At 43.4% G+C, this 62382-nt stretch overlaps 1 protein-coding gene across 1 annotated transcript; it reads left to right on the top strand.

Annotated features, from left to right (window-relative positions):
• Positions 1-30114: 30114 nt before the first annotated feature.
• On the top strand, positions 30115-60312 carry LOC145410666 (protein trapped in endoderm-1-like). The gene is made up of 3 exons (XM_080280780.1): positions 30115-30843; positions 47884-48056; positions 59558-60312. The coding sequence occupies exons 1-3, from the start codon at positions 30289-30291 to the stop codon at positions 60240-60242; spliced, it is 1413 nt and encodes a 470-aa protein (XP_080136906.1). The 5' UTR covers positions 30115-30288; the 3' UTR covers positions 60243-60312.
• Positions 60313-62382: the final 2070 nt, after the last annotated feature.

A 62382-nucleotide genomic window follows, 5' to 3' on the forward strand; every position in this document is an offset into this window, starting at 1 on the left:
AATAATCCCGCGTTCAGTGGCGAAAAAATCAGGACCGAATTTTCCCGGAATAACAAAATCACGGCGGCGAAATATTCAGGCGGCGAAAAGTGCTAGAACGGCCGCAAAAGGATATCGGTGGCCAATTTTGTTTGTTTTATTTATCTTTTTCCCTTGTCTTTTTTCTTTCTTTTTTCCACTGACGCTCCCAATCCTTTAGTCGACTTTTATGGCTCTGAATATGTGGGCTGTTTCTCTCTCTCTCTCTCTCTCTCTCTCACACACACACACACACACACACACACACACACACACACACACACACACAGATAACAAGCAAGCAGGGAAGGGACGGAAAAAAATGAAAAAAAAGCGGTCGTAATTAAGACAAACCAAGCAAGGGGGAAGAGAGAGAGAGAGAGAGAGAGAGAGAGAGAGAGAGAGAGAGGAACAGAGAACAGGGAAACAGAGTGGAGGGTGAAACAAAAAAAAAAGAAAAAGAAAAGAAAAAACGCAGTCTCTCTCTCTGCCGGGTAAAGCCAGGTGAGATACACAGGATGGGAGAAACAGAGAGAACGAGAGAGACACGGAGAGCAAGGAAACAGGGGAGGGAAGGTGAAAAGAAAAAAAATGTGAAAAACACGCAGTCAGTCAGTCAGTCAGTCAGTCAGTCAGTCAGCCAAGCAAGGTTCATGAAATTCACCCGGCCACCTCCATCACCCTTTGTAACTCGCGCCCTCGCCCCCTCCTTCTCACCAATATTAAATCCAGGCCTGTGAACCTTTGAGCATTTTTACTTTTGCCAAAAAATGCTAACTAAATCACATCTTCTTTACACTTCGCCGGATTGTAGTAATTGCAGTCCTGATGAGGTTATGGAGTTTCGAATCTATGCTCCATAATGTACTTGGAGCTTCAAACACTTATGCATGGGAAGGAAATGTTAAAATCTCCTTCGCCACACTAGGTCGAATCGTAGTAATAGTAGTCCTGATGAAGTGAGAGAGTCCGAAATCTATCCCCCATTTGAATTCGAAGCTTCGATCATTTACACCCGCGAATAACTAAATCGGATGCTTCAATACTTACATCTGGAAAATAAGATACAACTCATACAAGATTTCTGTAACTACTCCATGCTGAGCTATGGCAACTGAAGTGTCGGTGATGTTATTGTCTCAAATCTATCACCAACCAGTCTAACCGTAGTTGTGCATTAGACTCACAGCTTCGAGAATTTACACACAGGCTGTCTGATAATTAAAAAGCGTACCCAAATGCAGTCCAATCGTATTTCTTAAAGCCTCTGAGAAGCGTGACTTTCACATATCTATTCTCCATCTCGCAACAATTCGCCTTTCATTCGGAGCTGCAAAACTCTCTCCAAAAACACAAAGCTTTCAGAGGATTGTACAAGCGTAACTCTTCCAGATCTACGGTCGCCTACGCTCCACATCCCGACGGCCGTAAAACCGGAATATTCCATCTCGTTCTCTTATTCGGAGGTTCGTTAGCATGCCGGCGACGTGAGCGGCCGAACGAAGCGTAAAGTGAGACGTTTCGCTGGGTTACGTTCACCTCGTACTGTATAGCTTTCAGCGCGGGGAATAGGAAGAGAGAGAGAGAGAGAGAGAGAGAGAGAGAGAGAGAGAGAGAGACGAGGGCAAGGGACGAGATATTAACATAAACTATTCCTCCAGTCTCTCTCTCTCTTTCATCTGTGGTGGAAGGAAGATTGGGTTACTAATGATCCCAGTGTGCGAACTCTCTCTCTCTCTCTCTCTCTCTCTCCACATAAGCCTGTAGTGATAAAAACCAGATATCTCCCTTTCCTGAGCTTGTTTGTTTACATTTTGCACCGACCACGTGACAGATGTAAACAAAGATTTCTGGGGATTAAATATACGGCCTTGAAATGTTTGTTGTTTGTGTGTGTGTGTGTGTGTGTGTGTGTGTGTGTGTGTGTGTGTGAGAGAGAGAGAGAGAGAGAGAGAGAGAGAGAGAGAGAGAGAATAAAAGACAAGAAGAAGAGAGCTGAACTATCTGCAGAGAGGGAGAGGGCAAAGAAAAAGCTGTAGAGCGCAAGAGGGAGAAAGGAGAGAAATACAAGAGAATACGAAGATTAAAGGATTGAAATGTGGAGAGAGAGAGAGAGAGAGAGAGAGAGAGAGAGAGAGAGAGAGAGAGAATCAGTAAAGTAATCCATCCCAGCCGTGGAAAGCGTGCGGGTAACGATTTTGTGAGGCGGGCATTTCTCCTTCAAATAATCACGGTAAAAGGTTGGTGAAAATGACTACCTGTAAATACTGGAAATGCGACGAAGACGTAATGAACTTCAAGACAGGTATCACACGCGTTCCTTCAAGCTCTTTTTTCTTTCTTTCTTTCTTTTTTCTTGAGCTGACAGATGACTGATTACGTTTCATACCTATCGACAACAGGATTATTGTTAACCCCTTAGATAAGAGTTTCAAAGTGCCAGAGTGCCAAAAAGTGTCAGAGTGCCAGTGTCAAAAAATGTCAGAGTGCCAGTGCGCCAAAAAGTGTCATAGTGCTAGAGTACCAAAAAGTGTCAAAGTGCCAGAGTACCAAAAAGTGTCAAATTGTCAAAAAGTGTCGAGTGCCACAGTACCAAAAAGCGTCAAAGAGTGCCACTGCCAAAAGTGTCTGAGTGCCAGTGCCAAAAAGTGTCAATACCGAGACCCTTAATACCGGGACAATTAATCCCACGCCCCTGACAGCTCCAACTCAGTGCCTGGTGCCAATTGCCGTGTCTCCCACCCAGTCCAGCCCTCCAACGCAGATGTAGCCTGACGTCATCTCATATTTCGCACAGCATCTATTTATCTACTTATGTCCATATCTATTTACCTCAGCCTATCTATCAATGTATCTATCTGTATCTATCAACCTGTCCACGTATCGGATGCAAGCTAACGTTCTCAATACTTCCCAGGGCGATAAAGGTTTCAGAGTTGCATCTATCAATGTATCTATCTATCCATCCGATTTAAGCTGACGTAATCCCATACTTCCCATGGCGTAAAGGATAAAGAGAGTAATATCTGCATTATCCCCTTCCTCCAGTAATAATATCCTCTCTATTCTACCCATCTATCAATCTCTTGCCTGGCTCCACATCTTGTAAGAGGTGGACTAGGAGGAAAAAGAAGGGCCTTGCTTATATAAATGTCCCTCCTCAACAACAACCCTCTTCCCGTGACACTCGTTCTTCGCTAGAGTTGAGGCATCTGTCCCTATTCAGCAACGATTTCTCTTCTCATACAATCATACCTGGTTCGCCTACTCACCAAAAAATGAAAAAAAAAAAGTGACCGTAGTGAATCAACAAACCCCATCAACAACAAAAATAAAATAATAATAATAATAATAATAATATTAATAACAATAATAATAATAATAGTAGTAGTAGTAGTAGTAAAAATAACAATAATGATGATGATGATGATGATAATTATAATAATAATAATAACAATAATAACATTGTGACCTCGTTTTCTCACATCATTAGGTCAAATGCTGGCGAGGTAGGAACGTATTATTTTTCCTGCTGCTTCAGGTGGCGGGAATTGAAAGTCAGCGTGCATGAAATCGCCCCTGCCATGTGTCAGGCGCATGCACGGGCGCGGATATAAAGCTCATGCATTGTATCATAATATTTCAATACTCATAAACATGAACACAATTACACGCACCATGACTACAGGAATGGATGCAGTGGTCATGTAATGCGTCACACACACACACACACACACACACACACACACACACACACACACACACACACGCAGCCTCTCTCTCTCTCTCTCTCTCTCTCTCTCTCTCTCTCCTTTTTAACTCAATACACAAATCGTCTAAACACAGCAAGAAAAAAAAAATCATAAATCATCGTACTGAAGGGGCTACCACTGCATAAATCAATCAAAACTCACGTAAAACCGATTCACAATAATATATCCCAACTACAAACGCGAAGCTAAAAATGAAATACAAAAAAAAAAATAGATATGAATAGATACATCACATCAATCGGATGGGTTAAAATAAAAGAGACGCTTCATCTGCGGACCTAAAAGTACGCGCTATTAAATCAGGGCTTCGGCTCAGTGCATTAGGGGGTTTGGGGGGAGGAGGGGGTGAGGGAGGGGTGTAGAGGGGAAGGGGGAAAGGGGAGGGAAAGGTGGTGGAGGGTTACGGGCGTTAGGTATGGGGGAGAGGGAGGGGGTGTAGAGATTGAGGGAGGGTACAGTGGGGAGGAGAGGGGTAAGGGGAGTGGGGATATTGAGAAATTGGTAGGGGAGGGTGCAGGGGAAAAACGAAGTGACTGAGTGTTGTCAGAGATTGAGGAGGGTGGGGGAAGGGAGGGAAAGGGGCGGGATGTTGAAAGAAGGGGTTGGGAGTGAGTGTTGGGGAGAAGAGGGAGTGCTGAGAGAGTGACTGGAAAGGGGGAAAGGGGGGGGGTTGTTGTGGGGAGAGGGAATAAGTGTGGGTGCGAGGCGAAAGTGTGAAGCAGAAGTGGCTGTGTGTGTGTGTGTGTGTGTGTGTGTGTGTGTGTGTGTGTGTGTGTGTGTGTGTGTGTGTGTGTGTGTGTGTGTGTGTGTGTGTGTGTGTGTTTACAAAGATGTACAGCATGTATGAACGTATTCATGTATGTACAAAAATAGACTGCATACGTGTGCATGACGATATATTTGCATCTACCAATAAATGTATATTAGTGAGGAATGCGACAACGATATGAAAAAGGCGGACGTGAAGCCATCAATAAAAATATTTTGAGCAGGTTCCTCTATATGAAAGCAATAAAGAGACAAAGGCAGAATGCTGAGGAGAGAGGTGGGAGGGGGAAAAGGCAGAGTGGGGAGAGGACGAAGCAGAGTGGGGAGGGGAGGAGGAAGAGTGAGAACGAGGGGAAATGGGGTAAATGTGAGACTGAGACGCAGTTAAAGCACAAGGTGGTGAAGAGAGATATAAGAGAAATATTATGTGTATTTCTACGAGTGTTCGGCTTCTCCCCTCCCCCTTCCCCCCCCTCTCTCTCTCTCTCTCTCTCTCACACACACACACACACACACACACACACACACACACATCACAGGAAACACAACCAAACACATCAGTATACAACACACACAAACAAACAGATGACGCGGCACATAAACCAAACACATCAGAATACAAGACACACACACACACACACACACACACACACACACACACACACACACACACACACACACACACACACACACACACAGGCTTTGTCAACAAGGCCTGTTTTTGAGCCGTATTTACCACACCTTTAAATCCTCACTATGCAAGCCTCGTCTGCTGTCTGCTTGCCCTGAGTTTAACCTGCTGGACACAGGTTTTACCCGAAAGCAACAATTTTGATATTATTGTTAAGATGTAGGGATGGAAATGTGAAAATGCAAGAGATTATAAAAACACAAACGAAACTGTATTTAGAATGGACAATTATTATTTCAGTTCTATCCCCATTACTATATTCCAGGTACACGTGTTTTGAAGGCCCCTATTTCCTCAATGCCCTCCCTTATACCCCAATACCTTACCTAGTACTCCAGTACCCTCCCCAATACCACAGGACCCTCCCTAATACTCCAGTACCCCATAAACACCCCAAGTCTAAAAATTTACAAGCAAAAACCCAAAGGTGCTCTGACACCCGGAATTCTAAAAGAGGTGTATGTTCCCCCAGCGGCACCCCCTCGCCACAGAGACAGACAGACAGACGAGAGTTAAACAGAGATAAACAGTTAAGAGTTAGACAGAGACAGAGAGATGAAAGTCAGACAGATAGACATGCAAGAGTTAGACAGAGAGACAGACGAGAGTTTGGCAAAAAGCTGAGAGTTGGAAAGACAGATGAGTTAGACAGAGACAGACAGAAAAACACACAGGAATGCATACCGAGAATGAGGGGGGCCTCAGGGGAGGGGGACAGGGGTTAAGATTTATGTATGCTCGAATGTATGTATGTAAGTTTGCGTGTATGTATGGGAGGGAAGGGGGTGGAGGGAAGATGTATGTATGTATATACGTATGTATGTCCGTGTATGTGTTGGCCTAATCCCCACACACGAGCATCCTTCGCTTGCACGCTCGGAGGGGGCTGTATATTTCAGGGGGCTTACCGGATTAACACCCAGCCACACCCAACACCGCTCCAGCCGACGGGGGTTGTGTGTGTGTGTGTGTGTGTGTGTGTGTGTGTGTGTGTGTGTGTGTGTGTGTGTGTGTGTGTGTGTGTGTGTGTGTGTGTGTGTGTGTGTGTGTGTGTGTGTGTACGACTCTGGGCACAGGCGTTCAGTTCTCCATCTCGAAAAATCTCACCTGCAATGAATGAATGTCTCGGGGGAAAAAAAAAAAAAAAAAAAAAAAAAAAAAAAAAAAAAATGAAAAGGCGTCATCGTACTGAAGGGGTTAATGGCGATACTTCCTTACCAGCCTACACGTTGAATGCTTAGCCGGAACATTAGCACCAGAATAGGATGCTAGTCACGAAGAAGTGCTGTGGACAGGGTGCAGAGCTGTTGCAGTACTTTCTTTTTTTTTTATGCCACAGAGCTACGTGAAATAAGCAGCGAAAATGACAAAACTCTGGGCCAGGTTAAGAGTGAAAAGAGTATAGTACATTGAGCTGGTAATCGTCCACTTATAACCCTACAAATACTTCCGATATTTTATTTCTGGTCACCGTCTGAGTTTATTTTTGGTCTGGGAAACAAATTGGAGTAAGGCGATTGAAACCTACAGCGCCAAGCCTTTTGTTCGTAGTGTATTGCGTTCTCTCTCTCTCTCTCTCTCTCTCAGCTAATTGGTCAAGTGATGGGGATGTGAGATGGGGGCCAGTTCAGATATTGAAGGGACAGGGGAGGAGGAGTAGGAGGAGTGAAGGGAGGGAGGAGAAGGAGGAACTGAGTGAGGGGAGGGAGAGGGAAAAGGAAAGGGAAAACAGAAAGTATAAAAGGAGAGCAAACAACAACAACACAGCTACTGGTCCTTTGAGGTTGACTGTTATTGGCTTGGCTTTAACGAGGGTATGCATTCTATGAGTCAAAGAGGAGGAGGAGGAGGAGGAGAGGCCAATCCAATACTCAACTGGACGTGAACCCCGTGGACTGCAGGAAAACGGTCCACTCCACCGGTCGCTCCCAGGCATCTTTTGTTGAGGTTAAGCTGAAGAACTGCCTGTGCTGTGATAGTGTGGTGCGTGTGGCGTGTAGTGTGCTGTGGTGTGGAGGGATTACAGTGCAGTGTGGGTACAGTGGAGTGTGAGTTGTACATTAAGTGGATATTGTAGTACGAAAGGGTATAAATGGGAAGGGAGTACAAAGGGATGTAAAGGAGTTCAAAGGAGTACAAAGGGAGTTCAACGAGTACAACTGGAGTTCAAAAGAATACAAAGGAAAGCTATCAGTCTAAGAACAGTAAAGAAAGAAAAGGGAGAGAATGGGATTCAGAAGTGAGAGGCAGGGGATGAAGGGAGAGGAGAGGGAAAGGGAGAGGGAAATGAAAAAGAAAAGTGAGGAAGACAGGAGGGATTCATATGAAGATTCAGAGACAAGGAGGGGAGAGAGGTAAGAGGAAGAGAGAAGGATGGGGCGAAAGAGGGAGAAGGAGAGTGGGAGATGGAGAGTGAGAGTGGGAGAGGGATCCTTAGCCTGATATAGGAGCATGGCGAGTGAGAGCCAGGGTGATATAGCATCTGAGGGAGGGGATGGGCAGGGATGGGAGGGCGAGGAACAGGATGGAATGGGGAGGGGAGGGAAGAGGGAAGAAAGGAAGGGACAGGAGGAAAAGGGAAAAGGAAATGAGGGGAAGGACAAGAGGAAAAGAAGGAAGGAAGGTGAGGGGAAAGGAACAGGAGGGAGAAAGAGAAGAGGATGGAAGGGGAAGGGTGGGAACAGAAAAGAAATATGGAACAAGGAAATGAGGATATATATATATATGGAACAAGGAAATGAGGATATATATATATATATATATATATATATATATATATATATATATATATTGTATGTAGTATACTGTACATATACAGCAGAGAGAGAGAAAGAGAGAGAGAGAGTCAACGTTGATTGGAAGCGTCTAAGTTTGTAAGTTTTCTCTCTTTCTTTTTACACTTTTTTCCTGGCTTCTTCCTCCTCATCTCTTTTTTCCTGTTTTCCCTCCTTTTCTTATCTTTCCTCCTCTTCCTCTCCGTTTACTCATTTCCTTCTTTTCCTTTTATTATTAACCTTTTTCTTTTAGATCCTCATACCCTTGTTTTCTCTACTTCTTCTTCCTCTTTTCCTATTCAAAAAATTTCCTCTTCTTTTCCTTTTTTCTTCCTCTTCCTCTTTTCCCTCATCTTTTCCTTCTTTCTTCCCTCTTACTCATTCCCTTTCGTTTCCTCCTTGTTTCTCCTCTTTCACTTTTCTTTCTTCTTCCTCCTCCTTCCTCCCTCCTCTAACCTTTTACGCAAGTATGCTTCTATTTTTACCTCCCCTAACTTTCTCCAGTGCCTCTCTCTCTCTCTCTCTCTCTCTCTCTCACACACACACACACACACACACACACACACACACACACACAAACTAACCCCGAGACTGGAGACGGACTTAAAGAGTACCGATGAAGATACCTAACTCTCTCACCTACTCACTCACTCACGCAATCACTCACTGTACGAAAAAAAAGACAGTACTGAAGACGACTTACTCACCCCACAATAAGAGGTTCAAGTGGGATGGACTGCTACGAGCTATAGTGTGTGTGTGTGTGTGTGTGTGTGTGTGTGTGTGTGTGTGTGTGTGTGTGTGTGTGTGTGTGTGTGTGTGTGTGTGTGTGTGTGTGTGTGTGTGTGTTCAAAGTCACTCTAGCCTCGCTGTAATTAATCAGACAACCAGAAAATCGCTTTATTCCGGAAGAAATATTTCAGCGTATTTCTCACCCGCATATCTAAATCCCTTTATTTTTATTTTGTAAGTTTTCCCTAATTACTGTATAATATATATTTTTTTTCCCACTTTACAGCCTGGCTCTGACAAGGAAACCACTCTCTGTCTCCGGTAATGAAAGAGCGCAATTTTTTTCCTCTTTTTAAAACCGTTCCCAACATGCAATTACTGTCAACGCCACACGCCCTCCATGCTGACCCACCTAACCTATTCAGGACCCACACAGCACAAAACAGCACCACCACACACAGCACAACACAGCACCGCCCCTATCCCTTCGCACCCACCGACCCTTCGCCTCCACACACACTGATCCTTTCTTACACACACTTATCAATGGCCTTCCTCTAAGTTCAAGAGTTTTACCTGTTGCTAAGTCCATCATCAAATACTTCACGACCTTCACGTCCTATAAACCTTCTGAATTTCTCATACTCTCTACTACAGCTCACGATTAATCCATCTACCGACCTACCTACCTATTTACTTACCTACCTTCCTACCTACTTATCTACCTACCTATCTGCTTATCTATATCTATCTACACACACACACACACACACACACACACACACACACATTTATATACACACATGATGTACCGTACGAAGGAGTTTAACAGTGATGGCCTCTAATCCCTTCACTGCCACATGTCTACTAAAATTTAATTAAATCGTCATGGGGTAGCAGAATAAATAAGAAAATCAAAGAATACAACGTTAAATCTACACCCACATCTTATAAGACAGTCCCTTCCAAAGAAAATCAAGGAGTAGAGGCAAAATCATGAGGTCCTATTCTTTCAAGATCCCTTAGGACGATGACGGTGCTTTTATCCTCCTCCTTCTCCTCCTCTTCCTCCTTCTCTTCCTCCTCATCATCATCCTCCTTCCCCTCCTCCTCCATCATCATCATCATCACACCGACAAAGGTGATAATGACGATGACGTTGGAGATGATGAAGATACTAAACTGTGACTCTCGATTCTTGGAAGTATTCTCACCAAATTTCTTGTCGGTTGTTCATTGGCAGCCTTAAATCTTAACTCCGGACCCTCTCAGCACTTAAGGTGGTACTTGGAGGTAGAGTGGGAAGTGGGGTGGGGGGGAGAAGAAGCAGGGGAGGGGGAGGGAAGAGAAGGAGATAGGGAAGAGGATGAGAGGGGAAGCGAAGAGATGGAGAGGGTGCGGAAGAAAATAAGGAAAGGTGTGTGTGTGTGTGTGTGTGTGTGTGTGTGTGTGTGTGTGTGTGTGTGTGTGTGTGTGTGTGTGTGTGTGTGTGTGTGTGTGTGAGAGAGAGAGAGAGAGAGAGAGAGAGAGAGAGAGAGAGAGAGAGATTAGGATGTGCAAGAAGAGAAGGCGTGTCTACTCAAACACACTTGATGTCTTAAGATGCCTTGAGCTTCACCACTCTGATTATCCTGAGTGCCCACTTAATGACGTCTAATCAGCCTAATTGTGCACTTAATGACTTCTAATTCATCTTGCTTGTGCAGTTCTGTATTTCACACACTTCTATTCACTTTTCAACAGCCATTTACTCCATCCAAACTCAACTTTTCTCATGAACTCCCCACCCTTTTCCTTCTACCTTCTTTTAACAATTTCTAAGAAGCCCTTCATCCCATATCAAACCACCCTCCTCCATGTACTTCTCAGCTCTGCCCCTTCTCACATTTCCTATTCATTATAAACAGTTTCACTCCCTCTCAACCCACCTTCTCCACGTCCTCCTCAACGCTGTCCTCCTCCACACTTGTACTCTGACCTCTCCTCACCATGCTCCTTCCACTTCACATATCCTTCAGTCCATCGCAATCCACACTCTTTTCAGGTACTCGGCTCTGTCATCCCTTCATCCTTCTATCCACTTTAGTACGATTATGCCTTTCGTTTATTTTTCCTTTATTTATATATTCATTCTATTTATTTATTTATTTATTCACTTATTTATTTTCTGCACACCGCCCTAGAGGTGGTAATAGTTGTGGCTTGAAATGTGAATCCGACGGACTACAGGCTGAAGTTGTCCTCATACTATAGTCCACCATCCTCCTTTCAGGGGGACAGAAAGGGCGTTGAGGGACGATTGTATAACCCGGCAGAGGAGTCACTGAGTTATATCGGTGCCACCACGTGAAGGCGTTCCCCTCCAGCACCGCCATAGTGTTGAAGGGGGTAATGAAGGGTATATCTAACCTCTAAGCTCGTTCTAAAGTCTTTCCTAAGCCGCATAAAATCGAACACTAAAGTCTTTCATACCATACCGACCCACCCTTCCTCTTATACTCCTCAATGCTGCCGTTTCCACAATCTCTTCGCTTTCAATTATTCATTCCATCTCACCTCATCCTCCCTCCTAAATATCCTACTCAGTTCTATCCATCCTAACAATTCCTCACTGTCCTCCTTCCAATCTCACAGTCCTTCCCTCCCACATTACCCTCCCTCATGTAGTTTTACCTCAGCCTTCTCTCAACCCTGACCTCATACGTACTCCCTTCCTCTGTCCCCCTCCCCTTCTCCCCCACGCCACCCTTCCTCATGTACTCTCTACCTTAGCCCCCTCCCACTCGTCCTCTCGCCACTCACGTTCGGCAGATTTGGCATCGAATCAGCACAAAATCCAAGCGTGAAATGTGATGTGTGTTAGGATTAGGGTCGCTTACACGCATCTTCACCCTCCCCCTCTCATCCCTCTTCCTCGCTTCCAATTTCCCTCTTCCTTTCCCCTCCATTTCCTCCCATCCCCTCTCCCCTTCTAGTCCCCTCTCCCTCACCCCTCCAGTTCCGACTCCCTCACCCCCTCCAATTTCCTCCAATACCCTCTCCTTCAGACACTACAAACGTGACATCCTTCACCACGGACGACCTTGAGACGATCACTAGGATTCTTGATGTTTGTTTTCCTGTGTACCCTTCCACCTTTGGCGTCTCCTTCCCTCAACTCTCCTTCCTCCCCCCATCGTCCCGTGCCCCTTTTCCTATCCTTCTTTCTCCAAACTCTCCAAGCCATTTCTCTCTTTCCTCTCCATCATTCCTACTCTCTCTTTCTCCACCTTTCACTTCCCGGTTCCCTGTCATGCCTACCCCTCCTCCATTTCCTCCTGTTCCTCGATCTTCACACCCTCCTCCTCCTCCACCTCCTCTTTTTTTTTCTGTCTCCCCTTCCGACACTCACTTCATTTCTCCCCTCTCCACCTCCCTTTCCCCCTCCACCTACCCCTTCTCCCCCCTCTCCCTCCACCTACCCCTTCTCCCCCCTCTCCCCCTCCACCTCTCCTTCCCCCTCCACCTAACCCCGTCCCCCGTCCCTCCATACTTTAAAAAATTGCGAAGACGTGCAACCTCAAGACAGGGGGCAGACAGGGACCCAAGCCCCCTAAATATATCACTCCTTGCCCCACATCGTCTATCTATCTGTCTGCCTGTCTTTCTGTCTATTTACGTGTTTATTACAATTTCTATCTATCTATATTTATCCAGCCACCAGTCTATCGATATGTCTCCACCTAGCCACGTATCCATCAACCCATCCCTCTAACCACCCCTCTATCTATTTATTTATCTATCTACCTCAAGACAGGGGACACCGCCCATTCCCTAGGCACATTACTTCCTCTCTCTCTCTCTCTCTCTCTCTCTCTCAGATAAATCACTCTTTGCTCCCCTCCCTTCTTCTCTCTGCTTCTCTTTCACCTTTTTTTCCGTCTCTCTCTCTCTCTCTCTCTCTCTCTCTCTCTCTTTCTGATAAATCACTCTTTGCTCCCTTCCCTTCTTCTCTCTTTTTCTCTTTCACCTTTCCCCCCCCCCTCTCTCTGTCTCTGTCTCTCTCTCTGTCTCTCTCTCTCTCTCTCTCTTTCTCTCTATATTTTACGTACTTTGTTTCCTACACTCTTTCCCGCCTTCCCTCCCTCTTAACTTCACTCTCCAATCTTTCCCTCGCTTTCCTTCTTCCTTCCCCCCCCTCTGAAAACCTCCCTTCCCTTCCCTCCCCTCCCTCTCCAAACTTCTAGACTCTCCCTGGCTTGTCCTTTCCTTTCTCTCAAAGTCTTTCACATTTTTCTTTCCTCTCTCTCTCTCTCTCTCTCTCTCTCTCTCTCTCTCTCTCTCTCTCTCACTCAATTATGATCTTTTTGTCTCACTTCTCTTCCTCGTAATTGCGTCTCAAAGGAAATTAGATGTGCTCTCTCTCCCTCCCTCCCCCCCTCTCTCTCTCTCTCTCTCTCTCTCTCTCTCTCTCTCTCACCCAGATCAGCGCAAAGGCCATAAATCGAAGCCACTGTGACGAGAGAAGAAAAAAATTCTAAAATTCTTTCCCGCATTCGTTTCAAACCCAGGATGAGCTAGGACGCCGGGGGAACATAACAGATGAACAAACTGGTGAACAGGGAGAACAGGGTAGATAGACAGATAGACAGATACATAGACAGACAGATGTGGAGTGATCGTCAGAGCAGTTACTGGGTGTAATTGGATTGCTAGGTCTCCATGACGCGTACACACACACACACACACACACACACACACACTACCCTCTCCCACACACCAATTTCTCCCCCACAAACCCACACCAACCCCCACCCTGACACACACACAACTCCCCTCCTCTCACGCACGCAATCCCCCTCTCAGCTTACACACACACACACACACACACACACACACACACACACACACACACACACACACACACATCCTCAACGTCGCAGGCCTCATCTCTGGGTTATGTGAGGCGTAAAGCAGACAACGCGTCGCTCTGCTCGGACTGTCTGCTTTATGGCCAGTATCTTCACTGGTTAAGATTTCATGTCTGCTCTTCCCCAGATTATTATTAGCGTTATTATTACCCTTATTATTATTATTATTATTATTATTATTTTTCAAGATCATCAATCCACATCATCTTCATCCTCCTCCTCATCATCATTACCGGTATTATTATTATTATTATTATTATTATTATTATTATTATTATTATTATTATTTTCGTTATTATAGCTTTATATTCTCTGCTATTTTGGTGATACAAATTATGTTCATATTAAAGGCCAATAAACGATATACAAGAGAATACGAGTCTAAATGAATCGCACAGGAAGAGGTATTACGAAGTCTATATACCAACAAGATGTGGCGCGTTGGTGCTGCGAGGCTGTCTGCATTAACAGGTCGTATTATCGTCGGGTTACAAGATTTCGCAACACCTCTATCTCAGCAACTTATTCTACTACACCTGTATATCCCTTTTATGTTAACTAATACAAAGGAAGTCGATACAAAGAAAATACAGCCAGCATACACCTTCCAAAATCTCGAAAATCTTCTCAATTAGTAATGAATGTTTACCTTCCAGTTACAGTGCAGTCAAAATAATTACAAGTCAATTCTTACCTTTTTTTTTTTAAATAACAGAAAAGAGGAAGGAAAAACAAATGACTACAAAAAATAATCCATACACCAGATTACAATACAAGCATCCTCCATTCATAAAAAAATAAATTAAAAATGAAATATTAGATCATTACTCAAGTACAGTACTAGGATAATTGTACAACAGGTCATTACAACACAGACAAGAAAATACTGAGCAAACCACACCAGCAAAGGAGAAAGGCAGCCAAGTCTCTCACGCAAACCAGAATACAGTATGTGCTTCGAGTCTCCCCGTCAGCTTCCTATGAACAAGAGCTGGGGAGAGTAAGTGGGTTTGAGGAGAGATTAAAACGTGTGTGTGTGTGTGTGTGTGTGTGTGTGTGTGTGTGTGTGTGTGTGTGTGTGTGTGTGTGTGTGTGTGTCTCTCTCTCTCTCTCTCTCTCTCTCTCTCTCTCTCTCTCTCCATCCTTCACTTACTGTTCCCCCTCTCTCCATCAGTGTTCGTTCCTCTCTCCCCTCTCTCACATTCTCAATCTCAGTTACTTTTATCTCAACTTTTTTCTTTCAGCCACTCTCTCTCTCTCTCTCTCTCTCTCTCTCTCTCTCTGCCATTAGTCAGAGTCAAGTTACAGACAAAATAAAGATAAGGTATTGATCCGAAAAACAAATAGGGGAGAGAGAGAGAGAGAGAGATGAAAGGACAAGGTTGGAGTGCATGAGGGAGGGCGGGTTGGAGAGGAAGAAGATTTTTATCCTTTATTTTTTACACTAGTCCTGGATACTACTGGGATCAAACGTCTGGCAAGAGATAAAGATGAACAGACAGACAAGCAGGCAGGCAGGCAGGCAGGCACACACACACACACACACACACACACACACACACACACACACACACACACACACACACACACACACACATGGACGGAAGAACTGGACGAATAGATGAATGGGTACTCAAGTAAAGTAGGTGGGTAGATGGATGGGTAGGAGGGAGAGTCGATAACCTGCATATTCCCATACAGGGTGGTCCACATATAACGCCCCTCATCCATTTCACCGGTCGATCTCTCATGTGCTGCCTTGCCTCATTTATCCATCTGCTACTCCCACTGTCACACCCACACCAGCAGATTGGTCGAGTTCTTTTTGGATACTTTTTTATCAGGAGAGCAATAGTGCGTCAATTTGACAGTGAAATGTGGAGTTTGGACCCCTTAGAGCTGAACTGTTTACATATTTCATCCATCACTATCTTTGCCGTCACCATAACTTCATTTTTCATTATCAAAGAGTAATGGACAGGATTCAGAAACAGAAAGAGGCACAGGTGGAAAATTATGAAAGGAGTAACCTTAAAATCTGGACGTGGATTCACAGATAAACCCCACGACAAAAGCCCTAATGTAACAAATTCTCGTTTGCAGGGGAGAAAAAAAAAAAAAAAAAAAGAGAAGACATGGGAATATTCTACACTTCTTACCCGCAAAACACACACACACACACACACACACACACACACACACACACACACACGGATCTTTGTGCATCTCAGTCCTGGAGTTTACGTCAATTTCCTGAAGTGGTTTGGTCAATGACGCTGGGGTTCACGGGCAAGAGGGTGAGCCTCTTCTGTGTCGGTAATTGGTTTCGTCTGATTAGGGACGGACTGGGTGCACTGGGTAGGTAGGAAGCAGAGGTAGAGGCAAATTTAACTCGGACTGCTTAAGCTGGGTTGGTTTCGGTAGGTAATTATGCCAAGATACAGGTCATAAATTAGGCGAGATTAGGTTGAACAACGGGGTCAGGTCACTAGGTCACACTGGGTTAGGTTAATCCACTAATGTAAGGCAGGCACAGGAAGACATACACCTCTGTCATTCCCACGGCTGAAGGAACACACACTACTTTAATCATACCGGGGGGGCGGGGGTGACACGGCACAGGTAAAACTCCCTGATTGCTGACCCACTCTTTCTCTGACTCAGGTGTGGTGGAAGGTGTGAGTGAGGGAGGGGGTGTAGGTGGATAGGGGGGTGTAGGTGGATAGGGTGGTGTAGGTGGATACAGAGGGAGGGGGGACAGAGAAGAGGGAGTGTGCAGGAAGTGGATACCATTGTCTTGCATTAGAGGGATCAGGAATTTAATGGTTGTGTGTGTGTGTGTGTGTGTGTGTGTGTGTGTGTGTGTGTGTGTGTGTGTGACTACCTCTATCTGTCCATCTATCTATCTATGTCTATCTGTCTTCACACGCGAGCAAGCTTCATGACACACGGAAGTAAACCGCCTCCCACAAGCAAGTCATAATATTTGTTTTTCGTCCTAATTCCGTGCAGTATAAATCGTCTGGTGTATTCTTCCTGTGTAAATTCGTGGTGTAAATCGTCTGGGTGTATTCCTGCTGTGTAAATTATGCTATGCAAATCATTAGAGTGTAAATTGTCTGGTATATTCTTAATGTAAATCGTCTGGGTGTATTCCTGCTGTGTAAATCGTCTGGGTGTATTCCTGCTGTGTAAATCGTCTGGTGTATTCGTTGTAAATGCTCCCTGGATGACCTAGCTTCCCCGACACTGTGACCTTCATTATACGGGTTCAGGTCATTTCTCTGACTGCCCTGGGATCGACTGCAGGATTACCGGGGATAGGTTTGCCTTCGAGGTTAAGCTTCGAGGTCATGATGCTGGCCAAATACATACATACATACACATCCATAAATACATACATACATACACATACATAAATATATACATATATACACATCCACATACACATACATACATACACATCCATACATATATACATACATACCTGTGTTTACCTATTTATGTATGTATCTATCATTTCAGTGCCACCATGTGAAGGCCTCTCTCTCCAGCACCAGGACCTTAGTAAATGTGGATGAGTTCCCTGCCTAGGGGTGCTGCGAAGGGTCATATAAAAAAAATAGTTTAAGAACAACAGCAACAAACACAATACCTCTCGTTGTAAAATGAGTCAAGAATTTTCCCATTTACTACGGGTTATAATTCTCTCTCTCTCTCTCTCTCTCTCTCTCTTTGTTTATGTGCTGGTCACCTTAATCCCTGTCTAACGGTCAAACAAAGCCGCTTAAACTCACACGACCCCCTAATGACTCGCGGGTGTTACGACCTATGACGAGAGAGAGAGAGAGAGAGACGGTTTATGGCCAGCGTATACCTGACGCGGCAGCACGCAGTCTGCAGTGGACGCCCTTCCTATCCCCCCTCCCCCCCGGCACCCCTACCCCCCCCACACACCCTGGCACTGCGCTAAAGTCAATACCCCCTGCCCACCAAGGACCCCTCCCCCTGAACCACCACCCCCTCCCCCTCCCGCCATCTTCCTATTCTCCTACCTTGTGTTCTTTTTCACTTCCTAGCAACTTCCTCCCTCCCTCTCTCCCTCCTCTCTCAACTACTAGTCTATGCCATTTCCTTATCCCCCCTCCCTCGCTTTATCAACTCCCATCCCTATTACTGTCATCCACCCCCACCCACCCTCGCATCCCCCAACCCTCTCCTCCAACGTCCTGTTTTCCTACGCCTTCCTTCTCCTGAGTCTCTAGAAACGTTCCCGTCCTCCTCCCCCTCCCCTCCTACTGTGCCATTCCTTTCACTTTCCCACTTTTTTGCCACCCTGACCCCGGCACACTCTTTCAACGCTATCCCATTTCTTTTCCTGTCAGCTTACTACGCATTCCTGTCACTCTTCACTAGTCCCACAGCAACCATCAACCTTACCTCCTACACTTCCATCCCTCTCTCTCTCTTCCTTCTTCCCCACCCTACTCCCTTCCCCCTTAACCACCATCTTTCCCTTCCACCTCCCGCCTCCATCCTTTTATTTCATGTCCCCCCTTTCTCCCCTCTCTCCCCTCTTTTCTTCCATCTTAACACTCTTCCCCCTACCCTACTTCTCAACTTACAGCCTCATTTCACCCCTTCCAGCCACCCTACTACCCCCAACCCCTACTCATCCTCCCTTTTACTGCCAAACCTCTCTCGCTGACCCACCAACAAAGACCCCCCCCCCCCTCTCTCTCCCTTAGCGTCATGCACCATATCATTTTTTTCCGGTCAACCAACCATCTATTTCCCTGCCATCCCCATCTCACCCAACCCCATTCGGTCACCCATCCACCCCACGAAGCCCATTTTACCCCAGCCATACCCTCTCACCACCCACATCCCTACCTTCAACCCCAACCTTCAGATACCAACCAAATCTCCGTATGTCCTCCCCCTCCCCCAACTACCTCACCCCACCTTCCCACCTCACTCTACTCAACCCCACTACCCAGCCCCACTCTATTACCCCACCACCCCAACCCACCCTGTCACCTCCCTCTACTCAACCCCACTACCCAGCCCCACCCTATTACCCCACCACCCCAACTCACCCTGTCACCTCAACCAAAAACCTCTCTCCCCGTCACCGTGTCTCGCTCTACCATCCCACCACCCCACCTCACCATGTCACCCCACCTCACCTCCCCCCATGGTCCACTTTACCTCTCCTTCCCCAGTTCGACATCCTATCCGTCTCCCTCTCCCACGCCGCCTCGCCCAATTCACTGGCTCCACTTTGCGTCGACTGCCACGCCTCACTACCACACCTCACACTACCACACCTGACTCCCCCACACCATATTTTATCACACTTGACTCCACCACAGTTCACTTCACCACACCTCACTCCACCACACTTCACCTCACGACGCCTCACAACCACACCACCTTCAACTTACACCTTACTACAATCCCTCGCCTACCACCGACTCTGGGTAGACATGCAACTATCACATTTATCACTCTCAGGCGGGGAATTTGGTCACAAGCACAGCAAGTCTAAGCGAACACTCACACTATTAAAGTCATCACTCTCAGGCGTGTAACTCAGACTAATGGCGTATTTATAAAGGGTCCTAAGCAATTTTCACGATACACAGGGCTCCACAATAAGTATTTCTAAATGAGTCATATCTTTGATCTTATAATTAACTTACATATTCAATCTTATATCGTTCTGAAATATATGGAAGCTGTATGAGTGAAGACAAATTGATAAACAATACTATTTACAATTACGGTCAGGTGAGTTTACAAATACAGGTACACAGTTTACAGGAGGGTGACGTGGGTGTTAGCACAGACGATCGTAAACCCTGCCTAATTAATACCTGAAGGGGGCTCACCTGTCTGGTACTGCCGGTGTAAAATTAAAAAGGTGCAGTAACGTCACTTTTTTTTTTTTTTAATGCAAGGAAGAAGGAACCAAAGATCAGGAGCCCTCAAACCGTTCCTTCCAAGAAAAAAACAAAAACTAGTAGCTTCGTGGCACCTCCTGTTCTCTATTCACTTTAATTCGGGTAAAACTGCCATCTCTCCACCCTGAATGTTGAGCAATAATAGATTAACACTTGGATATGGTGCTAGTCACGAAGAAGTATTATGGAAAGGATGCAGAACCGTAGCATTGTCGTTTTCTGACATTAAGGTACGGGAAATAAACTGCAAAAGGGCAATTGAAAACAGGAAATAAACTGCAAAAGGGTAATAATCTCTGCAAATTAAAGGGAATGATTAAAAGTCGTGCCTATGTTAATATTTTCTTGTCTGACATTTATGCGAACTGTCAAGAAAACAACAACAACAACAAATACTACTACTACTACTACTACAATTACGAGTAAATCCCAAGTAACCCCCTTCGGCTCAAAAATCCCCGAGGCAAGATTACCATCATCCAAGGAGGCCGACCTACGCCCCTGTCAGCAATTTTAGAGCGGAAAGTTCCAGCCATTTCTGACAATTTTCAACTTATGCAACCCACGAAAATCTCTCTCTCTCTCTCTCTCCGTCTCGCCGCACTTGCCACACCACAATACCCTCATACCAGCCCACCTCACCACCGCCTTTACTGCATTTCACCACCTCATGTCACGCCACACCACACTTCACCACGCAACCTCCAGCCACCACACCACACCACCTACACTGCACTACACTCCACTACACACCACACCACACCACACATCCTCACCTCATACCTACATACTCTGCCTTCCTACCTCAAGACCACACACTATACTCCCTACCTACCTACACTATATGCCTCTTAATGGTCATACACACATACTACCCTTCTTACATAACTTGCTACCTGCTTCCCTCCTTTTCTTCCTCCTTCCCTTCCTAGCTCACTGCCACTACCTACCTTCATTCCATATCTACCTCCATCCCTCCTTCTCTACCTATCTACCGCCCTTTCTACCCCAACACCACCACTACAACCACCAGCATCCCACCTACCTATCAGCTTCCTGCCTCAACACCATCACCTCCCTTTCTCACTCTTTTCCAACCTCCTTACCTACCTGCCTATCTTCTTTCATGCTTACCTTCCATCCTACCTACCACCATCATCAACCCCCCCCCCCTCTCTGTCCCCTGTTTTCCTTCTTCCCTCCTTACCTACCTACCACCACCGTGCTTTCCTACCTCCCTCGTTTCCTCCCTTCCTCCCTCCCTCCCTCACCACCGTCACACTCCCTCCCGTTCTTCCAAATCACACAGACCTTGATCTTACCTGGAAAATGGCTCCCCTCTCTCTCTCTCTCTCTCTCTCTCTCTATCAATAATGCCTCCCCCTGAATTAATCACACCCAGACTTTCGCTCTCTTATCATTTATTATTTTTTCGTCGCGTTTTTTCAGTCTTTCATCCTGTTGCTATGTTAATATTTTTCGTTTTAATTCTTTCTTTATCATGGCGTCTACTTCTTGTGCTCTGACTACCGGTGTTGGAGAGGGACGCCTTCATGTGGTGGCATCGATATACACGAGACGGGTCCACTGTCTGGCAATACAAACGCCCCTCAAAACTTCTCTATCCCTCGAAAGGAAGATGATGGACTGCAGAGGAAAAACTTAAGCCTACAGTCCACTGGGTTCACGTTTCACTGGATCTTGATGCCACAACAACAACAACAGGAACCACTATTACTAAACTACTATTACTATTACTATACTACGACTACTTTACTACTACAACCACTACTACTATCACCAGACGTTTTATTCAGCGTACGGAAGACCCCTCATACTGATGAGGTTGTAACTCTCCCTTAAAAGGAATTACCATTATAAAGTTTCCACTAACACTTTTCAGCACAATTGCGTTTTTTTTTTTAATTCTTCCTACCGCCTGATGCTTTTACTCCACCCAAACACCCACCTCTCCCCGTGAAGGTGTACGTAGGTTAGTGCTGTGTTTCTACTCTCACACTTTCTCCCCCACTCCACAACTTGCTGGCAGTGGACAACGCGCAGATTTTTTCCACGAAGGAGGAGGAGGAGGAGTTAGTTTTGATCGAAACCGTCACGTGGCAATCGTTACAGCAAACTTTTCGTGCTAACTACGGTATTTGGTCTCCCTATGTTACTTGCGTTTCCTGTGAGCCTGTAGGTTTTATAGAGCTTGCTACGGTGGAATGAAGCTGTATGTTGTATTTGTCTTATATTTTCACTTTTAGAACGAGACACTTTCATTTACCGTACATTATTAATATAGTTGGCAGATAATTTTAGGCAGGTCTGGGGATAACTCTAGTGGTGAAGAAGTGGATAAGTCTGTGCACTGCTGCCTAAAATCATCATCATCACAGCCACAACCACCATCACCACCACAACTACAACCACCACCACCACCATCATCACTATTATTCCTTTGTCTAATCAACAAAAATTTGCTGCTGTTAACCACTTTATTTTCCTGTTTCAATTTCCTTTTGGATTCCGTGTCATCTTCCGGCGATCACGCAAGGTCACTAAATCCAGGTGAATGAGTGGGGTTAATTACAGGTAGGAGGGTGACTGCGATGAGAGAGAGAGAGAGAGAGAGAGAGACAGACAGACAGACAGACAGACAGAATAATGTGTGTGTGTGTGTGTGTGTGTGTGTGTGTGTGTGTGTGTGTGTGTGTGTGTGTGTAGTTGTGGTGGTGTGCGGGGTTAGGTAATCGGAATCGCCATCTAATTTTCCCCAAATATTTTCACAAAAGAACACATTATGTCTTACGGACTGACCGGCTAAAATACATAATGGAAGGCTAAAATAAATTACAACAAGGCATAATGAGAGACAAGGCGATATAAACAAGAAATTTATGTGATACTAATGGTAACTCGTAAGAACCACGGAAGTTCATTTTGTGGTGTGGTACTGCATTACGTAAGGGTCGCCAACCATCCACTCATCTGATGTAGGGCTACCATCATGTGACTGACTGTACACTGCCATAAATCTGCCATCCACCTATTTGATGTAGTGCTACCATTACGGGACTGTATACTGTGACAAACGTAGGCCTACCATCCACCCATCTGATGTAGTGTAACCATTATGTGACTGTGCACTGTAACAAGGCAAGTGATTTCTTGTAGCCCAGGAAACTATATACACTAGGACGCCTGGTGGTCTCGTGGGTTAAGGCTCTCCATTAAAGACCCCTTAAAGTTTCGTATTTGCCCAGCACGTGTAAGGGTTAATTCTGGCTATCACTCTTCCTTCAAGAATGAGGTGTTGCAGTGGCTTTTCATACAGACTGATATGAAATGAACGTAATTTGTAAGTGAATATAAGAGTGAAGGAAATGGAGAAGCATGATTGGCAAGAAAAAAACAATTTTATGTATATTACCTAAGTTATGGCTAGTAATCTGCGGGGAAGGTAAAGAGTGGTTAAAAACTTTCTTCTGATGTATAACCAGGAAGTGGACATTAAGACAACGCAATAAAAACAGAGCTGTCTTTAAATTTACCACCCATAACTGATGATTTATGAGTGCAATGCTAGATAACCCTTGCCCTGAGGAGTCGTGTACCCGTGTGCTGTGTGGCGGGGCAGCGTGAATACCCCCCTGAAACAACGCCGCAAAATTACCGTAATGAGTAATACGATAACACCCAGACTTCTGTTGCAATTTGGTAAGGTCAAGGTCGCTAGTTAAGAGATAAAATACTGACTCGTATTTCACGGCAATTGGGTAATAAGAGGAACATCTTGACCTCTCTGTCCTTAACCTTGTATTCCTTAAAAGACTACAACTTTTACCCAGGAGGAAATTGGAAGCTGGCTGGGATAATAGAGTTACGTTAGCCCAGAGTTGTAATAGAGTGAACTGTAACTGTGCATGAGCTCCCTGGCTATAGTTTATTTGAGGTCGTCTGGTTATAGTTTCCCTTAAATTGGTTAATGTTTAGCACCGTCACCAAGCATTAGCGAGACGGCAGTTACGGGGCCCATTTCCGGATGTATAAAAAGAAAAAACGCATTAAACCCACACACTGTCAAGGATGGACGTAAATCTCTCTCTCTCTCTCATGTCATTACCGCTCTTATCTACCACTTCATACCACCCTCCATAAAGTACCCCTCCACTTCTTCCCTCCTTGTTCTCGCCTCCTCCTCCTCCACCAGACCACCACCACCACCACCACCCCACCCCAACAATACACCACTCTCCACAACCCCCACCCCACCTCACACTACACTGCCACTCCACACTAACATCAAACTCTTCCACACCGCACTATATACCACATCACCACCACAACCTCCACCACCACACCACGGTCTCACTCCAAACTAACTCTAGCATCATACCACTCCCTGCTGCACTATATATATCACATCACCTCCACCACACTCCCATCACGGCCAACAACAACCGCACCATTACGACAACCTACCACACCCACTCCACTACTACAACCCACTCCAGTACTACAACCTACCACAACCACCCCACTACTACAACCTACCACAACCACACCATTACCACAACTTACCACATCCACACCACCACCACAACCTACCACATCCACACCAGTACCACAATTTACCACAACCACACCACAACCTCATCCTTGCTGGAGTCCACAATATTGACTGGAAAGGCCAGCTCCCTACTGGTTCTGTCTCTTCTCCTGGCTTACCTCTCTCTCTCTCTCTCTCTCTCTCTCTCTCTCTCTCGTGCCAACAACGTTTCCTGAAAAATATTCCCTGTCTTCTCTCGCTTTCTCCCACACTCTATTTGTTTCTTTTATTCCAACCAAGTTTACTGCCCAATACTTCTCTCTCTCTTTCATACACACACACACAAACTCAAAAGCCTCTGTACTACGAGTTATTAGCCTCTTCAACCCTATGACGCGTTTTATAGTTGATTTTTGCCACTACCAGACGATTTCCCTCAGCTTAGAAGACCCCCTAGTAGAAAATAATTAAGGCTATAGCTACTCAACCATTCGAAATTCTTAGCTGGGTGTAATCGTCTGTGGGTAGCAAGATTGAAAACGGTAAGGTTAGCAATTAAGTCGCTGGGGGAAATTTGTTACGTAATCCCTAAAACCAACGCTAGCACCGGTTTTTGTCAATTAAGCTCCAGAAGGTGGCGGTGGCGCAATAGATAACACTCCCAGATGGCAATTCGGATAAGACGAAGTAATTCAGTTCCCGAGGTGCAGTGAAGAAAATAAATCGCTCAGGATGAGGTGTTACGTAATCGCCCGAGCCTGCGATTACACGGTCAGCCGGTCTCGAGAGGGCGGCGGTGGTGGAGGTGCAGCAGATAACGCGGTCAGATGGCAATTCGGATAGGAAAAGTTCAATTCTCTTCCCGACCAGACGTTTGTGCTCTGTTCCCCTGTGTACCCTGAGGCCGGATGTGTGTGTGTGTGTGTGTGTGTGTGTGTGTGTGTGTGTGTGTGTGTGTGTGTGTGTGTGTGACTGATTTTACATATCTTGCTTTTCCTTGTATGGCATTAATATACTTTCAGTCTGGATATACACTGGATCACTAACATACACGTGAATGATGAGGAGAATAGTAAAGACTAAATCGCTGAGAAAGATATGTTACGAACGGTCCAAAGGTGGTGGTAGACAGGAGAATCGAACTCAGGATCTCCCAGTTCTGTGCCAAGTGTGCTATCCACTACGCCACCAAGGAAATCACCCAAGCACTGCCCTAGAACCGTCGCTTTACCCCTAAGGTCCCTATTTACAGTTCTAGGTAACGAAGAAAAATGAGACCCAGCCCGAAATGTCCCGTGGTCGCTCCGATGTAACTGACAAGGATAGCACCTGACCATGACACGCAACAACCACGCATTTGTCTATCCAGGTCCCAATTTTAGCCTCAGGTGCGAAGAGGCCGAGATAAAGAGACCCTGGTGAAAGGTCTCGTGTTTGGCTCTCAAAAACCTTCCCTCTCTGCTGTTTATATATGGCTTACTGCATCCCATCCGGTCTCTCTCTCTCTCTCTCTCTCTCACACACACACACACACACACACACACACGCACGCACACACACACACACACACACACATCTAATAGACAAAACTCTCAGCATAAATGGATACTGCTCGTGTAAAGAGGATTATGCCCAGTAATGCGAAGTCGATTAACAATACAGCGCTAAAAGGCAGGATTCGCTCTCTCTCTCCTTCTCTCTCTCTCTCTCATGGGACGATCCTAAACTAGCCAAACTTAATTAGGTCGTCCATGAGTAGTGACACTTAAGCCTTCCAATAAGCTCCCTCGATCTCTGCCTGCCGCTATTTCACTGATAGTGGGGAAAGAGAGAGAGAGAGAGAGAGGGAGGGAGTCATGCTTCGTGGGCGTAGTGAATGTACGGCACAACTGTTGACATAAACATCAATTCACTCCATTACGGTAAACTAAAAAAATAAACTGAACGATAACATCTGTAACCTAATGACGCGATCTGCGGTGTTCAACAAACTTTCCAGAATACTATGGACGAATTTCACAACTGTTCGATCAAAACCCAGCGTGATATTTTCGTCCCCAAATGCACATGATAGGCCATTGAGAGGGAGGTTAGGACAGTTGTTAATGTGTGTGATGAGTGATAGAATGGGTGGTTTTAGGGATGAGGGAGGAAGTGTGGATCAATTTTAGGGATGGGGGAGGAAGGGCGGATCAATTACTTACAGTAAGGCATATAGTGGAGACGACAGGCTGCGTGAACATCAATATATTAATAGTATTTATGGATTGGAAAAATTATGAGATAGTAAACAGGGAAGGACTATGGAAGATGTGACTTATGAATGGAGTAGCAGTCTTCATTGGCTCATCTACGTCCTCCGGCTGAAAGGGTTAAGCTGCTTGCCGTTAACTATAGTGGTTTCACCTTAATTTGATCCAGACTTTCGTCCTTGTGTAGCTTATTTCACGTAGCTAAGTGCCAGAGAAAAAAAAATGCTACGGCTCTCCATTCATACCACAGCACTTCTTCGTGACTAGTACTGTATCATCTATCATTACCAAATCAAGACGGAGAGATGGCAATTTTAGACCAAGTTAGAGTAAACAGGGTACAGCTCAGCCTACCCCAGCGATTTCCTGACCACGTACCGCTTCAACTAAGGCGTCGTCATAAATGCACCAGCTGCCACTCTCCGCCGCAGGGGAGGGCCATTTATGTCTTTATGACCCAGGCTAAAAGTGAATATTAAACTGCCTGTAAAAGTGAATGTTAAACTGCCTGTGTGTGATGGCGAATTATTCAGTTCCATCCATTATCTGTCCACCCTTGACTGAAAACTGACCATTGTGGTAAATTCTTAATCCAATCTAACGTGATCTAATAATCTAATCCAATCTAGCAATTCCTAACCCAACTCGACGCAACACAACTTAAGTGAACCGAACCTAACCTAATCAACTTAAGGCCAACTTAGTCAAATTTCATTCACCTGAGCGTAAACCAACTCAATACTCCACAACTCAGCTCAACATGATCTAACCTAACTCTAACAAACCTAACTTAATTTTCTCTAAACTAACCTGAACCCATCCCACCCCAGCAAAACATACCCGGGGAAAGGTGGGGTCGGATCAATCTAATCTCATCTAAATCAAATGAAACCCAGCTAATCCCAACGAAACAAAACCATTCTAAATTCAACTAAAATGCATCAAGTGAGTGCCTGTGTCGGGTCAGTTCATCCCTTTACAAATCCCTCCCCCTCCCCCCGCTGCCTCCCTTTGCAAATCCCCCCCCCCCCGCTGCCCCCAGTTCCATACACCAACTAAACTAAAAGGGATTTGTTACCTGGCCTGAATCCGCCTGTTACCGTTGACTCAACCGGCTGTGATTGCATGGCTGGGGGAGACGCGTGTGTGGATGTATTGTTGTTTATGTGTATTTGAGAGAGAGAGAGAGAGAGAGAGAGAGAGAGAGAGAGAGAGAGAGAGAGAGAGAATATGCCAGTCATTTTCCACTGTACAGGAGACAGGAAGAGTGACAAGTAGGCGACTTAAACACACACACACACACACACACACACACACACACACACACACAGTATCAATTCAACAATGCACATTCATGTATTCACACTGCCAGCAAGCCTTGGACCAGTATGAACACGGGTATCCAATCTCTCTCTCACTTAATTCTTGCTTAATCCCTTCCTCCCTTTTAAGCAGGACTAAGAAAAGCAGGCCTAAGGAGTGAGAAAAATATTATACTCAACTTGCCAGAGATAAAAACTAAAAGAAAAAAAAAGAAAAACATCTTATCAGCAAATAAATAAGCCAGAAAAAACACTATATACATCTTGTCAGTGAAAAAAATGAAAACAAACACCTAATCAACGAAAAAAAATATCAGAAAAAAACATAAAATACACCTTAAATATTTGCTGTCACAGAAAATAGAAAATGACTTAAAAAAAACACAAACTAAAACAGAAAACAAATGGCAGACACCGAGTTGGAAGGTGAGACGAACTGGGTGTAAGGTAGACCAACAGTGGGAGAGTCTGGCCGGGACGCATTCGGCCAAACCTTTATGTGCAATTAAGGGCGGTGGCGAGAGAGGCAGGTGACCGAAACCGCCAGAGGAATATACAACTACGGTAAGAGTGGAATGCAATAACCCAAAGTGAAATGAAAAATAAACACAGCGGTGACAAAAAGATAAAAGAATGAACATTAATTTTACAGAATGAATGTGTTAATCAGTACTTACAAAAATAAATGGATAAATAAGAAAAAATATGGTCCTGTTCACGAATGAAAGTCTGTGCAATAAAAAAAAATACGAGAAGTAATAAAAACTCTCTGAATAATATGTGAAAGTCAGTGGATATATATTAACAAAATGCATAATATACAAGAATATGAAAAGATCTCGCTTCAAGGTGATTGAAAATAAAAAGGTATCCATAAATGACGGACGAGAAAGGTAAAATATGAGAAAGTCTGATTTAAAATGAGTGACTGCAACTTAAGAAACAAAGAGGGATAAAATTAACTTAAAGATGTACGACTTAGGTGACGAATGAAATGACGCTCAGTCAGCTTTTATGATGCCTGACGAAGACGAAGAAAAACCAAAGATCGAGTGATAAAATGTGTATCAAAACAAGTGACGATGCCCCCCCAGTACTGACGTAAAAAAAAAAAAAAAAAAAAAAAAAAAAAGAGATACCCGTTACCTTTTTCACATGGAGTTCTGGCGACTTTTTTGAATAACCTGAAAAAAAAAAACAAGAAAATTGGAATTAAAATCTGTGACATTTTGAGTAGCGGTGATTGTTGTGTTGAAGAAAACGTGTAAAACTATTAAATCAGTGAAAATACATCCCGGAAATTTGATCAGTTCAGGATGTATGTTGAAAAAAATGTGCAAATAGCAAAACATGATAAAAATGTATAGATAACAACGTATGATTTAAAAAGGTACATAAAAATTACAGTGCTATAATTTATCCTTAAAAAGATAATGATCTGCCTAATAATCCTGCCTGGCTAATATAATGAAATGTGAAAGGAAAATTTGAGTAAAATATGTTTCTTGAATGTATTTCCAGTAGTAATGGACTCATCTCTAATATTCGATTCCCTGTTCACTGACGTGGATTAAAATGTGTGAAAACCAAGAAGATATTCAGAAAAAATATATATCGTTTCTAGGAGGATCTGCAAATGTGAAAAAGAACTAATACTTTAAAAAATAATAATAATAATAAATAAATCATGCATAAAGTCACCAGAAGATCCGCTACAAGTAATAACAATACAATGGCCCTAATATATGCTTTTCCGTCGTCCACTGAAGTGCGGTGGAAATTATGAAAACCAAATACTAAGAGTTATTCAGTATAAAAATATGCTATAATTTCCACAAACTGCATCCCTTAATACTAAAGATACATATATACTCGACGCTGTTACTTGATAGACTGTCGGCTGAAGTGTAGTGTAAAATATGAAAAACAAGAAATGACCGCTTTAAGTGCTTCCCGTAATAGTGAAAGACATACTCGGTACATGGGTTTCCTTCTCCGTTAACTGAAGTGCATGGAAATATGTGAAAACCAAAGAATGATATGTATTTGAAGTGTAAGACGAAGACTGATAGGTACTTGAAGTGTAAGAAATGTTTATTTGAAGTGAACTCCTTACCAGGGAAGACAGATTTGGCACTAATGTGAAAATATAGCATCAATATTAATCCAACTTAAAAAATATACTTAAACTTTTGTAAACTAATTCCCTAAATACTAAGACCATAATTAGCATAAATGTTTGCTTTACTGTTGGTTGAACTGCTGAAGAAAAACTGAAAACATAACCTATTAGTAAACCAGGAAAATATTAATTACATTTCATAAGTGGGTCTCCAAAAGTGATGATTAAAATGACACTAGTATCTATTTACCTCTTGTTGGCTGTAGTGCAGTGGAAAATGTGAAAACCAAGCACTGATACTCATTGAAAGTGACCCTATTAAGTGTAAATATATATTAGAAGATAATGTTTGCTTTTCTGGCGTCTTAAGAAAATGTAGAACTCGTACGGACAGCAGCCACCACCAACATGCACGACTGCCACAACATCACTGCTGACGAGGTCCCTGTCGCCTGGATCGCCGCAGCGCAGGGGTGGGCACTGACTGTCTCCTGTGTGGGTGGTGTTGGCAATCTGATCACCATTTCCACCATCGCCCACCAGCTGTACCTGGGGCGGGTGTGGAAACGCCGCCGCTACCACCATCACTACCCGCACCCGACTCGGCCCCCGGTGGGTCGCCCTGTCGTTGCTCTCGAAGGCGATACTCTGTTACTACTCCACCTCAGTATCTGCGACTTTCTATACTGTGTGGTTAACCTCCCTCTGACGGCGTACACATACAGCTACGCCCTCGCTTCGCCATTAGAGTGCCCAAGTACGGAGTTCTGCACCGGCGCCGCACTCTTTCGCTACGTCAATGCCCTGGCAGAGTGGACCACCCTTGGGCTTCTGACAGTGCAACGCTGTGTGGATTTAGGCCGTTCCAGAGGTGCCAGGTTCTTCAGGCCTCGTCCTACACTGTTCTTCATCCTGGCCATCTGGGTGGGCAGTGTTCTCCTCCAAATGGGCGCCATCATTGAGGTATGCTTCTACATTGTTACTTTTCTGATTGCTTGTAAATTCATGCTTTTGCTAGGTAAACTGAAACTATAAATCATTAATACACTTTTCCTAAAATAGCTTGTCAGAATCTTGCATAAGCTTCTGAATACTTCTGTTCTAACTACTACTGTGACTTTGTTCTGCTAGGTACACAGCTGTTAGCCTCTTAAGTACGATGACATATTATTCTTTACAGTTTACCCACACACTACCAACAAACAATTCTGATGAAATTATGAAGGACTTTTTACAGACACACACACACACAAAAAAAAAATCAATAACTGACTCCAAGACCTACGGTTCAAAAAGTTTATGCTACACTAAATAAAATAATCAGGATATAACGAGAATAAAATAAGTACGTCATCGGACTGAAGAGGATGAACACTAATCCATGTTTTCATTAAACGAAGAAGAAAAAAAAAAACTATGATGGTAAGCTTCTGATGGACATTCTGTTGTGGTTTACTGCTATAATATGAACTTTATACGTAGTGTTTGTAGCATTTAGTGTTGGCAGGTACACAGTATTTATAAGACACAACCCCAAACTTTCACTTATATGCCTGTCACACAACTTTCACTGTCTGATGATTTACTGCAGTGAATGGTACACTCGTGAGATAAAACTTCTCAGTCTACAACGTCAAGACAGAATTTCACATTAAGGACCAACTGACCAGCGATTTGATACGACTAAAAAAATAAAAATAAAAAAAAGTATCTGATGACCCTACAGTATTACCTGTGCAGTCTCGAAAAGTTTCAAAATAACAAGATGTCATCATCTGGTGTGAAACTTGGCTATAACTTCCCTCCAGTCAGGGGTAAAGTGAGCAGAAACTAATGGCTCAGGAGTGTACTTTAACTGTATTTTCTATTGCTATGTATACACTAGTTATAAGGCTTTGAATCAGTCTTAATATGACGGGACTTTCATGAAGACTTGGCTGAAGCTTCTGACGTGCACTACTAATTTAATGTTACTTTATATACAATAGTTAACTAGTTAGGTACACGGTAGTTCTCAGTCATTCAGTTCGGCACAAAGTAGTTATCAGTCCCCAATTAACATATAGTGAAAGGAAACTGGCTAAACTTTGGTAGGCATAAACTCCTGAGAGGCAACTTTCTGATGATGATGATGTCTTGAGTCTACCTACGAGAACTGAGCCACACCTACAACTTAACTATGAAATTCGAAAAGCGTAATTATAAGGTAGGAGTGAGTTTCCTTGGTTATATGTCAGCTGAGTCATCCAATCTGACCACACTTGGCCAACCACTGAGCTGAAACGTGTTGGGAGAGTCTTTGTCAGGTAAAAAAGAAAAAAGAAATAAAAAGTCTTACACACTACCTGATATTGTGTCTCGTTTCGTTATAGATATAAAACAGCTACAGCAACATAACTCTACCCTAAAAGTCCCCTCACTAAACTGGAACAGTGACATAAACTCTCTCGTGTCGTACTGGGATTTTAAAGGCAGAAATTAATACTGACAGGAACACAGTGGATCCAGCATACATCGCTCACTAAAAACTCAGTCCTGTTACAACGAACTAATGAAAAAAATTTCGGTAACCACCTAATGGACACGTTTTGTTGAAGTGATATGTTAATTTTTTTTTTCCTGCAGTTATTAACACCTGCTATGCAATTATTAGTTTTGCCAGGTGCACCGAGGATAAAGCATATAAACTCTTGACTTATACCATCGAGAACTTAACTTATTCTTTCGAGAGCGGATTTGACGATAAACTTCGGTAAGATTCTGAAGGCACCTGTCTCAGCTAACAATACCAGGACCTCACATCCGATATATATATATATGTTTTGATACAAGGTCTAAATTTTGTCTTAATAAAATGTGTCTAAATTTCGGGCTAGTGTTCTGTTATGGAAACTGGCTTCTAGGCACAGGTAATACCTGGTTCCGTTACATACACAGTGATCATAATATACAAATCTAAATTCCGTCTTGCGACACCTGGTAACTTGAAAAATTTGATAAAGTGCAATAAGCTACTGACCGGCAATGTTAACGAAATAAGACTCTTACGTACGTCACTCATATAAAAACACTGGTATCGATTATTAACAACAGACACCTAAACTAAATCTTGTATCAAACGATCTACTGCACAGTAAGAGTAATACATAAAAGTCATCGTATTTATGGAGATAGGATATTTTACACCTAATTACCACCACACCCCATTACTCCTGTTCATTTTACCCCCTCTCTTTCTTTTCTCTCTTTCTCCCCCTCCTCCCCACCATTTTCTCCATCCCTCATCCCATTATACACACACACCCTTCTCTATTTCTTTACTATTCCCTTGTTCTCCCTTCCATGCACCTTATGGAGAGAGAGAGAGAGAGAGAGAGAGAGAGAGAGAGAGAGAGAGAGAGAAATATAAGTCCCCACCTTGACACATTAAAGCCAAAAACTCTCAGGGTAGTCTCACCATATTTCACTTCACCCACCCCCTCTCTCTTCCTCTCCCCTCCGCCTCCACCCCCTCCTCCTTCACATGCCACCACACGGGCGCCAGTATACCATCTACACTGAATCATACCAGGGCTGTCTCATTTAGGCCTGGTGTGATGGTATTAGTGGGGGTTATTTTATGGTATGTCTAAAGGTCTTGTGAAATACCCATTGAGATTGCTTTAAAGAAATTCAGATTCTCAAACTGTTTCCTGTCCTAGCCGGGAATTGATCTCGCGACCTTGTGATCAGCAGTTCAGTCCTCAATCACTTGACCACCATCTTGCACACACACACACACACACACACACACACACACACACACACACACACACACACACGAAGGCATACATACGGGAACACACAAACACACAAATACGCACGCAAGCACACACGTACAAGCACACACAAACACGCATCCCCCCACACATGAACGCTCGCGCACTCACATACACACATGAACGTTAACATTCACACACACACGCATGCACATATACAGTACATACACACATACACACACATGTAAACACTCATTAACAATGGATTACACCCAGTCCTTCATGTGTGCGGCAGACACGCTTAATGTCCCAGCCTCTCTCTGTCTCTCTCTCTTTTCCTTCCACTCGTAAAAGCAACACGACACAATTTCAACCAATCATCAAGGGGCTATTAAACGCAGCCTCTCTCTCTCTCTCTCTCTCTCTTCACCGAACTCTCCCGCCCCGCCCTGACGTGCCCTGTCCTGCCTTGCCCTGCCTTTCCTACCTTGCCCTTACCTAGGCTGTTCTACCCTGTCCTTACCATACCCTGCCTTGTCCCATCCTACCCTATCCTGACCGCCCTTGCCCTGCCCTGCCCTGCCCTGCCCGTTAATCCAAGCCGCTAAACTGTCCTGCAAAAATCGCTCACCCTTGACATGCAGGCTGGGGGTGTCCAAAAATCGCCATGTCCATTTCCAGGGGTTGTCATGAGCAGGTGGGAGGGGGACGGCAGGGAGAGGAAGGGGAAAGGGGGGGAGAGAGAGAGAGAGAGAGAGAGAGAGAGAGAGAGATTAAAGGTAGAGAAAGTAAGCAAGTGAGGCGGTAAACGAGGACATTAAAAGCCAGACAATGAGCCGTAAAGAGGAATTAGAAACACGAGAAAAAAAGAAAAAAAAGTTACAACCAAATAAGCTTAATAACACTGCATAAACAAGATGAGTAAATTTAACAACTGCATCACCAGGAATAAATTAATGTCTGAAAAAAAAAAGGCACATTCTTTACAATTAATCTCTTTGTACGATGATTGTGTGTGTGTGTGTGTGTGTGTGTGTGTGTGTGTGTGTGTGTGTGTGTGTGTGTGTGTGTGTGTGTGTGTGTGTGTGTGTGTGATTTTATTCAGCTTATGGGGAGACCACTTGCAATAAATTTTACCTATTCACTATCCCCCCCCCCTCTCTCTCTCTCTATCTCTCTCCCTCTCTCTCCTTCGTTGCCACAAGACGATTTTTAGGCCTCGGAGTGAAGGGATGAAGGGCATTAGTGCATTTTCCCTTATACTACACTTTCTCCAGTTCAACGCCTATTAATTCTCGCCACCGCCAGACGATTTCATTCAGCTGGGGAGGGGCGAGAAGCTGGGCACACTCGTACAAGAAGCTCAAGTCAACCCATTCACTACGGCGCTGAATAAAATCGTCTGGAGGCAGCAAAATAGAAAGAATAAAACTTAGTGTTGAGAGGGTTCGGTGGAGCTGGCCGTACTGATCCCTTCACTATGGCGATCTCTCTAATAATAAATACAAATATGAAAGTAAATACAAATATACAAATAAACGAAAATACACAAAAACTGATCGACAAATAAAAATATACATACATACATACATACATACATACGTGATGCTCATCATATATCCATCTCCTGTGTATATGATCAAAGGCAATATTGGTTGGCAGTCATTATACGCACATGAATACACACAAACGACATATGTATATTTATCAGGCAGTATTAACCTTCTCATGGGCGGGATAACTCTAGCATTTTTAGCATTTAATTCCAGGAAACGTTAGATTTTATTCAGGTGAGTTATACTCCTGTCTGAACCCTCTATTTGACTCAGTTATTCTACTGTTTTATTTGGGTTAATAAGACGATTTTATTCAGCTGACGGTGAGTCATGGGAGCATGAGGGGGGAAGGTAGAGCAATTATTATTATTATTATTATTATTATTGTTATTATTATTATTATTATTATTTAGATGTCATCAACATTTATAACTATCATTAACATCACCTTCAACATCAATATCATTATCCTCATCCATATCATCAACATATTCCAATTTCACACACATACACACACACACACACACACACACACACACACACACACAATTATACTACCAACTATCCCGCTAAATCATTAATCCAAATCCCCGATGATTATCCGCCAGAGTATCCAACTGATTGATAGTATATTAGAGAATTGACAGTAACGATGTAAATGAAGGCGACGTGTGTGTGTGTGTGTGTGTGTGTGTGTGTGTGTGTGTGTGTGTGTGTGTGTGTGTGTGTGTGTGTGTGTGTGTGTGTGTGTGTGTGAGAGAGAGAGAGAGAGAGAGAGAGAGAGAGAGAGAGAGAGAGAGAGAATGTTCAAACATCTGTTCGGACTGGGGAAGGATATTGCTCTCTCTCTCTCTCTCTCCCTCTCTCTCTCTATGAGCTTGTGTTTATGTACGTTTTTTTAACATATAAGGGGATGAAAATTCTCTCTCTCTCCCTCTCCTAGCAAGCCGGTCTTTTTCCCTGAGTGGCCCACGCAAGGTTAATGACAGCAAAGCGTGTCTTCCTCTTCCACTTCCTCTTCTGAACTCCACCTCTTCCACTTTTTTGCTTCTCGTCTTCCTTTATTTTTTCTCCTCCTCCTCCTCTTCATTCTTTTTCCCTCCTCATCCTCTTACTCTTTTTCTTCCTCCTCTTCTTTCGCCGCCCTCTTCCTCTTCCTTTTTTTCTTCCTCCTGCTCCACATTCTTTCTCCCTCCTCTTCCTCTTCCTTAATCCTTCCATTATCTCAGCTTCTTGTCTTTTTCTTTTCCACTTTTTATATCTTTTGCCTTTCATCACCCCACCACCCCCACCACCACCACCACCACCATCATCATCATCATATCCCTATTCCCAATAACATATTTATATATAATATCAGCTAATCTAACATCGTTAGGTTTGGGTCTGCTAAGTTAAGCTAGAGTTTGGTATGGTTAAGTGATCGAAGTGAGATAATTTGTAAGGTAAGGTAAGGTACATAAGGCAAGGGAAGGGAAGGGAAGGGAAGGGAAGGGAAGGGAAGGGCCGGGCCGGGAAGTCTAGGATTTAGTAATATTTGGTTATATTAGAAATCCAATTACATTAAATTAGACTGGAACAGGCTAAATCAAGTTACGTTAAATTACGCAAGACAAAAAAAACATCAGGTTGCCCCTTTCTCATCTGTACCACTCAACAATGATCCTCCTCATCTACTCGTATTCCGCGCTCGCCGTTCCTGGAAAAGCACAAAAGCAGTGAAACGTGACGCAGGAGTGAGGCTCAGTTTTCTGCCACATAAAAGACGTGAAGCAGGTGAAACTGAAACGAACCTCTGCTCGAAACGCATTAACAGGTGTGCTAATGTATCTTTTTTTTCTCGGTGCTTGGAGAAAGGGAAGGGAAGGGAAGGGAAGGGATGGGATGGGATGGGATGGGAAGGGAAGGGAAGGGAAGGGATGAGATGGGATGGGATGGGATGGGAAGGGAAGGGAAGGGAAGGGAAGGGAAGGGAAGGGAAGGGAAGAGATGGGAAGGGAAGGGATGGGATGGGATGGGATGGGAAGGGAAGGGAAGGGATGGGAAGGGAACAGATGGAAAGGAGAGAAAGGGAAGGAGAGCTGAGAAAAACAGAGGACAGGGGTGAAAGGAAAGAGAACGGAAGGGAAGGGACGGAAAGGAAAGAAAAGGAAAGAAAAAGGATGAAAGGGAAGGAAAGAAATGACAACAAAAGATGCGATAAAAACAAGACACAAAGACACAATGAAAACAGACAATCCGAAAATCTAGACAGAACCCGGCAAAACAGAGGAGCAAAATGAAATACACTGCACTGTTCTGCGAATTTGGGATGAGATTAACCATTTTCATCCACATTACACTCAAACCAAATCTTGCGTCAAAACAACAACAAGAAGAAGACAGCTACACAACTCCTTTAAACCAAGAAGAAAATTAAAGAAAAATACACGAAAAAAAAAAATGACAGGTATAAATCTTGCATCGACCAAAATGAAAAAAAAAAAAAAGACACCAACACAACCTTCTTAAACCAAGATGAAAATTAAAGAAAAATAAAAAGGACGAAAAATGGCAGATATAAATCTTGACACGACAAAAAGAAAAATGTAAATAAATAAACGTAGCTACACGACTTCCTTAAACCCAGATGAAAATAGAGAAAAACATAAAAAGCAAAATAAAAAAAAGTCTCTACAACAGGATGAAGAACGCTTAGAAAAAATAAGCTTCAATAATTTCCAACCAAAACCTACCTATGTACCTAAGCTTTTTCTCCCTAGGGGGAATAAAAACAAAAACCGTAAAAATTATTGTAGACCATCAAAAATAAGATTGAAATAAAATAGCTACGAAATTTCCCTCAGCTGGGATGAAAAGAAAAAAAAAAAGTAGCGTTCTCTACCCCCTCCACTCTCTCTCAACCAGACCGAAAAACATAACAAATCAGAAACACAAAAAAAAAAGCTGCAAAATTTATAACAAAAACCAAATAAGCTAATAAGTTTTCTCTAACCCATCACAAAAAAAGAAAAGAAAAAAGAAAAACTAAGGGGAAATCTACACAAAATTTAAGAAAACTTAGTAACTTGGGGTGAGAACAAACCCTCGTCATTAACTTCGAGGGGTTGGAATAATTAGCCTGAGTAATTAGCGAGGGCCATCGCTCATTAATAGTTCACCTGCAGCCATTAATCACACCCTCCGCCACCATCCACACCTGTGCCTCAAGGTACGGTACACGGCGCAGTAGGAATTTTGGTTAATGTATTTTTTTCTACATGAGAGATCTAATACAGCAGTAGTAGAGGTAACACACACACACACACACACACACACACACACACACACACACACACACAGCTTTATACTAGACAAACATGCAATTAACCACAGTGATTTTCAGCAACTTAACCCGCTTAAGTCATCAACAAGATACAGAAGAAAGACAGGAGTTAGACAAAACAGAGTGAAAACAGAGTGCAAGGAAGAATATGAAGTGATGGCAGAGAGGACAGAGTGAAGACAGAGTACGAGATGGAGTGGGTGGAGGAAGCAGACGGGGCAGAGATGGATGGAAGGATGGATGGATGAAGTCTGTAATTATGGCGGACTGGGATGAAGCAAGTTAATAGCCGGAGTTGGGGAAGTTGGTACAGGCCTTTGTCCTATACTGACTCTCACATGATGATGATGATGATGATGATGATGCATAAAGGTACGTATCAATGTACACGAGTTCACACCTATATTATTCTTACTGTGGCAAGGGAAGGTTCTGAAAATATGAGTCAGGGGACATCACTAAATATATTTATCTTGGTACAATGACTCTGCGCCATCCAGTCGTCCATATTCAGGTAATACTAAATATTCCCGAAGCAACTTCACTGTAATAATAGAGCCAAACAATGCCAAGACTGAGATACAATGAGCTGTACGCCACTGAATTAGAGCATAAATATTGCACAGGTATGATTAATGTGACCCCTGACAGAGCATAATCGTAGTACAACCGCATCGTGAAAGCAGACTACCTGTACCGAAAGCGTCAACACTGCTGGAATATTATCTAGCTATGTTATTCATGCCTAATATACAGACGCTTAATCAATGTACAACAGTCCGGTGGTACGTTAAATAAATACAAATAAAAAGGACAAAAACAAAAGAAACCTGATCGTACTAATGTGGAAAATACTGTTCGAGGACGATCAGGTAATACTGTTCACGTAAACTCTAATATTCTTTGACGTAGCTTAAACCTATTGCACTACCTTTACTGGCATTTAATATCCTTCGAACAGAGGCAGTACACGATATCTATGCACCAATGAGAGAGAGAGAGAGAGAGAGAGAGGGCGGGGTGTCCGCGCGCGCGCGTGCGTGCATGCGTGTGTACAGTAAGGTAAACAAAGGACGAACATTTTTGCACTAAAAGAAAATGAGAAAAAAAGTGTGCATGGGTGATGTGTACGAGGGAGGAAAATTGTAAAAAAAAAAAAAAAGAAAGAAAGAAAGAAAGAAAACTGCAGAGGTAAACAATAGGAAGGAAAAAATTTAAAAAAGACATGAAAAAAATCGAAAAAAAACTGTGCAAGGGGAATAAATTCATACGAGGGAGAATTAAAAAAAAAGAAAAAAAGAAAAAAAAAAGAAAAGAAGGAGATATTGAGAGGGAAATTGGGTGAAAAAATGTGCATATGAAGGGATTATATTTTTTCCTGGTATGGTCTCTTTCAAACATTGTAAAGCCTTTTATCTGGGTTATTGATGTTGAGAGAGAGAGAGAGAGAGAGAGAGAGAGAGAGAAAGGGTTCACATTCGTATTTTCTAATTTCATCCCACACACACACACACACACACACACACACACACACACGCAAAGCAACGACAAAGAAAATAGAGAAAAGCGTAAATCCTCACCCACAATAGCGCTAATGCACACGGAAATCATATACGCGCCACGCTTTTGAAAATCCACAATTCTCCCTTCCATCACCCTCTCTCTCTCTCTCTCTCTCTCTCTCTCTCTCTCTCTCACACACACACACACACACATACACAATTCCTGGTTTCTAATTAAAGCTGACCATAGCATTAATAGAGTAAAATAATAAAACTCAGACACAGACCCGATAAATACGTGAAAAAGATAGAAAAGACACATCGAAAATTTCACCCACATCTCCCTTCCTTCTTCATCCCATCATTTTCATTTCCTCTTATTCTCAGCTGTTCTCCTCTATGCCTGTTTTCCAGGGGGTCTCATTATAAGCTCACGATAGCCTTCATTCATTAGCATAAGGAGAATTTAACTGATGCCCGGGAATTTAAAAAAAAAAAAAAAAAAGATTAACGCTAGCAGGTCAGTTCTATATACCGCTATTTTTTCTTCCGCCATTAAAATTTTCCCATCATCAATATCTTGTTTTTCCTTCCTCTTCGAGATTCTGATAATGAAAAAAAATCCTCTGGGGGCAATAATAAATAAATAAATAAATATGACGCCATCGTAAAAGTGTTAACGATGATATACAAACCATCGCTGTTTGAAGGTCACACAAAACCAATATATAATTCGCAGAGACAGAGACAGAGAGAGAGAGAGAGAGAGAGAGAGAGAGGCATCACGCATCTCAAACTCTCCCTCCATTTTTTCTCTCGCATTAGTCTCGACTCTCTCCTCTTCCCTCATCCACTGTTCTTTTCCACTTTATATTTCAGAGATTTTATATGCAGGTAATGGTAGCGTTATTCGCAGGTGTGAGAAAAATTAGACTCAGTTCCGTTAAATGTATAAAATCCAATAAATACACGCGACTTAGAACATTACGTGCTAATTTCTCCTTGCATCAGTCCATTTCCCTTTTCTATTCTGTTTTCTAAGGTTATTTAAGATTATGCTGGCTTCATTCTCTTCTTACAACTTTTCAGATATACAAATTAATCTTTATAATAGCATATATTCGTAGGCGGAAGGAGGATTAGGTTAAAAATCAGCGTAAAAATAAAAGGATCACCTGTCTCCGATACTCAGACATTTTTCTCTTTATCATTTTCTTTTTCTTTTATCATCTACCACCAATCTCTATTCCCGCTTTTCCTGGATTTAAAATGTCGTTCATGAGAGGCTTTATTACTTGGCTGAAGGAAAAAATAATAATTTCTCGAAATACGTAAAAATAAGAGAGGAAACTGCCACCACGCGTACCAGAGACTCCAGCCAGTTTTTTTTTTTTTCTGTTAATCTTTTTTTCCCTTTTATCTGCGTTCAGAATCCTCTGTTTCTACATTTCATGGATTCTGACTGAAATTCATGACAGTATTTATTAGCTGGCTGAAGGAAAAATGTTAAAAGTTCCTGAAATATCCAAAATACGTGAGAAATATTACGATACCTATACGAAAATTTCCCTCCATTATTCCTCACTATTCACCTTGCTTTTCCTTTTATCATTAGTCGTTCCCTCTCTATCCTGCCTTTCTGACAAGCTGCTTAATATTCACGATGGTATGCGCTAGTAGGCGGAATAAGAATTAAGGTTCAAAATTATGCCAATTTTGAGAAGAAATAAAAAAGCCTACCTCCATCAAGAATATCTCGTTATTCCTTCATCATTCTTCGTACTCTCCATTTTATCACCTATAATTCTTTTCTATAGCCCTATTTTTTTCTGCAATTAGAGTAACTTTTTATGATGGCATATACACAGGGCAGAAGTAGAATTAGAAGGCGGTGAAATACGCAAATTAATGAAGGAAAATGACACACCAAGTCCCAGATATCCCCTTCCACTCTTGTCCTCATTTCTTCTTTTATCGTCTGTCCTTTTCTTCTGTTCATACTTTTCAGAGGACAGATTCTGATGGCACTCATTCGTAGGTGGAAGCTGAAATAGTTTAAAGTTCCAAAGCAGAGAGAGAGAGAGAGAGAGAGAGAGAGAGAGAGAGAGAGAAACACAATCCTCCCGCCAAAAATGTCAGTCTCACCATTTTCAATATTTATTTCCTTTATAATACGCCATTCTCTTCTATTCTTACATTTCCTTGAGCCTAATTAAAATTCACAATGGAACTGATTCGTAGGGGGGATGAGAAATAGTTGAGTCTGAAAAAAAAAATAATAATAATATACGAGAAATTGCACACCAACATGAATCTCCCTCCATATATATATTTTTTTTATTCATCATTCTCATCGTTTCCTTGTTTATCATCTACTGTTCTCATATTATCTGTCTTGTTATGGAATTCTGCTTGAAGTATATGACGGCATTAATCTGTAGCAGACATAAGACTACAATTGAAGTCCAGCAAATGAGCAAAATAAGCGAAAGTCACAGAAGAGAAGTTGGGTCATCTCGCGTAAAATCCTCCGCCTCATCATGCTCCTAATTCCTCTTATTGCCGTCCATTTTTCTCCCCTGATCCTACGTTTCCGGGATTATTTTTACAGCTCCTGATGGCGTGTAGTCCTAGATAGAGGAATATTGGAGTTAAGTCAGCGAAAATCCGTGAAAATGATGAAAGGCGAAGTTATTCAATACAGAAGACAGAGGCGGCAGTGAAATCGGTTATACCCTCAATCCAATGATGTATTTAGGTAGTCTATTCTCGCTGCCTCCAGACGATTCTATTCAGCTTCGAGATCTCCCGTCCTGAACATATAAATGAAAGTTATATATCTTCTTCAACGCAGTCTCGGATGAATAAAATCGTCTGAGAGCAGAAATTAAATGAAAAATGCGTCACTGGACTAATGGGGTTAAAGAAGTGATCTGCTGTTCGATTCAGGACTAGGCCACGGAACAGTATATTTTTTTGCATATCGTAATATCCTACAGAAGACCCACCGACATGCCATAACACCTGATCTAGTACCATGACCTTAGACCTGACTGACACAAACCTAGCATGACCTCAATCCGGACGGTAGGTATTAACGCCGAAGTGGTGACATGAGAAACTGTGTGGCGCGATGAAGGATTGCTGGGCCTCAAGGAACGGAATATCAAGTTCACACACACACACACACACACACACACACACACACCAAAAACCATGAAATTACTTTTTAAAAGGCCCAACATAATTTAAATGACTGTCTTTTCAACGCTTTGCAGAGGGCGGGGCGATGACGTCACAGGCCTCTTAGCCAATGGGGGATGGGGTTTCAATTCTTTACTTACGTTAAGCTTCAGAGTTGATATATTAGTCGCGGTGCACACCAGAGAGAGAGAGAAAAATGGGGGAAGAGAGTGGCCAATAAAAGAGATAAAGGGAGAAATATGACACAGAAGGGGGGAGGGGGCAGAGACAGACAGAGAAAAAGATGAAGATAACCGTATCAGAGAGAGAGAGAGAGAGAGAGAGAGAGACTTAAAGCGAACATTATATACCAATTTGCTTCGTCCTTGCCCTTCCTCTGAGTATTTTAACTAGCAACTTTATTTCGTTCAACCTCCACTGCTTTTTTAACACTTCAGATGCTTTCACTACACTTCGTTCAGTGTGTGTGTGTGTGTGTGTGTGTGTGTGTGTGTGTGTGTGTGTGTGTGTGTGTGTGTGTGTGTGTGTGTGTTGCAGCTTAACCTCTTCAGTATGACGACATGATCATTTTAATTCCCTCCACCTCCAATCATTTTACTCAACTTGGGAATGATATCAACACATCGTCTGTCGTAAACCTGAATAGACTTCTCCCGCTCATGAAGGGGTTGGTAAGGCTACATCTAAACCCTCCAGATAAACAGACAGAAAGATGAACAGATAGGCTGGCAGATTGACAGGCAGACAGACACACAAACAGACAGAGAGACAGGTATACTTGGATTTAGAAAGTTATGAAGATGAATGGAAAGATAAAAACTGATAGACTGAGACTGACCTACAGATTGCCAGACAGAATTAAGGACACAGGTACAGACTGAAAGATACAAATGCACACGCAGGTAACTACTGGTACTGAATGATCTCCAAGGCCTTCCCAGCTCTCTCTCTCTCTCTCTCTCTCTCTCTCTCTCTCTCTCAACCACCACTCACTCCTCCCCACTCCTTCAGCAGCCCATCCCACACCACACATTCCACCCTTGCAATATTAAAACCAGACGCATTTTCGCGAGGCTTTTAGACCCGTTTAAAGCGGTTCACACTGGTCCCGTGGCAGCACACAACGTTTCCTGGTAGCACTAGATAAGAAAGATAGCCACGAACGACCCTTAACACACTGACAGCGAACGAAACTACAAGAAGAAAAGGAAAAAAAAAGCTTCACACAACTGACAGCCTACTACACAGACGGCGGACGGAACTAAAAGATATAGACTAATAACACCGTCACTGAAGGTTCAGAATTATCACCCCCTCCTCTCTGTTAACATAATTTCGTGGCTCAAGTCATACTATTCTCCATCTAACAGGAGTAGAATTTAGGATGGTATCAGTCTCGCGTCCTTTCATTCGAGCATCTACGAAGTCCACAAAGCTTACAAGAAAGGAAAAAACAAAAATAAAGAAAAATATAAAATGGAGCTTTTCATTCCATGGAAACATAATCAGGACGTAGATAGATATGTAAGTCAGGCGAGGAGGATAACAGGAACACGGCTCCTTGATTTCTTCTGGGACTTAACTTAGGAGAAACTTCCCAGAAAATTCCCAGTTCAGTCTCTCCTTCCCGACCCCACAATCCTACGATAAGAATAAAGGCGGAGGTGGGCGGGGTGAGGTGGAGGGAGTACTGTATTTCAATTTAAGTTACATGGAGTACACGATAGAATGGTTTACGGTGAGGGACTGGAAGACAATACAGGATCAGCCCGAAGACAACCTGGTTCGTAGCAAAGGTTAATTAAATGAAAGCGGAAAAATGTATGGATTTACACGAAGTAGGAAGACAGCCAGTGTACCTCGAGATTAATGTTCGTTTTTGGGAGGGGGGGGGGTGGAGAAAATAATAAACACAATAATGTCTCCTTCAATACTCCCACTGAAATAATCTTGGTTCTGTATTCATGGTTTCAGTGGAATATTGTGTAACGTACGAACATATACAGTGACAGTTTCTTCAGAATGAGATACAGTGGTCGAATGACAGTCATGTAAACAAGTGTCATAACAACACTTAACCCCAGCACTACAAGAGATGGTGGTAGGTGGGAGCGCCCATCATCCACTCACTTGATGTAGTGCTGCCTCCTTCTTCCTTCATGCATATCACTCTTTTTCTGTGTCTGTCCTCCTCTCCTTCTAGTTCTTCCATCCTTCCTGTCGCTGTTTATTACTCGGCTTTACACTTCAGCTGACTCTACACTGGGTGACATGCCAAATGGTTTCCTGTAACTTAGGAAACCATTTATAACTCTGGGTGGTAACCATATTGCCAACTAACGGGCTAACGGGGTGACGTTGGAGCCTACTGTGGTAACTCTGTTAACCGGGCGGAGACGCAAATGCGTTGTCTACCCAGGAACCAAACCTCCACAGTAATCCCCACGCCTCGCTGTGGCAATGTGCAGTCAGCCGAATAGGAACATCGGTTCACTGCACGGGATAGCCCTGCAAAGTCAATTGCTCTCCTGTGTTGATAGGTCTGCTCGATCAGACAGACTGAAGTTGTACAACAACTACAAGAGAAGAACCAGGCTGAAGTACAGTCAAATACAGAAGTCCGTTCGCCTCCCCTGCCTTTTTCACACCGCTGGTCACAGATACTTCAGTGAGACGTGGTGGACAAAACTAAATATAATCACCCACTGATGAATGAAATATGCGTCTCCGTCCACAAGGTCACATTCAAGCATCTGGGAATCCAGTGATAAAAATAAAGGCAAGAGAGGCGAACACAATTTAGTATTACACAGCAGAAAGCGGAACAGAAGACGTTATTATAATGAACGAGTTAATTTATATATTTTGCAATCCCATCTCTACGAAAAGTCTCACTTAGGCTTAGCAGAGATGGGCTGTTGGTAGCCAGGAAATAATTAAAGAGACGTCTCGTACTGAGGGGGTTAAGAGGGTACCAGAGCAAGTAAACAAGCGTGACACAAGCCCCCCAAGCAAGACAGCATGAAGCAAATGCGTGAGCAACATTGTCTGTGGCGCTGTGAGTCGGTAAATTGGATGCCTGGTTACCCTGTGATGAGGTGCTTCCCTGTGTGGTTGCTTGCTTGGCTGTTTGTTTGCCTACACACACACACACACACACACACACACACACACAATCACACACACAATCACACACACACACATACACACACACACACTTTAATCTGGTGACGTATTTTAGTTTTTCTTGCTCTCTCGACACGATAGCCCTTTTCTGTTCAGGGGTGACTTCAAACCACAGAAATCAGACACCCCTCATTAACCCCTTCAATATTAGATGGGTTTCTTAGGCTAATATCGTAAGGAAGATGCAAAAATCAACTAAAATATGGGTCTTTCGTTTGAACTTGGTCCATAATTTTGTCTTTTTGCACCAACCACGAACTGAGAGCAACATCTATACAGCGTACGGTACACCATCTTACGGTACACAGTCTTACGTTACATAAACTTACGGTACATCATTTTACGGTACAATCTTACGGTACGGTATTAAGGTACACCATCTTAAGGTACACAATCTTACGGTCCAGTCTTTCGGTTCACCAACTTCCGGTGCATCATCTCAGGTCCAGTACCCCCAAAGAAGTGTGTTCTAGTAGTATCGAACTTATTTGTAGCATTAAGTACCACTATTAGCAAATGTAGCAACAGCAACCAGAAACACCCTTAGATACAGCACTAGCCCTGCACAAATAGCACCAGGTAAGAACAGAACTTAGAGTGTAGTTCAGTGTATTAGTGTGTAGGTGTGCTTTTGTAGCAACTGTTTGTAGCACTGTAGTTAAATCTTAGTATTATTAGCTGTACAAATAAAAACTACCAGACACAGCACAAACCAAGTAGAAATTACATGTACACAAATACCCATACATAGAGTGCACAGTGGGTGTGTAATTGCAGTAGTTATTCGGTGTACTGATGAGAGAGAGAGAGAGAGAGAGAGAGAGAACCACTATAAAAGATGTGTGACTGCGGAAATGGAAGCAGTAGAGTTGGTATCTTAGCACTAGCAGATTTTTTAGTAGTATTATAGAACTGGAGATTTTTCACTAGCATTTCTTTAGTACTCCCATATTACCACTAGCCAGACAAAAACAGCACGATGTATAGCCCATTTCCACCTTAAAAGATGTATTATTATTATTATTATTATTATTGTTGTAGCCATTGTCTTTAGCACTATTGTTAAATCTTAGTACTGTAATAGCATTTTTTTCACTAGTCTTAATTCAAGTCAGGCAATCTTAGTACTAGCAAATTTTTCACTGGCTTTAATGCCACCCTTTTCACTAGCTAGCCTTTAATACCTGCCTTTTCACTAGCGTCATTAATACCAGCCTTTTCATTAGCTAGTCTTTAAAACCTGCCTTTTCACTAGCGTCTTTAATACCAGCCTTTTCACTAGCTAGTCTTTAATACCAGCCTTTTCACTAGCTAATTTTTAATACAGTACCAGCCTGTTCACTAGCTAGTCTTTAATACCAACCAGGCAAAATTAACACCAGGCCAAACACATTCTGTATATATATGAACACACGTCGAGTACCAGCCTAACCCAAAGGTGTAGCTCGACCTGCCACCCCCTCACTCGACAGGATCAGTTCGGCTACGACCCCGAGGCCTACAAGTGCGATCTGTCTCAGCCGTGGGCCCGCATCTACTTCTACACCCTCGAGAGTCTCCTGCCCTGCGGCCTTATGCTCACCGGGTGCCTGAGCATCATTTTCCAGATCTGGCGCAACACGAGGAAGCTCAGAGCGGCTGGAATGTGAGTATCTGGAAGGGGTGATGGGTAAGAGGGATGAGAGATGTGAAGGGGGGTGTACGGGTTATGGGATGGGAGAGAGGGAAGGGGAAAGGGACATGGAAGGGCAGAAGGGAAGGTATAGGGGGAAAGGCTAGGGTGGGAAAGGGGTGAGGGGAAGAGGGAGAGGTGAAAAGAGGGAGGGAGATGAGGAGAGGGACGGGAGAGAAGGAAGGGGACGGTAGATGGTTATGGGAACGGAGAGTGGGAGGAGCGGAAGGTAGAGGAGGCGGTGGGGAGGAAGAGGGAAGGGGGGATAGGGGAGGTAAAGGGGAAGGTAGATGGGGGAAAGCGGGAGGTGGGAGGAGGTGTTTCTGTGTTTTGTTATCGCGGCACGTATGGGTAAGGTATATTTTCAGACTCAACGCATCACCATTTCACAGCGACTGGAATGTGAGTACCTGGAAAGGGGAAGGAGCTGGAAGGGTGGCGGGGAGAAGGGGAAGAGGGAATGAAGGGAAGGGACAGTGGGAATGGGGCGGAGGAGAACTAACTCTCAGTATTATTCGTTCTCTAAGCATCTCTTTCAGATCTGATATAACACAAGGAAACTGACCTGCTGGACTGTGTGGAACTGAAGGAGGAGGAGGAGGAGGAGGAGGAGGAGGAGAGAGAGAGAGAAAGAGAGAGAGAGAGACGGAGGGGGTGGGGGAGTGAAGCGTATGCTGCCGAGTGAACTCATGCTCACCGCCTGGCTAAGCATAATTTCCAGATCCGGAACAGAACGAGGAAGCTGAGAACGGCTGGACGGGGAGTATCTGGAAGAGGTGTGGGGCGGGGGGCTGGAAGAGGGGAAGGGAAAAATGAAGGGAGGGAATGGAGAAGGAAGGAAGGGGGGGGGACAAGAAGGGGAGGAAATGAAACAGGATGGGAAGGATGGAAAGAGGAATGTAGGAAGGAACTGGGAAAGAAGAGAATGTGAAAAAACGAAAGAAAGAAGGCGGGAGAAGAGGGGAAAAGAAGGGAAGGGTATAAAAGGGGAAGGGAAAAGAAAGACAAAGGGGAAAATGGAAGGGGGCACAAACCAATGAAAGGAGGGGAGATGAGGGGAAAAGGAGGGAGAAGAAAGGAAGCAGGGAAGAACAAGGGGAAGGATGAGGCGTCTACTTATGTGTACTTAAGCATCATTTTCCAGATTTGCCGCAACACTAAGATCAGAGTGGCTGGAAAGGTAGGGAGGGGAATGGAAAATGAAGGAGAGAGGAAAGGAAGATGAAGGGGAGAGGGGAAGGAACACGAAGGTGGGGGAGGGGAGAGGGACGGGGTGGGATATAAATGTTCAGGCACTAGAGGCAGGAGAATCAGGAAAAGAAGATGAGGGAGAGAAAATGTGGGAGGAGAAAGAGGTATCACTATGAGAGGGAGAGAGAAAGTGTAAAAAGAAGAAACAAGAAAGGGATACGAACGGAAGGAATAAACAGAGGTGAAAGGGAAGGATGGAAGGGTGGGAGAAGGGTGAGAAAGAGGGGTGAGAGGGAGGCAGGGTAGGGAGGGAGAGATGATGAAAGGTGTGTGGGAGGGAAGGGAGGAAGGGAAGATGAGGGTGGAGAGGAGGTATCCTTCTCCCCGGCTGCCAAGCATCATTTCTCAGATCTGAAGCAACGAGGGAAATGAAGAGATGCTGGAATATCTGGAAAAAAAAAATGTGTGTGGGCCTGGAAGGGAGGGAGATAGATAGATAGATAGATAGATAGATAGATAGATAGATAGAGAGAGAGAGAGAGAATGATGGGGATGGAAGGGAGAGAGGAAGGGAGACTGACAGATAGACAGAAGGTAGGAGGGAACGAGGAGAAGGAAAGGGAGGAAGAGGGTGGGAGGGGAGGAGGGGAAAGGAGGAAGATAGGTAAGAGAGAGGGAATGGAGAGACGAGGCAAGGTAAGGAGGAGGGGAGAGAGGCAAAAGGGATGGAAGAGAGGGGGAAATAGTGTAGATGGAAAGAGAGATGAAGAAGGAGTAGAAGAAGGAGACAGGAGAAATGAAGAAGCATAAGAGGACAGAGAAGGGAGGCAGTATGGAAAGGGGGAAGGAGAAGGAAAGGGAGGGAGGGAGGGAGGAAGAAAGGAGATGAGAAGGAAGGGAGAAAAAAAGGAGGGGAGAGGAAGATGCATCATTCTTTCCTTCTGGCTCAGCATCATTTTCCAGATCTGACACAACAAAGGGAAACTCGGACAGGTCTGGAATGTAAATACCTGGAAAAAGGCGTGGGGCGGGACTGGAAGGTAAAAGGGGGAGAGGGAGAGGGCAAGAGCCAGAGGGAGAGGGAGGGAGAGGGAGAAGGAGGGAGTAAGGGGATACCTGGAGAAATTGTTGGGGAGAGGACCAGTGGGAGGGGTCGTGGAGGAAGGACTATTGTTGTTGTCGTATTGCTGTTGTTCTTTTTGCAATTCCAAGATCATTGAGCTGAGCATGGTGGACCGCAGGAAATTGGCGACTTCAAGTGGTCGCTCCCAGAGATCTTTTGTTGAGTTTGAAGGACCGTGTGTCGTGAAAGTGTAATATATGTGGTGTGTGTGTGTGTGTGTGTGTGTGTGTGTGTGTGTGTGTGTGTGTGTGTGTGTGTAACGAGGAGTGTTTGTGAGCTGTATTGTGTGTCGGCATTGTGGCAGGGAGGGGTGGTGGTGGTGGCAGGAGAGGGAATAAAGAGAAGGGAGGGAAGTTAGACAGAGGGAGGGGGGGGAAACATGAGATGAAAGAGAGAGAGAAAAGATTGGAGGAGAGAGAAAAGATAGGGGGAGAGAGAAAAGGGAGAGGAGGAGGAGGAGAAGTGAAGAAAAAAGAGAGGGGGGGACTATGTAAAAACGCAAGAATGGAAAAAGCTGGAAGGGAGGAGAGAATCTGGGAGGTACTGGGGAAGAGGAGAGGGGAGGGAAGGGAGGGGGAAAAGAAAGGGGAGGGGAGGGAGGGAGGGGGGAGGGAAGAAAAAAGGGGGGATTGTAAAAACGTGAGAATAGGAAAAGCTGGAAGGGAGGAGAGAATTTGGGGGTAGGGGGGCAGAGGAGAGGGGAAGGAAGGGAGGGGGCGAGGAGGGGAGGGGAGGGGAAGGGAGGGGAGGGGAGAGGGAGGAGACTCGAGGAAAGCCAGTGGAGGAAAAACAGAGGGGACACTGAGGAGGAAGTTCGGGAAGAGAGAAGTTTCATTATTTTTTTTTTTTCTCGTAAAGTTTTAGAAATTACTGAGAAGGTAAAGAGAGAGAGAGAGAGAGAGAGAGAGAGAGAGAGAGAGAGAGGGGGGGGAGGGGGGTAGCAAATGAACTAGAAGGAAGACACGGATGGAATGGATACGACAGATAGAAAAGAGGAAAATGTTGCGAAGAAAATTGAAAAAAAGGAAAAACAAAAATCATACATACTGCGCATACATACTCGTACATATACACACACATACATACATACATACACTGCACACATATTACACACATTTTTACATACACAAGAATTGTACATACGCACACATTACGCACATAAATATAAATTTCACACATATATACCGTACACATACGAAGTTCCTCAATCGCCATACCTAAGTCTTCCGCATCATTATCATGCATTACGACACACACCTGAGGGCATTAATTACCGACGTCTTCCCCTCAGCCAATCCAATTAGGCGAGTCATTAAAGAGGCCAGCAACACACAACCCTATTCCTTACACGCCGATAACGACCTAATTACGGCGGAGACATCATTATATTGGGATCGTCGATGATTACCCCCCCCCTCCCGAGGCTGCCTTGTTTACTATCACCGCTACGTCTCTCTCTCTCTCTCTCTCTCTCTCTCTCTCTCTCTCTCTCTCTCTCTCTCTCTCTCAATCTCATATTCAGTCTGGAGAGATATAATCACTCATTAACCTTTGCATACTGTGACACCTTCCCCTTTACATCCTTTTTCCTATACTCATTTTACTCTAACTTGGCCTCAAATTGCCATCTTTCCATTTTTCGTAGGAACTACGATATGGCACTAGTCACGAAAAGTGCTTTGGAAAGGACGTAAGAGCCGTAGCACAGTCTTGTTACTGAGATATGCAAAATGAGTTAGAAAAGACCTGAATATGGTACCAGTCACGAAGAAGTGCCACTAAAAGGACGCAGAGCCGTGGCATCGTCTTTCTCTGTCACTGAACTAAGCGAAATGAGTTACAACAGGACGAAAATCTGGGCCATGTTAAGGTGACAGGACTATAACAGGTGATTTTACTGAAGTCTGGAGAGATATAATGTACTAAGGGGAATAACTATGACACCTTCAAAACAGAGAAAATATGAGGGTGAAAAACAGAAGGAAATGGAAAATGAAACAGAGGGAGGGAGAGAAAAAGGAGGGGAAAAATCCTTCGTGTTCTGAATGACACAGAAAAATATGGTGTGTGTGTGTGTGTGTGTGTGTGTGTGTGTGTGTGTGTGTGTGTGTGTGTGTGTGTGTGTGTGTGTGTGTGTGTGTGTGTGTGTGTGTGTGTGTGTGTGTGTGAGCATTTTTCCTTCATTTTATATTCCCTCCACCTCTCCCCTGCAAAGCCTCTCTCTCTCTCTCTCTCTCTCTCTCTCTCTCTCTCTCTCTCTCTCTCATTATACCCCTCTCACTTTACGCTCTCCCCTCTCTCCTGTTTCTCCCCTTTCCTTCCATTCATCCCTTTATTACCCGCCATCACGTCTCTCTCTCTCTCTCTCTCTCTCTCTCTCTCTCTCTCTCTCTCTCTCTCTCTCGTTTACTCAGCTAAATCTTTGAATACTTTCTGTGTCTAATATACTGTATACTGCACGCATCAATCTGTGACCTTTATTTCCGATCGATAATTCTTAAATTTTTATCACTTCGCCCTTCCTGTCCCTAAATCCTTGGGTCAATCAGATCAAAAATTAAATTGATTCGATCCTTGATATATGACCTCTGACCTTCCTCCCCCCCCCCGGGAAATAATCACCTGCACCTTTAATGGTCTTCAGCCATTATGCTACATTTTGCGCAATTCCATTCAACATTTTTTTCGTACCGTTAGCTGAGAGAGAGAGAGAGAGAGATTCCATACTAATTATCGTACTGAACTTTACTCATTTTAATAAGGTGGAGATTTTCGTCTTTTTACACCTTCTTTCCCGCAGTTCACTGGCGGAATAAGACAAATCTACGGCTCTACATCCCCTTCATAGCACTTCTTCGTGAGTAACACCATAATCTAATGTTAATCTCATGGTGCAACTTAAAATTCCAGATGAACAGGTGGCAATTTTACGCCTGGCTAAAGTGAAGAGTAAAATTAAATGTCATGAATAATAAAACATGCAAAATTGAAGGGAAATGTGTAAAGATAAATCGGTAAGGGAAAAGCGTTTGGGGACCCTGCCAAGCCCACGAGTAAGTGCCCCTCCCCCCACCCTCACAGCACCTATTCTGGGCTAATCCCATAATGTGTATGCAAATGAGAGTGCAATATAAATCATTCCTGCAGTTAACACGCTTCCTTACTCTCACAGCAGGGGGAGTCAGGCGGACAGTGTCAGATCTCCAGACTTAGCCTCACAAGTAGAAGGATTTTTTTTTTTTTCTTTCAGTAACTTCTAGACGGTTTTATTTTGACTGGGAGAGATTTTCAGAACTGGAGGATTTTGATGCAGATTTTATTAACAGTAAAATTTCACTATGTCTCCTCTAAGTTATATAAAGGAGTTCATAAAAAAAAAAAAACGGGGGGATGGAAGACGCGCTCAATCTGTAACGGTTAAGCGCCTTACTCTCTCAGGAAGTGGGGTCAGGCTAACAGCGTCATTAATGCAAAGCTTAACTACCCGAGTGCAATGACGTTCTTTTTAAAATCTCCTTTTATTCTTGCAACCTCCAGACGAATTTGTTGACCGTCCACTAAACCCTTCGAGACGATGACTTTTTATATGCTATTTTTTTCCTGACAGGATGATGTTACTGGGCTTAATGATGACCCTGGAGGTGTTAAATGGCTTTGTAATTACCTTTTTTCAGTAATCTAGCAAGCCCTGTTTCTTACACACACATAGAGAGAGAGAGAGAGAGAGAGAGAGAGAGAGAGAGAGTAGGGGGGGAGGTAAAACAAATGCCAAAGTGCAAGTGAGAGACTAGAAATGTGACAAAGTGAGAATGGTGCTCCAAAATGAATGGAGACAGAATATCCACAGAAAGGGTCGTTACTGAGTAGGGGATGATACCTGAAGCACCCATCCCATGTTTACCATATGAGGGAGGGTGGCGTACTGTAGAAGGGGTTCTTTCTGAGTAAGGACACAGGCCCGAAACTTCACCTCAACGCCAGAAGGAAGAGTATATGAGGGAGGATGTATTGTGGGAGAGGGTGTTAGTAAGTAGGGATGAAAATATTTTAAGGTGTACTTTCCTTGGGCACCCCAACCTACACAGATGACATAACGAAGGGTGGCGTGAAATAAATGAGGTTGTTAATGAGTAGTGAGGGAAATGCCTGGAATTTTTATGGAGGCCTCCCCGTCGGGCATGTGGTGTGTCATGAGGGAGGGTGGTGCGTCGTGGGAGGAGTTCTTTATGAGTAAGGATAGACAGGCATGGAGATATTTCTGTCCAGGTCACGCCATGTTGCAAACGGAGACAGACTGACGGATCGACAGATACAGAGACAGATAAATACACATGGACAGATGAACTAGTGTACAGAATGATATAGATAGATGGACTGACAGATACAGACAGACAGATAATAGATACAGACAGAAACAGCCATACAAGTAGACATACAGGTCATGGATAAATAAGTTTCACTCCCGACCCAACTTTCAGCTTGTCATGCAGACACCATGTTGGCTGAGGTAATTACACTTTAGGTCGTTCTCGTGTGTAAGTTCTCCCCTCATTACCTTGTGAAGTTCTTTAACCTCCTCCCCAAGAAAAAATGTACGAGAATTTTAAAGATTCTATTTCGGGGTACAACTAGATCATTTTAACCAACTGAGGGAAGCGCTAAAAACCTTTCTCCGACCCAAGCAATTAACCGTGAGCTAAACCTTAAATTCAGACTGAAAACACTTACGTTCTGAGCCAAAACATTTCAGTTCAGTTCTAAACCATTTCATTCGAACTGAAACATTTAAATTCCAACCAAGTAAGAGTTGCTGTCAGAAACAATATGATTCCAGACCAAAGTAACAAATTCTAACTTATGAACCATAAATTCTGATCCAAAAACCTGAACTTTCCAAAACGCTCAAAATTCTAACCAGATACGCTCAATTTCCAAACAGAAGCGCTTCAATTCCAGTTCGAAACTTCTGGAACTGCAACTGGAAACCCTCGAATTTCAACACTTCATTTCGTGCACTTTAATTATGCATGAGGTCAGCGCTCGCGGTGTGTCGGGGGAGGGGGGGGGGAGGCATGAGAGTAGAGGAAGGAGGAGGGGAAGAGGTGGGAGCAGGTGGGGGAGGGGGAGGGAAAGACCGATGGAGAAAGGAAGAGGATGTAGATAAGTCGTGAATGGAGTGAAGAAAGAAGGTTTGGAAGAGGTGTGTGTGTGTGTGTGTGTGTGTGTGTGTGTGTGTGTGTGTGTGTGTGTGTGTGTGTGTGTGTGTGTGTGTGTGTGTGTGTGTGTGTGTGTGTGTGTGTGTGTGTGTGTGTGAGAGAGAGAGAGAGAGAGAGAGAGAGAGAGGGGGAATGAACAACAAATGAAAATGAACAAATGAACAACAAATGAAAAAGAACAAATGAACAAGAACAAATGGAATAATTAACAATGATCTGTGTATGTGGATCAGTCCTCTAACGACGTGGTTGGGGCCAAGTCAGTTATTCATCATTTATAAAAGCTACCTTTGTCTCTCTCTCTCTCTTACCATTAACTGAGAGGACACATCAAAGAGATCACAGAATACATGAATTCCAACACTGCTCTTCTTCCTTACCTAAATATTCCTTCATATGACACGTATCATTTTCTTGAAGGCTATTTACGTGAACTATGTCGACAATGAGGGAATGAGGCCATGCTAGAGGAATGAGGAGGTAGGAAAGGAATGAGGGGATATGAATGGAATGAAGAGGTAGGAATGGAATGAGGAGGGAGGAAAGGAATGAGGAGGTAGGAATGGAATGAGGAGACAGGAATGGAATGAGGAGGGAGGAAAGGAATGAGGAGGGAGGAATGGAATGAGGAGGGAGGAAAGGAATGAGGAGAGAAGAGAGGGGAAGGAGAAGAGGGGAAACGAATGATGATGAGGACTGGAGGCGAAAAATATTGTCCCTTGGATATCAGTATACTATTATTATTATTATTATTATTATTATGAATCAATTCTGGGATTAGGCTTCAGGGACTACAAAGATAGAAAAATGAATGGATCAGTGGGTAGACAAATGTATTAAAGAAGGGTAAATATTGCTACAGACAGACAGACAGCCTGACATGCACAGTAATGAAAAGATAACAAAACGAAGAAGAGCAGGGAGAGAGTTAAGTATGGTAATGAGAGAGAGAGAGAGAGAGAGAGAGAGAGAGAGAGAGAGAGAGAGAGAGAAAGAGAGAGAGAGAGAGAGAGAGAGAGAGAGAGAGAGAGAGAGGGAGGGAGAGAAGGCATACTTGACTGGAGGAAACAGAACGGAGAGAGAGAGAGAGAGAGAGAGAGAGAGAGAGAGAATGTCGCAGACTCGAGGATACTGAGAATAAGGAAAGAAAGAAGCACACAAAAATAAGGGGAGAAAATGAGAAGGAAAATGTGAAAGGAAAATAAAATGACAGTGAGAAAAGGGAGGGGAAAATGAGACTGGAAAAAAGAGAGAGAGTGGGAAAATGAGAAGGGTGAAGGACAATAAGAATGAGAGATGAGAGAAACAATATTAAATTACAGGACAAAGAACGATGGGAGGGAGAGAGGGTGCTAAGGCCAATAAAATACAATTACAGTCTCAAATTCTTTCCATAATATCAAGTTTTCTTATCTATGGCGCAGAAAAAGAAAACAAAATAAAAACGTTGATTTATTTTCGCTTCGCACAAGGTTTCGCAGTTTTCCATCGCCAGAATTATATATATATAAAAAATTTGTGAAGAACTAGCACATTTTTCATTCATATTTTTTGGCACAGAGGCAAGAACAGAAAAATTAAGTTTACACGTTTTCGCTTCACCTATAAATTAGCTGCTCAATGTAGAAAAAAATATCCAGGCTTTCCCCAATAATAATAGTAATAACAAAAATAATGATAATAATAACAATAACAACAAAAATAATAATGATACTACTACTACTATTACTGCTACTACCAAGAATAATAATAATCTATCTATCTATATACCTAGGCTGCTTCCCCCAAGGAAAGGGAGGTAGCCGAGACAGGACGACTCACTCTCCATTTACTCATCCATTCAAACACATTCATTCGCATTTTAGCCCCAAAGGGGAGAACGGACAGATCCTCACCGCATCACACCGCACAAGGGTCAACTGCGCAATAACATAAATAATACACAATAATCCCAGTTTCCTTCATGAAACAAAACCAACAACATGAAGGCAAACTTTATTAATATTCGCTTCACACAAGTCTGCCTTCTTTACGGCTCAAACGGTACTAAAAAAAAAAAAAAAAAAAAAAAAAAAAATCCCAGGCTTCCTCCATGCCACGGGAACACGAAAAAATAAATTGGTCGTATCAAAGTTTTTTTCATTATTTTTTTTAGCTGTTTTCCTCTAGTATACTGACGACGACAAGGACGCGAGAAAAGTCACATTAATCTCCGCTGCCTAAATACACCAGAAATGAGAGAGAGAGAGAGAGAGAGAGAGAGAGAGAGAAACTACTGTAAATTAAAGGTGCTCCAACTTTGACCCTTCACCTTCTCCCTATTTTTTCTTTAAAGATCAACAGGGGAAGGAAAAGAAAATTAAATAAATAAATAAAAAAAATCCACACACCAGATCGCCAAATCGAATCATTTCTTCGAATCTCTACATCCCCAAAAAATAAATAAGAATAAAAACCATCAAACAAAAATCCAAAACCAGATGAAAAAAACAATGTACCATCAAAACATATGCAAAATATCCAAAAAAATATATAATAGATAAACAGATAGACGGATACATAGATAGACAGATACAGATAGATAGATAGATACAGATAGACAGACAGATAGATAGGTAGATATAAAATAATAAAAAATCGTCTTACCTTGCGTGTGAAGATGGCGAGCGAGGGTCCCCGGGTCAATAAAGCCAGGCCTGGAAGATGAAAATGAACGATGCTTTTAGACTCAGGTTATTCTTTTACTGGGGTTTTCTCGGCTCTACCTCTCTATTTTTATTATTTTTTCGTCTTTTTTTCGAATTTTGCTACGCTTCTCTCCGCTTTACATTATTATTATTATTATTATTATTATTATTATTATTATTATTATTATTTTACTTATCGAATTTTCTCTCCGTTTTTGCTTTGTTTTGTGAATTTAATACAACTTCTGATTTGTTTTTGAGTTTGCTTTTTTTTTTTTGGAGAGAGAGAGAGAGAGAGAGAGAGAGAGAGAGAGAGAGGCTTTAGCTCAAGGACGCGTTTAAAATATCATTACAGCTATATACATTTTTTTTTCAATTTAGGGGACATTTCTCGAGCTGGATGGGTTAATATATTCCTTCATTAACCCCTTCACTACGGGATATTTTTTAAGATTAATAGAATCGTCTGGGATAGCAAGAATATAATAAGCAAGATGTAGTGTTAAAAGGGTAAAAATAGTCTCTCTCTCTCTCTAGTACTTCCATTTATCTGATCTTGCTTCTAACTTCAATACGAGGAACGTGGAGCGGGGAGTGTAATGTGCCAATAGTGTGTGTGTGTGTGTGTGTGTGTGTGTGTGTGTGTGTGTGTGTGTGTGTGTGTGTGTGTGTGTGTGTGTGTGTGTGTGTGTGTGTGTTACTGGCTGGTTGTCAACAGGTTTGTATGTGAAGTGTAACTCAGATTTGATCCGATTTAGATTCAATTTGATAGAATAAGTCTCGGCCAAAGAGCAACTTATTTGATTGCGAACAACTGGTAAGGTCACTGGGATGGGTCAACTTATACAGATAATGATAAACAGATGATTAAGAAGCTGATGATGATGATGATGATGCTATCGAATACAGCAATGATTATAATAACATCTCTTTACCTCCTCCCGCCCCAGCTGCTGTTGCTGATGATGATGATTATGATATTTGTTTTCTCATACCATTTACTCATGGGAAATAGGGTTAGGTGATGATTATGATGAGGTGTATGAGGAGGAGACTGGTGGCGATGATGAATATGACACTGATGATGATGATGACGACGACAAAGTGTATTAGTAGGAGGGTGGTGATGAAAATAAGTGATGATGAAAATGGCACTCATGATGATGATGATGACGATAGGCTAAGGTACTGCACTTGATGATGCTGTCGATAAGCACTATCCTAACAACAATTCTTTTCCCCTCCCCTCTACCCCAGGTCCCAGCAGCTTGCCAATCAGCGGTTCCGCAGTATGCTCAAGTCCACGGCGCTCCTCCTGGCACTCCTCTTCCTCTTCCTCGCCTGCGTCATCCCCATCTGCGTCTACAACGTCTACATCCTCCTTAACGCCCCCACCGGGACCTACCCTGAAAATGTGGTACCCTTGGGCATCGCCATCTTCATGTTCTACTGGATACAATACGGCGTGAATTTCCTCGTATACGCGGCCAGCAACGCAAACTACAGAGCCGCGTATAAGGAGTTCCTCAAGCTCCTGGCACGACAGGTTTCGAGATTACTGAGAACCAAGAAGTCTCATGAGGATACCCAAGGCCCTAAAATCTCCTCCATGAACACCATACCCCAAGCTCATCATGCCGTTACCTCCGTTGCCCTTATGCCTCTGAGGGGAGTCAGGGAGAAGGAGGTCACATCCCCGAGGTTCATGACGCCGGTTCGGGGACAAAGTTCAAAGCATCCACTGAGCCTACAGAGATTGCAGAGCTACCCATCTGACCACCGGAGCAAGGAGTACGAGAGGAGAGTGCATACCTTCCCCAGATCGGACGTGCACTTCTGGTACGGGGTGGTGTGGAGTTCGGATAGTCAGTCCACTCGAAGCTCCGTAATGACGCTCGAATCCACAGTCAATCACGAAGCAGAAGCCGCCACTGCTAAATGATACCCACTTCTGGTACGAGATAACGTTGATCTCCGATAATGAATCTACCTGAAACTCCATTATCACGAAAAAATTCGGACATTTCAGATATCCACGCGACTGCATTACGGCGTTCGAATCCACTGCCATTCACAAACCAGAAGTCATCACTGATTTGATATCCTCTGCTTCTGGTGGGATGGTGTGGAGCTCTACTAGTCAGTTCACTCAAACCACTACAGTATTATAACGCTCGATTCCACAGCAAGTTCCATAATGACATTGGAATCCAGTCACTCACGACGCAGGAGCCATCACTGCTAACTTCCTGCTTTGGTTCTCTAGCTCCACTCCAACGAGATTCTCTCTTCAAACTTTTCACTCAGCAGCACAAGTAGGGACCTTGATGTGAAGGGATTAGACTGGACTACTGGAATGTGCTCTGGGGGAAAATTTAGGCTAAGGAATAAACTGACTGTCTGCCTTAATAATCCTCGTGCAGTCGATACGCATTTCCCCTAACCATTCTCCAGCTCGTCGACGTTCCATTATTATTAACTGATGTCGCCACGTCCCGATGGTGATATCTTCATCTAAGTGACGTCAGACAGACTTCACAAGTGTCAGATTCTATATTCTTGGTATCAATATAAGTCTCGCCTTTTTGTGTGACATCACTGGGCCATCTTCTCGTCAACTAAGGAGGCTCCCCACCACCTCTTCCTTATCAGTACATCTCTGCTTATGCGATGTTCAGATTATCTCATAAATCATTAACGCAGTGTACACTAAGGAACAGTGCTCCGGAGAGACGCCCTCCCGTGGTGGTACTGATTTAACCGGGGGGATTTACTCCCCAGTTATACAAACGTCCTTCATCTCCCTCCCTATCCCCTAAAAAGAAGATGGTGAACTGCCTGAGGATGGGAACTTCAGCCTACAGTCCACTGCGTTCACAACAGATAAACTAGGGACGACTACTATACTACGGGACAAAAGTTCGCCTAATATTTCACCTCTTCTACTTTTCACTTCTCCCCTGATACCTAATAGGCTTATGTAGGGAAAGGCCTGGTTGGTTTCTCTGCCCATAAATGATTCTCTTACATGTGATGCATCAAGGGAGGAAAGTCACGGACATGCCCTAAGCGTTAAGACGGCGCGGTGTAACGCCGAACTAACTTTTGTCCTTGAACATTTGTGCCAGAAAGCCTCCTAATCTGACGAGAATAAGGCCAACTGGAAACCCATAGATCTATTCATGGGCATATTCGTATCCCTGTCTCTGCAACACACAGGATCGCATTCACGTGGGCCTAGGAGCCTCTCTAGCATCTTCCTTGGGTGATTTGTTGTACAGCTGTCGATGATAATACTCTTCCATGTTTCACTCCAGTACTTTTGTAACTCAAACTATATATTCATACAAGTTTGGCCTCAGATCCATGTTATTAAGGTCATTTACTGCAGGGACAACACAATGGTTTATAAAGACTATGAAGGGGGAAGTAAGTGAGACGGCATAATCATTGGTCTCGACTGTTCCTATTATAACAATTCCATCGTGGGCGTAACTCCCATCACTTTACATGTACGTTCCTTATCTAATATAACGAAAGAGTATTAATTTATCAAGTACAGAAATAACTAGTAAGGAAGAAGTACAATGGGGCCTCCTAATCCTACAAAAATACTGTTCCTTCTGAGCAATGTAAGTACCAGTGTGCTGCAATACTGAAGACATCCTACACCAGGATAACCTCATGCATATCCTAAACTTTACAATAATTCACTGCATTTTCCTTGACTCGGGAGATCCTAACACATCTTCCTCAGCGGTTTATTGTCCACATTACACCTTAACATCCACTTCTACTCTACTGACACGAACTATGTCGATATTTAAAAGATTCAAATTCCAAACACGAGGATATTAATGTGTAGTTTGCACAATAAATCGCTACGGCAGAGGTGTCACGAAGCCTCCTATGCCAAAAAGAACGTGGCTCCATACCCCGAATAAGTGAATAATAATAATAATTATACCTAACAATACCTAAAAAATCCTACAAATACGCTGTCACCTTATCATTAAAAAAAAAAAAAAAATTCGGAAGACATTTATTGTTGTTATTATTATTATTATTATTATTATTATTAT

The sequence above is a fragment of the Coenobita brevimanus genome, chromosome 86 (genome assembly GCF_032717465.1).
Source record: "Coenobita brevimanus isolate Jiangsu-jjx chromosome 86, ASM3271746v2, whole genome shotgun sequence".
NCBI classification, from domain to species: domain Eukaryota; kingdom Metazoa; phylum Arthropoda; class Malacostraca; order Decapoda; family Coenobitidae; genus Coenobita; species Coenobita brevimanus.

Bases quoted from the DNA above. Each gene is read 5' to 3' on its own strand.
- LOC145410666 (XM_080280780.1), top strand. From the start codon at position 30,289: ATGCACGACTGCCACAACATCACTGCTGACGAGGTCCCTGTCGCCTGG. The intron at 30,844-47,883 runs GTATGCTTCTAC...CTCACTCGACAG, and splicing joins AAATGGGCGCCATCATTGAG to GATCAGTTCGGCTACGACCC. The intron at 48,057-59,557 runs GTGAGTATCTGG...CCTCTACCCCAG, and splicing joins AAGCTCAGAGCGGCTGGAAT to GTCCCAGCAGCTTGCCAATC.